The sequence below is a fragment of the Aegilops tauschii genome, chromosome 7 (genome assembly GCF_002575655.3).
Source record: "Aegilops tauschii subsp. strangulata cultivar AL8/78 chromosome 7, Aet v6.0, whole genome shotgun sequence".
Classification (NCBI taxonomy): domain Eukaryota; kingdom Viridiplantae; phylum Streptophyta; class Magnoliopsida; order Poales; family Poaceae; genus Aegilops; species Aegilops tauschii.
Genome location: NC_053041.3, coordinates 259,977,966 through 260,048,528, shown reverse-complemented (window position 1 = coordinate 260,048,528; position 70,563 = coordinate 259,977,966). Strand labels below are relative to the sequence as shown.

The 70,563-nt window shown below is 46.2% G+C and overlaps 5 protein-coding genes and 1 non-coding gene across 7 annotated transcripts; 2 read left to right on the top strand and 4 right to left on the bottom strand.

The window, feature by feature from the left end:
- The first annotated feature begins 22,576 nt into the window (after positions 1-22,576).
- Positions 22,577-22,715, top strand: LOC120970130 (small nucleolar RNA Z247). The gene has a single exon (XR_005764876.1). It is a non-coding gene; the product is annotated as a small nucleolar RNA Z247 (small nucleolar RNA).
- Positions 22,716-27,237: 4,522 nt separating this feature from the next.
- On the bottom strand, positions 27,238-30,882 carry LOC109743461 (uncharacterized). The gene is made up of 4 exons (XM_020302554.4): positions 30,593-30,882; positions 29,785-30,428; positions 28,695-29,104; positions 27,238-28,262 (listed from the first exon to the last, which is right to left on the bottom strand). The coding sequence occupies exons 2-4, from the start codon at positions 30,149-30,151 to the stop codon at positions 27,387-27,389; spliced, it is 1,653 nt and encodes a 550-aa protein (XP_020158143.1). The 5' UTR covers positions 30,152-30,428; positions 30,593-30,882; the 3' UTR covers positions 27,238-27,386.
- Positions 30,883-31,300: 418 nt separating this feature from the next.
- Positions 31,301-32,029, bottom strand: LOC109743460 (uncharacterized). The gene has a single exon (XM_020302553.1). It carries the CDS (start codon positions 32,027-32,029, stop codon positions 31,301-31,303), a length of 729 nt encoding a protein of 242 aa, XP_020158142.1.
- Positions 32,030-38,778: 6,749 nt separating this feature from the next.
- On the bottom strand, positions 38,779-41,392 carry LOC109743464 (uncharacterized). The gene is made up of 7 exons (XM_020302557.4): positions 41,031-41,392; positions 40,685-40,754; positions 40,428-40,587; positions 40,251-40,332; positions 39,811-40,027; positions 39,506-39,570; positions 38,779-39,203 (listed from the first exon to the last, which is right to left on the bottom strand). Exons 1-7 carry the CDS (start codon positions 41,319-41,321, stop codon positions 38,949-38,951), a joined length of 1,140 nt encoding a protein of 379 aa, XP_020158146.1. The 5' UTR covers positions 41,322-41,392; the 3' UTR covers positions 38,779-38,948.
- A 146-nt stretch (positions 41,393-41,538) lies between these two features.
- LOC109743465 (large ribosomal subunit protein uL30y) lies at positions 41,539-43,151 on the bottom strand. Its single transcript, XM_020302558.4, has 4 exons — positions 42,713-43,151; positions 42,478-42,615; positions 42,275-42,377; positions 41,539-41,897 (listed from the first exon to the last, which is right to left on the bottom strand). The coding sequence occupies exons 1-4, from the start codon at positions 43,000-43,002 to the stop codon at positions 41,682-41,684; spliced, it is 747 nt and encodes a 248-aa protein (XP_020158147.1). The 5' UTR covers positions 43,003-43,151; the 3' UTR covers positions 41,539-41,681.
- A 56-nt stretch (positions 43,152-43,207) lies between these two features.
- Positions 43,208-47,273, top strand: LOC109743462 (methionine aminopeptidase 2B). 2 transcript variants are annotated; one of them, XM_020302555.4, is made up of 13 exons: positions 43,208-43,510; positions 43,710-43,814; positions 44,298-44,415; positions 44,557-44,599; positions 44,682-44,789; positions 44,983-45,082; positions 45,185-45,330; positions 45,404-45,495; positions 45,634-45,728; positions 46,098-46,194; positions 46,284-46,427; positions 46,630-46,847; positions 46,929-47,273. In XM_020302555.4, exons 2-13 carry the CDS (start codon positions 43,740-43,742, stop codon positions 47,037-47,039), a joined length of 1,347 nt encoding a protein of 448 aa, XP_020158144.1. In that variant the 5' UTR covers positions 43,208-43,510; positions 43,710-43,739; the 3' UTR covers positions 47,040-47,273. The 2 variants fall into 2 exon arrangements, with proteins under 2 accessions (XP_020158144.1, XP_073358960.1); XM_073502859.1 differs by having other exon boundaries at positions 43,244-43,510; positions 46,630-47,273.
- Positions 47,274-70,563: the final 23,290 nt, after the last annotated feature.

Genomic DNA, 70,563 nt, shown 5'->3' with positions numbered 1-70,563 from the left:
ATTTCTTGATCTAGTAATATTGCCATTTGTCAACCTTGTAACACTGCGATTTGTCAAAATATGAAGCTAAAAATCACTAGCAGTATCTAATTTTTGCAACTAAAATTCAGTAATTAAGCATAGATTTCATTCATAGATTAAGCAGTCGTTCTTAATTTATACAAATAGTTCAACTCGATAGCTGAACCGACCAAACTTTTCCCCAATTGTTGCCAATCACGTACTGAAATAGCTAGTTCAACTATTTATACTAGCTAATTTTAAGTACGTTGTACAGTTCCACCACATCTATAGTCAGATGAACTGAGAAAAATAGCCCCTAAATACTACTACTAATGCGGAGGGGCTTACTTCCAGCTGCCTCTCCTCTGCCGAGCACGCTCAGTAAGAGGCAGAGGAGAAGGAGCCTACTGACGAGCTGGGCAACCGCAATACAGTGCCTGCTGCTGTTGCAGCTTCAGCGACGCTCACCTCGAACGCCCTCTGCTGCTCCAGACGACCCCTCTTGAACTGGTGGTTCTCCTCGTAGATCTCCTGATTCCTCGTCTCTGAGGCGGCGTGTGCCGCGGCCACGGCGGCGGTAAGGCTCTTTGCGTGCTCGACGAGGCACTCCTCCTCCTCCCACGGGAACTCGGTGTAGCGTGCAAGGTCGTTGATGCACGTGCGGGCATCCACCTCTGCCTCCCGCCTTCGGGCGGCGGTGGCGGAGTGGGTGATGACCCCGGCGGTCGACGGTGGGCTGGCGGCCATGGCAGCCGACGATGGGGTGGCGGCCACGACCACCACCTCCCGCCTTTGGGCCGTGGTGGCGGAGCGGGTGATGGCCACGGTGGCCGGCAGTAGGGTGGCGGCCACGATGGCCACCTCCCGCCTTTGGGCCGCGGTGGCGGAGTGGGTGATGACCCTGGCTTTCGACGGTGGTGTGGCAGCAACGGTGGTCGGCAACAGCTGCCGACGGGCACCGGCGGCGGAGCGTGTGGTGGGTGTTCCGCGCACACCCAACAGCGACGCCACGCGCACTACACTACACCAGAGACTGCGCCGCCGCCGCGATGTAGCCTCCGAGCTGGAGCTGTCCTCTGATGATGGCGGAGTGGCTGAGCGACGACGATGGACCGGTGCCATTGGCTATTGTGGGAGAAGCAGACGAGATAAGCTACAGGGAGGGAGTGGAAAGTGCGACGCAGGACTCGTCGGCCGTGAGGGTTTTTATAGCAGGCCGGTAAGCATTGGGATTTTGGGGGATTTCACCGAGTCGGGCGGGAAGCTCGCGCGGGAACCTGCGAGGTTGCACGGGAACGGGCTCACCGACGATTCATTGGTGCCACCGTTTGGCCAAAAGAACGCCCCCGCGCGCTGCGCAAGCTTGCGCTGTAAGCCGTCTGCAGCAACGGGGTGACAAGACGTGCGAGAGGAGGACGAAAGGCCACGTACACATACGGTTAATAAAAAACGTTTGCGACTTAATTACCTACTATACCCCCGTCCTGGTTTATAAGTATGATTTAACTAATAAAATACGAATGCATGTCGCCAAAGATTATATAGTTGGATTCTTATTTGAACATAGTTTCCAATTATATAATTTTTATTACATGCATTAACATTTTGTTGGTTAAATTTGAGGGCAAAGTATAGCACAGAATATAAAGGGGACTGATACGTTGGATAATTTTTGATTGCTCCATGCTATATTATCTTCCGTTTTGGACATTATTGGGCTTTATTATTCACTTTTATATTATTTTTGGGACTAACCTATTAACCGGAGGCCCAGCCCAGAATTGCTGTTTTTTTGCCTATTTCAGAGTTTCGCAGAAAAAGAATATCAAACGGAGTCCAAACGGAATGAAACCTTCGGGAACGTGATTTTTGGAACGAACATGATCCAGGAGACTTGGACCCTACGTCAAGCAACCAACAGGGAAGCCACGAGGTAGGGGGGCGCGCCCTCCACCCTCGTGGGCCCCCTGTTGCTCCACCGACGTACTTCTTCCTCCTATATATACCTACGTACCCCCAAACGACCAGATACGGAGCCAAAAACCTAATTCCACCGCCGCAACTTTCTGTACCTACGAGATCCCATCTTGGGGCCTGTTTCGGAGCTCCGCCGGAGGGGGCATCGATCACGGAGGGCTTCTACAGCAACACCATAGCCCCTCCGATGAAGTGTGAGTAGTTTACCTCAGACCTTCGGGTCCATAGTTAGTAGCTAGATGGATTCTTCTCTCTTTTTGGATCTCAATACAATGTTCTCCCCCTCTCTCGTGGAGATCTATTCGATGTAATCTTCTTTTGCGGTGTGTTTGTTGACACCGATGAATTCTGGGTTTATGATCAAGTTTATCTATAAACAATATTTGAATCTTCTGAATTCTTTTATGTATGATTGGTTATCTTTGCAAGTCTCTTTGAATTATCAGTTTGGTTTGGCCTATTAGATTGATCTTTCTTGCAATGGGAGAAGTGCTTAGCTTTGGGTTCAATCTTGCGGTGTCCTTTCCCAGTGACAGTAGGGGCAGCAAGGCACGTATTGTATTGTTGCCATCGAGGATAACAAGATGGGGTTTTTATCATATTGCATGAATTTATTCCTCTACATCATGTCATCTTGCTTAAGGCGTTACTCTGTTCTTATGAACTTAATACTCTAGATGCATGTTGGATAGCGGTCGATGTGTGGAGTAATAGTAGTAGATGCAGGCAGGAGTCGGTCTACTTGTCTCGAACGTGATGCCTATATACATGATCATACCTAGATATTCTCATAACTATGCTCAATTCTGTCAATTGCTCAACAGTAATTTGTTGACCCACCGTAAAATACTTATGCTCTTGAGAGAAGCCACTAGTGAAACCTATGGCCCCGGGGTCTATCTTCATCATATTAATATTTCAACACTTAGTTATTTCCGTTGCTTTTTACTTTGCTTTTATTTTACTTTGCATCTTTATCATAAAAATACCAAAAATATTATCCTATCATATCTATCAGATCTCACTCTCGTAAGTGACCGTGTAGGGATTGACAACCCCTTATCGTGTTGGTTGCGAGGATTTATTTGTTTGTGTAGGTGCGAGGGACTCGCGCGTAGCGTCCTACTGGATTGATACCTTGGTTCTCAAAAACTGAGGGAAATACTTACGCTACTTTGCTGCATCACCCTTTCCTCTTCAAGGGAAAACCAACGCAGTGCTCAAGAGGTAGCAAGAAGGATTTCTGGCGCCGTTGCCGGGGAGGTCTATGCAAAAGTCAACATACCAAGTACCCATCACAAACCCTTATCTCCCGCATTACATTATTTGCCATTTGCCTCTCGTTTTCCTCTCCCCCACTTCACCCTTGCCATTTTATTCGCCCTTTTTCCGTTCGTCTTTTCGTTTGCCTTGATGTCTTACTTGGCTCGTTTGCTCGTTTGGTTGAAATAGTTGAGTATTTATTCCTAAACAGAGAAGCTAATATCTATGGATCCTCATCCGCTTGCCAATCTTTTTAAGAGATCCAATTATGATGAACCAATTCCTAGTGATTTGGATGCACTAGATTATCTTTATAAGGTCTTGCTTGAAATCCGTGAACCTAAAAATTGTGATGAAGTGCTTTATGAAGTGATTCACGATAGATCTTTGAATAAAAAGCACGATTGCAATGATGTTACTATAAATTCTCTTGATGTCACTTGTGCTAATAATATGCAAAACCCTAAGCTTGGGGATGCTAGTTTTGCTATGTCTACTATTTGTTGCAATGATCATGATTAGGGTGATTCTTCTTATGATCTTGAAAATTTATTTAAGCCCCATGATGAACATGAGATTGATAATAATGTTCGCAATAATATTGAAAGTGGGTTTGGAAGAGTGTCAACTTTAGATCCCACATATTTGGATAATGTTCAATCTTATGAAGTTTTTGATAAAAGTGGGTTTGGAGAGGTCTTGACTTCAGTTAATGTTAATCCCACTATTTCGGAAGAATGTCAACTTTGCATGCATATGGATCATGTAGAGAAAATTTTATGTGATAGCTATATTGTTGAATTTGATTTTGATCCTACATGTAATTATTATGAGAGAGGAAAATATGGTTGTAGGAATTTTCATGTTACTAAATTACCTCTCGTCATGTTGAGATTGCTACATCTCTTTCTTCTTCCTTGCATATGCCAATTTTTGCTTGCTATGATAATTTGTTTGCTTATAAAATGCCTATGCATAGGAAGTATGTTTGACTTAGATGTGTTTGTCATGTGTTTTATGATGCTCTTTTTGCGCTTCAATTCTTGTCTTTCATGTGAGCATCATTAAAATTATCAATGCCTAGCTAAAAGGCTTTAAAGAAAAACGCTTGTTGGGAGACAACCCAATATTTTTACTTGATGTTATCCAATAAATATTTGATCTAGCCTCTGTTTGGATGTGTTTTTATGTTTTAATTAGTGTTTGTGCCAAGTTAAACCTATAGGATCTTCTTGGATGATAGTTATTTGATCTTGCAGAAATTTCCAGAAACTTTCTGTACACGAAAATAATTGTTAAAAATCACCAGAACGTGATAAAATATTTATTCCAGTTGCTGATGATCAATAAACAAATTGTCTAGGTCGTCCTATTTTGGCTGATTTTTTAGAGTTTCAGAAGTTTGCGTTAGTTACAGATTACTACAGACTGTTCTGTTTTTGACAGATTCTGTTTTTCGTGTGTTGTTTTCTTATTTTGATGAATCTATGGCTAGTAAAATAGTTTATAAACCATAGAGAATTTGGAATACAGTAGATTTAACACCAATATAAATAAATAATGAGTTCATTACAGTACCTTGAAGTGGTCTTTTGTTTTCGTTCGCTAACGGAGCTCACAAGATTTTCTGCTGAGTTTTGTGTTGTGAAGTTTTCAAGTTTTGGGTGAAAGATTTGATGGATTATGGAACAAGGAGTGGCAAGAGCCTAAGCTTGGGGATGCCCATGGCACCCCCAAGATAATCTAAGGACACCAAAAATCCAAAGCTTGGGGATGCCCCGGAAGGCATCCCCTCTTTCGTCTACTTCCATCGGTAACTTTACTTGGAGCTATATTTTTATTCACCACATGATATGTGTTTTGCTTGGAGCGTCTTGTATGATTTGAGTCTTTATTTGTTAGTTTACCACAATCATCTTTGCTGTACACACTTTTTGAGAGAGACACACATGATTCGGAAATTATTAGAATACTCTATGTGCTTCACTTATATCTTTTGAGTTATATAGTTTTGCTCTAGTACTTCACTTATATCTTTTAGAGCACGGTGGTGGATTTGTTTTATAGAAACTATTGCTCTCTCATGATTCACTTAGATTATTTTGAGAGTCTTAAATAGCATGGTAATTTGCTTAAATAATCCTAATATGCTAGGTATTCAAGATTAGTGAAACCTTTCTTATGAGTGTGTTGAATACTATGAGAAGTTTGATGCTTGATAATTGTTTTGAGATATAAAGATTGTAATATTAGAGTCATGCTAGTTGAGTAGTTGTGAATTTGAGAAATACTTGTGTTAAAGTTTGTGATTCCCGTAGCATGCACGTATGGTGAACCGTTATGTCATGAAGTCGGAGCATAATTTATTTATTGATTGTCTTCCTTATGAGTGGCGGTCGGGGACGAGCGATGGTCTTTTCCTACCAATCTATCCCCCTAGGAGCATGCGCGTAATACTTTGCTTTGATAACTTGTAGATTTTTGCAATAAGTATATGAGTTCTTTATGACTAATGTTGAGTCCATGGATTATACGCGCTTTTCTCCCTTCCACCATTGCTAGCCTCTCTAATACCGCGCACTTTTTCACCGGTATTATACACCCACCATAAACCTTCCTCAAAACAGCCACCATACCTACCTATCATGGCATTTCCATAGCCATTCCGAGATATATTGCCATGCAACTTACCACCGTTCCGATTATTATGACACACTCCATCATTGTCATATTGCTTCGTGATACGTCTCCAACGTATCTATAATTTTTTATTGCTCCATGCTATATTATCTACTGTTTTGGACAATATTGGGCTTTATTATCCACTTTTATATTATTTTGGGGACTAACCTATTAACCGGAGGCCCAGCCCAGAATTGCTGTTTTTTGCCTATTTTAGAGTTTCGCAGAAAAAGAATATCAAACGAAGTCCAAACGGAATGAAACCTTCGGGAGCGTGATTTTTGGAACGAACATGATCCAGGAGACTTGGACCCTACGTAAGAGAAGCTTCCAGGAGGCCACGAGGTAGGGGGCGCACCCTCCACCCTCGTGGGCCCCATGTTGCTCCACCGACGTACTTCTTCCTCCTATATATACCTACGTACCCCCAAACGATCAAATACGGAGCCAAAAACCTAATTCCACCGCCGCAACCTTCTGTACCCATGAGATTCCATCTTAGGGCCTGTTCCGGAGCTCCGCCGGAGGGGGCATCCATCACGGAGGGCTTCTCCGATGATGTGTGAGTAGTTTACCTCAGACCTTTGGGTCCATAGTTAGTAGCTAGATGGATTCTTCTCTCTTTTTGGATCACAATACAATGTTCTCCCCCTCTCTCGTGGAGATCTATTCGATGTAATCTTCTTTTTCTGGTGTGTTTGTTGAGACCGATGAATTGTGGATTTATGATCAAGTTTATCTATGAACAATATTTGAATCTTCTCTGAATTCTTTTATGTATGATTGGTTATCTTTGCAAGTCTCTTCGAATTATCAGTTTGATTTGGCCTACTAGATTGATCTTTCTTGCAATGGGAGAAGTGCTTGGCTTTGGGTTCAATCTTGCGGTGTCCTTTCCCAGTGACAGTAGGGGCAGCAAGGCACGTATTGTATTGTTGCCATCGAGGATAACAAGATGGGTTTTTTATCATATTGCATGAATTTATCCCTCTACGTCATGTCATCTTGCTTAAGGCGTTACTCTATTTTCATAAACTTAATACTCTAGATGCATGCTGGATAGCGGTCGATGAGTGGAGTAATAGTAGTAGATGCAGGCAGGAGTCGGTCTACTTGTCTCGGACGTGATGCCTATATACATGATCATACCTAGATATTCTCATAACTATGCTCAATTATGTCAATTGCTCAACAGTAATTCGTTCACCCACCGTAAAATACTTATGCTCTTGAGAGAAGCCACTAGTGAAACCTATGGCCCCCGGGTCTATCTTCATCATATTAATCTTCCAACACTTTGTTATTACCTTTTTTTATTTTGCTTTTATTTTACTTTGCATCTTTATCACAAAAATACCAAAAATATTATCCTATCATATCTATCAGATCTCACTCTCGTAAGTGACCGTGAAGGGATTGACAACCCCTTATCGCGTTGGTTGCGAGGATTTATTTGTATTGTGCAGGTGCGAGGGACTCACGCGTAGCCTCCTACTGGATTGATACCTTGGTTCTCAAAAACTGAGGGAAATACTTACGCTACTTTGCTGCATCACCCTTTCCTCTTCAAAGGAAAACCAACGCAGTGCTCAAGAGGTAGCACTTCGCATGATCATGTAGTTGACATTGTATTGGCAAAGCCACCGTTCATAATTCTTTCATACATGTCACTCTTGATTCATTGCATATCCCGGTACACCGCCGGAGGCATTCATATAGAGTCATATTTTGTTCTAAGTATTGAGTTGTAATTTTTGAGTTGTAAGTAAATAAAAGTGTGATGATCATCATTTTTTAGAGCATTGTCCCAAGTGAGGAAAGGATGGTGGAGACTATGATTCCCCCACAAGTCGGGATGAGACTCCGGACGATATAAAAAAGGCCATAAAAAAAGAAAAAAAAGGCCCAAATAAAAAATGAGAGAAAAAAGAGAGAAGGGACAATGTTACTATCCTTTTACCACACTTGTGCTTCAAAGTAGCACCATGATCTTCATGATAGAAAGTCTCTCATTTTATCACTTTCATATACTAGTGGAAATTTTTCATTATAGAACTTGGCTTGTATATTCCAATGATGGGCTTCCTCAAAATGCCCTAGGTCTTCGTGAGCAAGCGAGTTGGATGCACACCCACTTAGTTTCTTTTGTTGAGCTTTCATATACTTATAGCTCTAGTGCATTCGTTGCATGGCAATCCCTACTCACTCACATTGATATCTATTGATGGGCATCTCCATAGCCCGTTGATACGCCTAGTTGATGTGAGACTATCTTCTCCTTTTTTTTGTCTTCTCCACAACCACCATTCTATTCCACATATAGTGCTATGTCCATGGCTCACGCTCATGTATTGCGTGAAGATTGAAAAATTTTGAGAACGTCAAAAGTATGAAACAATTGCTTGGCTTGTCGTCGGGGTTGTGCATGATTTAAATACTTTGTGTGGTGAAGATAGGGCATAGCCAGACTATATGATTTTGTAGGGATAACTTTCTTTGGCCATGTTATTTTGAGAAGACATAATTGCTTAGTTAGTATGCTTGAAGTATTATTATTTTTATGTCAATATTGAACTTTTGTCTTGAATCTTTCGGATCTAAATATTCATACCACAATTAAGAAGAATTACATTGAAATTATGCCAAGTAGCACTCCGCATCAAAAATTCTGTTTTTATCATTTACCTACTCTAGGACGAGCAGGAATTAAGCTTGGGGATGCTTGATACGTCTCCAACATATCTATAATTTTTGATTGCTCCATGCTATATTATCTTCCGTTTTGGACATTATTGGACTTTATTATTCACTTTTATATTATTTTTGGGACTAACCTATTAACCGGAGGCCCAGCCCAGAATTGTTGTTTTTTGCCTATTTCAGAGTTTCGCAGAAAAAGAATATCAAACGGAGTCCAAACGGAATAAAACCTTCGGGAACGTGAATTTTGGGACGAACATGATCCAGGAGACTTGGACCCTACGTCAAGCAACCAACAGGGAAGCCACGAGGTAGGGGGCGCGCCCTCCACCCTCGTGGGCCCCCTGTTGCTCCACCGACGTACTTCTTCCTCCTATATATACCTACGTACCCCCAAACGACTAGATACGGAGCCAAAAACCTAATTCCACCACCGCAACTTTCTGTACCTACGAGATCCCATCTTGGGGCCTGTTCCGGAGCTCCGCCGGAGGGGGCATCGATCACGGAGGGCTTCTACATCAACACCATAGCCCCTCCGATGAAGTGTGAGTAGTTTACCTCAGACCTTCGGGTCCATAGTTAGTAGCTAGATGGCTTCTTCTCTCTTTTTGGATCTCAATACAATGTTCTCCCCCTCTCTCGTGGAGATCTATTCGATGTAATCTTCTTTTGCGGTGTGTTTGTTGAGACCGATGAATTGTGGGTTTATGATCAAGTTTATCTATGAACAATATTTGAATCTTCTGAATTCTTTTATGTATGATTGGTTATCTTTGCAAGCCTCTTCGAATTATCAGTTTGGTTTGGCCTACTAGATTGATCTTTCTTGCAATGGGAGAAGTGCTTAGCTTTGGGTTCAATCTTGCGGTGTCCTTTCCCAGTGACTGTAGGGGCAGCAAGGCACGTATTGTATTGTTGCCATCTGTTGGTAATCGTAGCATAATTTAAAATTTTCCTACGATCACCAAGATGCATCTATGGAGTCTACTAGCAACGAGGGGAAAGGAGTGCATCTACATACCCTTGTAGATCGCGAGCGGAAGCGTTCCAATGAACGTGGATGACGGAGTCGTACTCGCCGTGATCCAAATCACCGATGACCGAGTGCCGAACGGACGGCACCTCCGCGTTCAACACACGTACGGTGCAGCGACGTTTCCTCCTTCTTGATCCAGCAAGGGGAAGGAGAGGTTGATGGAGATCCAACAGCACGACGGCGTGGTGGTGGATGTAGCGGGTCTCCGGCAGGGCTTTGCCGAGCTTCTGCGAGAGAGAGAGAGAGAGAGAGAGAGAGAGAGAGAGGTGTTGCAGGGGAGGAGGGAGGCGCCCAAGGCTGTGTCTTGCTGCCCTCCCTCCCCCCCTTTATATAGGCCCCCTTGGGAGGGGGGCCGGCCAAAAACCCATCTAGGGTTGGGGGGGCGGCGGCCAAGGGGTGGAAAGGGGTGCCTTGCCCCCCAAGGCAAGGGGGAAGCTCCCCCCCTTAGGGTTCCCAACCCTAGGCGCATGGGGGGAGGCCGAAGGGGGGCACCCCAGCCCACTAAGGGCTAGTTCCCTTCCACTTTCAGCCCACGGGGCCCTCCGGGATAGGTGGCCCCACCCGGTGGACCCCCGGGACCCTTCCGGTGGTCCCGGTACAATACCGGTAACCCCCGAAACTTTCCCGGTGGCCGAAACTTGACTTCCTATATATAATTCTTCACCTCCGGACCATTCCGGAACCTCTCGTGATGTCCGGGATCTCATCCGGGACTCTGAACAACTTTCGGGTTTCCGCATACATATATCTCTACAACCCTAGCGTCACCGAACCTTAAGTGTGTAGACCCTACGGGTTCGGGAGACATGCAGACATGACCGAGACGCCTCTCCGGTCAATAACCAACAGCGGGATCTGGATACCCATGTTGGCTCCCACATGTTCCACGATGATCTCATCGGATGAACCACGGTGTCGAGGATTCAATCAATCCGTATGCAATTCCCTTGTCAATCGGTATGTTACTTGCCCGAGATTCGATCGTCGGTATCCCAATACCTTGTTCAATCTCGTTACCGGCAAGTCTCTTTACTCTTACCGCAATGCATGATCCCGTGACTAACGCCTTAGTCACATTGAGCTCATTATGATGATGCATTACCGAGTGGGCCCAGAGATACCTCTCCGTCACACGGAGTGACAAATCCCAGTCTCGATCCGTGCCAACCCAACAGACACTTTCGGAGATACCCGTAGTGCACCTTTATAGTCACCCAGTTACGTTGTGACGTTTGGCACACCCAAAGCACTCCTACGGTATCCGGGAGTTGCACGATCTCATGGTCTAAGGAAAAGATACTTGACATTGGAAAAGCTCTAGCAAACGAAACTACACGATCTTTTATGCTATGCTTAGGATTGGGTCTTGTCCATCACATCATTCTCCTAATGATGTGATCCCGTTATCAATGACATCCAATGTCCATAGTCAGGAAACCATGACTATCTGTTGATCAACGAGCTAGTCAACTAGAGGCTTACTAGGGACACGTTGTGGTCTATGTATTCACACATGTATTACGATTTCCGGACAATACAATTATAGCATGAACAATAGACAATTATCATGAACAAAGAAATATAATAATAACCATTTATTATTGCCTCTAGGGCATATTTCCAACAGTCTCCCACTTGCACTAGAGTCAATAATCTAGTTACATTGTGATGAATCGAACACCCATTGCGTCCTGGTGTTGATCATGTTTTGCCCTAGGGAGAGGTTTAGTCAACGGATCTGCTACATTCAGGTCCGTATGTACTTTACAAATATCTATGTCTCCATTTTGAACACTTTCACGAATGGAGTTGAAGCGACGCTTGATATGCCTGGTCTTCCTGTGAAACCTGGGCTCCTTCGCAAGGGCAATGGCTCCAGTGTTGTCACAGAAGAGAGTCATCGGGCCCGACGCATTGGGAATCACCCCTAGGTCGGTAATGAACTCCTTCATCCAGACTGCTTCCTGTGCTGCCTCCGAGGCTGCCATGTACTCCGCTTCACATGTAGATCCCGCCACGACGCTTTTCTTGCAACTGCACCAGCTTACTGCTCCTCCATTCAAAATATACACGTATCCGGTCTATGACTTCGAGTCATCCAGATCTGTGTCGAAGCTAGCGTCGACGTAACCCTTTACGACGAGCTCTTCGTCACCTCCATAAACGAGAAACATATCCTTAGTCCTCTTCAGGTACTTCAGGATATTCTTGACCGCTGTCCAGTGTTCCATGCCGGGATTACTTTGGTACCTTCCTACCAAACTTACGGCAAGGTTTACATCAGGTCTGGTACATAGCATGGCATACATAATAGACCCTATGGCCGAGGCATAGGTGATGACACTCATCTTTTCTCTATCTTCTGCCGTGGTCGGGCATTGAGCCGTGCTCAATTGCACACCTTGCAATACAGGCAAGAACCCCTTCTTGGACTGATCCATATTGAACTTCTTCAATATCTTGTCAAGGTATGTACTTTGTGAAAGACCAATGAGGCGTCTTGATCTATCTCTATAGATCTTGATGCCTAATATATAAGCAGCTTCTCCAAGGTCCTTCATTGAAAAACACTTATTCAAATAGGCCTTTATACTTTCCAAGAATTCTATATCATTTCCCATCAATAATATGTCATCCACATATAATATGAGAAATGCTACAGAGCTCCCACTCACTTTCTTGTAAACACAGGCTTCTCCATAAGTCTGTGTAAACCCAAACGCTTTGATCATCTCATCAAAGCGAATGTTCCAACTCCGAGATGCTTGCACCAGCCCATAGATTGAGCGTTGGAGCTTGCATACTTTGTTAGCATTCTTAGGATCGACAAAACCTTCCGGCTGCATCATATACAACTCTTCCTTAAGGAAGCCATTAAGGAATGCCGTTTTGACGTCCATCTGCCATATCTCATAATCATAGTATGCGGCAATTGCTAACATGATTCGGACGGACTTCAGCTTCGCTACGGGTGAGAAAATCTCATCGTAGTCAACCCCTTGAACTTGTCGATAACCCTTAGCGACAAGTCGAGCTTTGTAGATGGTCACATTACCATCTGCGTCCGTCTTCTTCTTAAAGATCCATTTGTTTTCTATGGCTCGCCGCTCATCGGGCAAGTCTGTCAAAGTCCATACTCTGTTTTCATACATGGATTCTATCTCGGATTTCATGGCTTCTAGCCATTTGTCAGAATCCGGGCCCACCATCGCTTCTTCATAGTTCGAAGGTTCACCGTTGTCTAACAACATGATTTCCAGGACAGGGTTGCCGTACCACTCTGGTGCGGAACGTGTCCTTGTGGACCTACGAAGTTCAGTGACTTGATCTGAAGCTTCATGATCATCATCATTAACTTCCTCCCCAGTCGGTGTAGGCACCACAGGAACATTTTCCCGCGCTGCGCTACTTTCCGGTTCGGAAGGGGTGACTATCACCTCATCAAGTTCCACTTTCCTCCCACTCAATTCTTTCGAGAGAAACTCCTTCTCCAGAAAGGACCCGTTCTTGGCAACGAAGATCTTGCCTTCGGATCTGAGGTAGAAGGTATACCCAATAGTTTCCTTAGGGTATCCTATGAAGACGCATTTTTCCGATTTGGGTTCGAGCTTTTCAGGTTGAAGTTTCTTGACATAAGCATCGCATCCCCAAACTTTTAGAAACGACAGCTTAGGTTTCTTCCCAAACCATAATTCATACGGTGTCGTCTCAACTGATTTCGACGGAGCCCTATTTAAAGTGAATGCGGCAGTCTATAAAGCATAACCCCAAAATGAGAGCGGTAAATCGGTAAGAGACATCATAGATCGCACCATATCCAATAGAGTGCGATTATGATGTTCGGACACACCGTTTCTCTGAGGTGTTCCAGGCGGCGTGAGTTGTGAAACAATTCCACATTTCCTTAAGTGTGTACCAAATTCGTGACTTCAATATTCTCCACCACGATCTGATCGTAAGAATTTTATTTTTCTGTCAGATCGTAAGAATTTTATTTTTCTGTCACGCTGATTCTCAACTTCACTCTGAAATTCCTTGAACTTTTCAAAGGTTTCAGACTTGTGTTTCATTAGGTAGACATACCCATATCTACTTAAATCATCAGTGAGAGTGAGAACATAACGATATCCTCCACGAGCCTCAACACTCATTGGACCACACACATCGGTATGTATGATTTCCAATAAGTTGGTTGCTCGCTCCATTGTTCCGGAGAACGGAGTCTTGGTCATCTTACCCATGAGGCATGGTTCGCACGTGTCAAATGATTCGTAATCAAGAGACTCCAAAAGTCCATCTGCATGGAGCTTCTTCATGCGCTTGACACCAATGTGACCAAGGCGGCAGTGCCACAAGTATGTGGGACTATCGTTATCAACTTTATATCTTTTGGTATTCACACTATGAACATGTGTAACATCACGTTCGAGATTCATCAAAAATAAACCATTGACCAGCGGGGCATGACCATAAAACATATTTCTCAAATAAACAGAACAACCATTATTCTCGGATTTAAATGAGTAGCCATCTCGAATTAAACGAGATCCAGATACAATGTTCATGCTCAAAGCTGGCACTAAATAACAATTATTGAGGTTTAAAACTAATCCCGTAGGTAGATGCAGAGGTAGCGTGCCGACGGCGATCACATCGACCTTGGAACCATTCCCGACGCGCATCGTCACCTCATCCTTTGCCAGTCTCCGTTTATTCCGTAGTTCCTGTTTTGAGTTACAAATATGAGCAACCGCACCGGTATCAAATACCCAGGAGCTACTATGAGTACTGGTAAGGTACACATCAATTACATGTATATCACATATACCTTTGGCGTTGCCGGCCTTCTTGTCCGCTAAGTATTTGGGGCAGTTCCGCTTCCAGTGACCACTTCCCTTGCAATAAAAGCACTCAGTCTCGGGCTTGGGTCCATGCTTTGACTTCTTCCCAGTAACTGGTTTACCGGGCGCGGCAACTCCCTTGCCGTCCTTCTTGAAGTTCTTCTTACCCTTGCCCTTCTTGAACTTAGTGGTTTTATTCACCATCAACACTTGATGTTCTTTTCTGATCTCTACCTCAGCTGATTTCAGCATTGAATATACCTCAGGAATGGTCTTTTCCATCCCCTGCATATTGTAGTTCATCACAAAGCTCTTGTAGCTTGGTGGAAGCGACTGGAGGATTCTGTCAATGACCGCGTCATCCGGGAGATTAACTCCCAGCTGAGACAAGCGGTTGTGCAACCCAGACATTCTGAGTATGTGCTCACTAACAGAACTGTTCTCCTCCATTTTATAGCTGAAGAACTTGTCGGAGACATCATATCTCTCGACCCGGGCATGAGCTTGAAAAACTAATTTCAGCTCCTCGAACATCTCATATGCTCCATGTTTCTCAAAACGCTTTTGGAGACCCGGTTCTAGGCTGTAAAGCATGCCGCACTGAACGAGGGAGTAATCATCAGCACGTGATTGCCAAGCGTTCATAACATCTTGGTTCTCTGGGATTGGTGCTTCACCTAGCGGTGCTTCTAAGACATAATCTTTCTTGGCTACTATGAGGATGAGCCTCAGGTTCCGGACCCAGTCCGTATAGTTGCTGCCATCATCTTTCAGCTTGGTTTTCTCTAGGAACGCGTTGAAATTGAGGACAACGTTGGCCATTTGATCTACAATACATAGTGTAAAGATTTTAGACTAAGTTCATGATAATTAAGTTCATCTAATCAAATTATATAATGAACTCCCACTCAGATAGACATCCCTCTAGTCATCTAAGTGAAACATGATCCGAGTTTAACTAGGCCGTGTCCGATCATCACGTGAGACGGACTAGTCAAGATCGGTGAACATCTCCATGTTGATCGTATCTTTTATACGACTCATGCTCGACCTTTCGGTCCTCCGTGTTCCGAGGCCATGTCTGTACATGCTAGGCTCGTCAAGTCAACCTAAGTGTATTGCGTGTGTTCCGAGGCCATGTCTGTACATGCTAGGCTCGTCAACACCCGTTGTATTCGAACGTTAGAATCTATCACACCCGATCATCACGTGGTGCTTCGAAACAACGAACCTTCGCAACGGTGCACAGTTAGGGTGAACACTTTCTTGAAATTAATATAAGGTATCATCTTACTTACTACCGTCGTTCTAAGCAAATAAGATGCAAAAACATGATAAACATCACATGTAATCAAATAGTGACATGATATGGCCAATATCATCATGCTCCTTTGATCTCCATCTTCGGGGCACCATGATCATCTTCGTCACCGGCATGACACCATGATCTCCATCATCATGATCTCCATCATTGTGTCTTCATGAAGTCGTCACGCCAACGATTACTTCTACTTCTATGGCTAACGCGTTTAGCAACAAAGTAAAGTAAATTACATGGCGTTATTCAATGACACGCAGGTCATGCAAAATAATAAAGACAACTCCTATGGCTCCTGCCGGTTGTCATACTCATCGACATGCAAGTCGTGATTCCTATTACAAGAATATGATCAATCTCATACATCACATATATCATTCATCACATCTTCTGGCCATATCACATCACATAGCACTTGCTGCAAAAACAAGTTAAACGTCCTCTAATTGTTGTTGCAAGTTTTTACGTGGTTTGTAGGTTTCTAGCAAGAACGTTTTCTTACCTACGTATGACCACAATGTGATTTGCCAATTTCTATTTACCCTTCATAAGGACCCTTTTCATCGAATCCGTTCCGACTAAAGTAGGAGAGACAGACACCCGCTAGCCACCTTATGCAACTAGTGCATGTCAGTCGGTGGAACCTGTCTCACGTAAGCGTACGTGTAAGGTCGGTCCGGGCCGCTTCATCCTACAATGCCGCCGAAACAAGAAATGACTAGTAGCGGCAAGAAGAATTGGCAAACTCAACGCCCACAACTGCTTTGTGTTCTACTCGTGCATAGTAACTACGCATAAACCTGGCTCTGATACCACTGTTGGTAATCGTAGCATAATTTAAAATTTTCCTACGCTCACCAAGATACATCTATGGAGTCTACTAGCAACGAGGGGAAAGGAGTGCATCTACATACCCTTGTAGATCGCGAGCGGAAGCGTTCCAATGAATGTGGATGACGGAGTCGTACTCGCCGTGATCCAAATCACCGATGACCGAGTGCCGAACGGACGGCACCTCCGCGTTCAACACACGTACGGTGCAGCGACGTCTCCTCCTTCTTGATCCAGCAAGGGGGGAGGAGAGGTTGATGGAGATCCAACAGCACGACGGCGTGGTGGTGGATGTAGCGGGTCTCCGGCAGGGCTTTGCCGAGCTTCTGCGAGAGAGAGAGAGGTGTTGCAGGGGAGGAGGGAGGCGCCCAAGGCTGTGTGTTGCTGCCCTCCCTCCCCCCCCTTTATATAGGCCCCCTTGGGAAGGGGGCCGGCCAAAAACCCATCTAGGGTTGGGGGGCGGCGGCCAAGGGGTGGAAAGGGGTGCCTTGCCCCCCAAGGCAAGGGGGAAGCTCCCCCCTTAGGGTTCCCAACCCTAGGCGCATGGGGGGAGGCCGAAGGGGGGCGCCCCAACCCACTAAGGGCTGGTTCCCTTCCACTTTCAGCCCACGGGGCCCTCCGGGATAGGTGGCCCCACCCGGTGGACCCCCGGGACCCTTCCGGTGGTCCCGGTACAATACCGGTAACCCCCGAAACTTTCCCGGTGGCCGAAACTTGACTTCCTATATATAATTCTTCACCTCCGGACCATTCCGGAACCTCTCGTGATGTCCGGGATCTCATCCGGGACTCTGAACAACTTTCGGGTTTCCGCATACATATATCTCTACAACCCTAGCGTCACCGAACCTTAAGTGTGTAGACCCTACGGGTTCGGGAGACATGCAGACATGACCGAGACGCCTCTCCGGTCAATAACCAACAGCGGGATCTGGATACCCATGTTGGCTCCCACATGTTCCACGATGATCTCATCGGATGAACCACGGTGTCGAGGATTCAATCAATCCGTATGCAATTCCCTTGTCAATCGGTATGTTACTTGCCCGAGATTCGATCGTCGGTATCCCAATACCTTGTTCAATCTCGTTACCGGCAAGTCTCTTTACTCTTACCGCAATGCATGATCCCGTGACTAACGCCTTAGTCACATTGAGCTCATTATGATTATGCATTACCGAGTGGGCCCAGAGATACCTCTCCGTCACACGGAGTGACAAATCCCAGTCTCGATCCGTGCCAACCCAACAGACACTTTCGGAGATACCCGTAGTGCACCTTTATAGTCACCCAGTTACGTTGTGACGTTTGGCACACCCAAAGCACTCCTACGGTATCCGGGAGTTGCACGATCTCATGGTCTAAGGAAAAGATACTTGACATTGGAAAAGCTCTAGCAAACGAAACTACACGATCTTTTATGCTATGCTTAGGATTGGGTCTTGTCCATCACATCATTCTCCTAATGATGTGATCCCGTTATCAATGACATCCAATGTCCATAGTCAGGAAACCATGACTATCTGTTGATCAACGAGCTAGTCAACTAGAGGCTTACTAGGGACACGTTGTGGTCTATGTATTCACACATGTATTACGATTTCCGGACAATACAATTATAGCATGAACAATAGACAATTATCATGAACAAAGAAATATAATAATAACCATTTATTATTGCCTCTAGGGCATATTTCCAACACCATCGAGGATAACAAGATGGGTTTTTTTTATCATATTGCATGAATTTATTCCTCTACATCATGTCATCTTGCTTAAGGCGTTACTCTGTTCTTATGAACTTAATACTCTAGATGCATGCTGGATAGCGGTCGATGTGTGGAGTAATAGTAGTAGATGCAGGCAGGAGTCGGTCTACTTGTCTCGGACGTGATGCCTATATACATGATCATACCTAGATATTCTCATAACTATGCTCAATTCTGTCAATTGCTCAACAGTAATTTGTTCACCCACCGTAAAATACTTATGCTCTTGAGAGAAGCCACTAGTGAAACCTATGGCCCCCGGGTCTATCTTCATCATATTAATCTTTCAACACTTAGTTATTTCCGTTGCTTTTTACTTTGCTTTTATTTTACTTTGCATCTTTATCATAAAAATACCAAAAATATTATCCTATCATATCTATCAGATCTCACTCTCGTAAGTGACCGTGTAGGGATTGACAACCCCTTATCGCGTTGGTTGCGAGGATTTATTTGTTTGTGTAGGTGCAAGGGACTCGCGCGTAGCCTCCTACTGGATTGATACCTTGGTTCTCAAAAACTGAGGGAAATACTTCGCTACTTTGCTTCATCACCCTTTCCTCTTCAAGGGAAAACCAACGCAGTGCTCAAAAGGTAGCAGGGACTATAGACTAGATGGAGGTGGTAGCACACGGCCGCTCTCTACGCAGCGACGCAACTGTCGGCCGGCTTGTAGGCGACCATTTCCTACGTGTTCAACTGCTCTATGCGTGTGGTTGCTTGCGGTTTAGGCGGCCGTGGCGCACTCTGCTCGTGTTCCGCCGCGCGCGCTCTACTCTCGCGTCCCTCCGGGTGCTCTGCCCTCGTCCCTCCACGCGCGCTGCCAGTGTTTGGGGCCGGCGCACGATCACACACGTTCGTGTGCATGCGGTTGCGCCGGGCGCGGCGCGACGAAGCAGTTACCCGCTGCAAAAACTGCCATGGGGACGCGCAGAGAATCCAGGCCGCCCGGCGCCCATTTATTCCTGCGGCCATTTACCTTATATCTCTCATGTCACACGACACAATAAGCACACCCACGACGACACATACAGAGAGGACATCCAACGGTTCCAATGGCGCTCCCCGTGGCTCCAATGACGCTCCCAGCGGCCGACGACGACAACGGCGGGCAGTTCACCACGCATCACATAGTGGAAACCCACATGAGGGGGAAGGCCCTCTCGGTGGTGTACACGAGCGATCCGGTCTCGATGGAAAGCTCCATCCAAACTATGGAGCAGTTCCTTGCCGAGGACAAGTACCGAGTGGTCGGCTTCGACCTTGAGTACACCATCGGTCGTGCCGGGCACGATCAGAAGGTTGCCGTCGCCCAGTTGTGCATGCGACATGACGTCCTCGTCTACCACTACCACCTTGCCACAAGGCCTTGCGAGTGTTTCTCCAGGTTTATCAACAGCTTCGACTACAGTTTCGCTACGGTGGACACCACCAACGATCTAAAAGCGCTCAAGGTTTCGGACTTGAAATGCCCGAATCTTGTCAACATCCACCACCACTACAAGGTCTGGGGCAGTGACAAAAACAAACTGAACTCTCTGGTTGACCTCGCCTCGGCCATCATCGACCCCTACTACATGAAGATGAAGAATGAGAGCAATAAGGACAAGAACGCCTGGCACAGTGTGTGGCATGAGAGACTGGATGAACAACATGTCAAGTACGCGTCCATGGACGCGTACACAAGCTATGAGATGTACAGGCAGATCGTTGACATGAGGAAGTGTCTTCTTCTTGCCCCAGACGAGGGAGCGTCACAAGAAGTAGATGACTAGACAATCATTTCTCCTACTTTAGAATGCATGCAATTGTTTATTGAGGTGCGTGCGAATGGTCTGTATAGTCACATATGTAATTGGATGTTTATTCCAGTTATATATATACATGTTATTCTACTGTAGACAGAGAAAATCACATGGCTTATTAGCAGCAATCGTCTCTGTTATTATTGGTCTTCGCACACATTTCTGATTACGGACCTATTTGCCGCGTATCACCCATATCTTGTTCAGTTGAACCGTTTTCATTGTGTTGCCTAATCACACACAGTTCATCCTGGTGAACCGTATGCTGTATATCACACACGCCTTCATCTGGCTGCCCGTTTCTTTTGTTCCTCCTTATCCCAAACAGTTAATTGAACTGAACCGTATGCCCTGCATCGCACACGCAACTAAAATCTGAATCGTGTTTGATGCATCAGTCATCGCAAACGTTTTGCACCTTTTTGACTTTTTTTTACACCACCATTTGTGATTATGGCATCGCACACAGTTTCGTCGAAGGGTCTCTGGTCGTAGTGTCGCGTTTGGACCATCCTGCAGTAGTGATAGTCACTTATGTAATTGGATGTTTATTTCATTTATATATACATGTTATTCTTCTGTAGACAGAGAAAATCACATGGTTTATTAGCAGCAATCGTCTGTGTTATTATTGGTCTTCGCACACATTTCTGATTACGGACATGTTTGCCGCATATCACACACATCTTGTTCAGTTGAGCCATTTCCATTGTGTTGCCTAATCACACATAGTTCATCCTAGTGAATTGTATGCCATATATCGCAGACACCCTCATCTGGCTGCCCGTTTCTGTTGTTCTGCATCATCGCAAACAGTTCTTCTGGATTAACCGTTTGCCACAAATCGCACACGCAAATCTAATATGAACCGTGTTTGATGTTGCCGCCATCGCAAACATTTTGCATTTTTTTGATGGTTTTATTACATCACCGTTTGTGATTGATGCATCGCACACAGTTTCGTCGAAGGGTCTCTGATTCGACTGTCGCGTTTGGACCATCCTGCAGTAGTGCAAGCATCATGTGGTGAGGAAAGACCTAGGCACATATGGCCATTCAAATATATTTGATCGTGATTTATTATTGTTGACAATTATCTCTATGATAAATGAGTTGGGAGGCGAAACATTAAGCCCCTATCTTTCCCTGTGTTCGATGAATACCATTTGTTCTAAAAATATGCTTTGAGTACTAGCAATCATAGAAGACTATATAATGATTGAGTATGTTGAGCTCTTACTTAGACTCTGTTGAATAAGTTGAATTGATAATTGTTTGGTGACTAAGAATATAAGTTGTTGAGTTGCAAGAGAATTCATTGTTTGGACCTTAACATGTGAATTGGTTGCTATGATGCTAGGAAAAGTGATTGAAATTATCATTGACCAAACTTATGCACTTTGCTAGCATTCACACTTTATAAATTATTTATTTTATCATTTACTTACTCGAGGACGAGTAGGAATTAAGCTTGGGGATGCTGATACATCTCCAACATATCTATAATTTATGAAGTATTCATGCCATGTTTACAACAATTTTATATGGTTTTGATATGATTTGCATGGAACTAACCCGGACTGACGCTGTTTTCAGCAGAACTACCGTGGTGTTTTTTTGTGCAGAAATAAAAGTTATCTGAATGCAACGAAATTTTTTGATGATTTTTTTTGGAATAAAAGAGGCAGTAGAAGCTTCGTGGGTGGACCAGAAGGTGAAGGAGGTGAGCACAAGACACCTGGGCGCGCCAGGAGGCCCAGGCGCGCCCAGGTGGGTTGTGCTCACCTCGAGGCCCTTCTTCACGTGATTCCAATGCTGAAAAATCCTATAAATAGACAAACCATCAGAAATAACCCTAGATCAAAAGTTTCGCTGCCGCAAGCCTCTGTAGCCACGAAAAACCAATCTAGACCCTGTACTCTCGACCATACGAGGGAACGAAGCACTATGCGCGCCACTGCACTCTCGGCCATCAGGGGGCGCAGATGGCGGCCTTCCTCGACGTCAAGCAAGTGGTGCCACCCATGACCATTGAGGTCGGCACCGACGACGGCAAAACCAAGTCCAAGGCTCCGAACTCGGAGCTCGGTGTGTGGTATGCGCGAGATCAGCAGGTTTTCTCTTACCTGCTGACCATGCTATCGTGCGAGATGGACATCCAAGTTGCAACATGCCACATCGCAGCTGAGCTGCGGAACACCGTGCAAGGGACGCTGGCGTCGCATACCCGCGCCCGGACCGTTAACGTCAGGATTGCGCTGGCGAACCTCCAGAAGGGCAACTCCACCGTCGTTGAGTACGTCGGTAAGGTCAGAACACTTTGTGATGAATTAGCTGCTTCAGGAAAGAAGGTGGACGAGGAAGATGTTGTCTCTCAGAGCCTCGCTGGACTCGATGAGGAGTTCTATCCTGTGGTATTTGCCATGTGTTCCCGGGTTGAGCCCGTTGGGGTCCCGGAGTTGTACTCGCAGCTCCTGAGCTTCGAGACTCGCATGAATCTTCCTGGCGGGTCCTCCTAGTCGTCTGCAAGTGCGGCAGCACGTGGGCGCTTCAACAAGCCGAACAGCGGCGGCGATCGCGGTCGTAGCTTCCCCAACAAACAAGGCGGCGGTGGCGGCAGTGACCGCAACCGCAACTTCTCCAAGCCGCCAAACCGTGGAAACGGGGGAGGCGGTGGCAACGGTGGCGGTATCGGTGGGAACTACAACAACAATCCCTCTACTAAGCCAACGTGCCAAATCTTTGGCAAGCTTGGACATCCAGCATGGAAGTGCTGGAAGAGATAGGACTCCTCCTATCAGGGAGGGGAAGAACAGCAACAACGCTCGGCGAACATGGTGGCCCCCCAGTATGGAGTTGATACCAACTGGTATCTTGACAGCGGCGCGACAGATCACATTACAGGAGATCTAGAGAAGCTGACAGTTCGAGATTGCTACACCGAAAACGAGCAAATCCACACAGCTAGTGGATTAGTTATGACTATTACTCACATTGGTCAATCACATATATATATACCCCTGAACGTGATCTTGTTCTTAGAAACATCCTTCATGTTCTCGAAGCTGATAAAAGTCTAATCTCTGCTAGTCGCCTTTCTGTTGACAATAACTCTTTCATTGAAATTCATCCCTATTCTTTTATTGTTAAGGATCGGGCACCGAAGAGAATCCTTCTTCGCGGCAAGGGTAGGCGAGTCCTATACCCTGTGAAACACATGGAACAAGACGCCAAGAAGCATGTGCTCAGTGTCATTACTCCATCCTCGGATAGATGGCACCGACGTCTAGGGCATCCTTCATCTATTAGTCCAGCTATTGAATCAATAGGTAGAAAGAAGTACTATGTAAGCTTCATAGATTTCAGTAAGTATACATGGATCTACCTAATCAAACATAAGTCGGAAGTTTTTCAAAGATTTCATGACTTTCAAAATCTTGTTGAACGACAATTCAATCGAAAAATTCTTGCTCTCCAGACAGATTGGGGAGGAGAATATGAGAAGCTAAATTCCTTTTTTACTAAAATAGGAATATCCCATCATGTCTCGTGCCCCCATGCACATCAACAGAATGGGTCAGCTGAACGCCAGCATCGCCATATAGTTGAAGTAGGTTCATTTCTTGCTCAAGCTTGTATGCCCCTCAAATTTTGGGATGAGGCCTTTATTGTAGCAACTATCTTATAAATAGATTGCCTAGCAAAGTTATCAAGTTTGAAACTACTCTTGAAAAATTGTTCAATGACAAACCCAATTATTCGTCTCTTAGAATTTTTGGGTGTGCTTGCTGGCCCAACTTACACCCATAAAATGCACACAAACTTCAGTTTCGTTCTAAGCGTTGTGCATTTATTGGTTATAGTAACTTACATAAAGGCTTCAAGTGCCTAGATATTTCCACCGGGTGTGTTTACATCTCAAGAGATGTTGTCTTGATGAAACGATTTTTCCTTTCTCTTAATTACACCCAAACGCCTGTGCTCGCCTCGGGCTGAAATTCTTTTTTTTGTCTCTGGAGCTCTTAAATCCAATAGATCACGGGGGCAATACATGTGTTGATCAATTGGCAACTAGTCATAACACTGATTCTAGTGAAAAATTGATGTTTTTGGTCATGATTTTATGCAGAAACAACACTTGTTACCTGGCTGTACAGGCACAGGACACGAGGCAGCGACAGGTGCCGATCCCGAGAGATTTGGTGCAGATGCGTCGACTTCAACGGACGCAAATCCCAGGGAGGATTCACCTGGCCCGGGCACTGCAGGCAGCCCCTCCGCGCACAACACGCGGACGGAAACACGCGCACGAGCGGGTGGGTCCGGCTCGCCCTTGTCCTCATGCGACGACAACCGGCCCGAGTCGGCTGGGTGCGGGACATCTCTTGCGCGTCATAATGAGGCCGGCAGCCCGTCTCGTCATGGGCTGTCATCGCCTGACTCCCAGGTGCCTGATCCGAGCGGATCGACCGCACTGACACTGAAGGAGATTCTCCTAGCCGGTCGGTACGAGGAGGCGGATCCTCTGTGGCCCCTACTAGATCTGATGTGGTCACAGGAGGTGGATCTTCTGCGGCTGGTTCTTCAGGCGCTACTGTTTCTACACGGGTAACTCGATCACAACAAGGTATCTTCAAACCAACAGTTCCCAAGGATGGAACCGTCAGGTATAAGAAAAAAATTAAATTTGCAAATTTTTGATGCTACTGGTGAGCCACGGAATTTGATAGAAGCCTTGCATGATAAGAATTGGAAAAATGCCATGAATATTGAGTATGATGCTCTAATGAGAAATCAAAACATGGCATCTACTGTCACCTAAGCAAGCGAGGAACATTATAGATTGTAAGTGGGTATATAAAATTAAAAAGAAAGCTGATGGCATAATAGACAGATACAAGGCTAGGTTAGTAGCTAAAGGATTCAAACAACGGTATGGTATCGATTATGAGGACACTTTCAGTCCAGTAGTAAAAGCTGCTACTATTAGACTTGTTCTGTCTGTTGATGTCTTCAGGGGATGGAGTCTTCGCCAACTGGATGTACAGAATACGTTTTTGATGGTGTTCTCGAGGAGGAGGTCTATATGCGACAGCCACCTGGATTTGAGGATGGGTCAAGGCCACATCATGTGTGCAGATTGGACAAAGCTCTGTATGGCCTAAAACAGGCACCCAGGGCTTGGTATTCAAGGTTGAGTTCAAAGCTACAACAACTTGGTTTTCGACCCTCAAGGGGAGACACCTCTCTGTTCTTCTTCAAGAAAGGGAAGGTGATCATATTTGTGTTAATTTATGTTGATGATATAATTGTTGCTAGTTCTTCATCAGAAGCCACCTCAACATTGTTAACAAATTTGAAAATTGAGTTTGCAAGCAAAGATCTAGGAGAGTTGCATTACTTCCTAGGCATTGAAGTTAAAAGATTACATGAGGGTATTTTGTTAACTCAAGAGAAATATGCCAAAGACATATTGAGGCGTGTGGGAATGACGGATAATAAACCTTCCAGCACACCTATGCCAACCACTGAAAAACTATCATTGCATGAAGGAGAATTACTAAGTCCAGAAGAAGGAACTAAATACAGAAGCACAGTTGGTGCACTTCAGTATTTAACATTGACAAGACCAGATATATCTTTTTCTGTTAATAAGGCCTGTCAGTTTCTGCATGCTCCTACTTCTGTTCACTGGACTGTTGTAAAGCGAATACTGAGGTATATTCAAGGAAGTGTTGGAACTGGTTTGACAATATGTAAGTCTCCTTCAACAACAGTTAGTGCCTTCTCTGATGCAGATTGAGCAGGATGTCTTGATGATAGGAAATCTACTGGAGGTTTTGCTATGTTCTTTGGTTCAAATATTATATCATGGAATGCAAAGAAGCAAGCAACAGTCTCACGCTCTAGCACTGAAGTTGAATACAAGTCTTTGGCAAATGCTACTGCTGAGATAATGTGGGTAGAGAAACTTCTTGATGAATTGGATATTGAAAGACCACATGTGTCATATTTGTGGTGTGACAATCTTGGAGCAACATATCTATCTGCAAATCATGTGTTTCATGCTAGGACAAAGCACATAGAAATTGACTTTCATTTTTGTTCGTGAAAGAGTTGCACAAAAACTTCTGGAGATAAAGTTTATTCCAACTGGAGATCAAGTTGCAGATGGGTTCACTAAACCACTACAAGTTCGACAGCTTCAAGCCTTCAAGAACAATCTGAACCTTGACATGTTAAGATTGAGGAAGGATGTTAAATGATATGTTGTAGTGTGTCAACTGGTACAGAATATGTGTATGCGTGAGTTGTATGAGGAGGTTGTTAGCAAGTCTATCCTTACCTTGTATAGCTTGGACTAGGGGTCAAGACTTCAACAACCTCCTCAACTGCATGTATCTCTTGTCATATACTCCCTCCGTCCCACAATATAAGAGCGTTTTTTACACTACACTAGTGTAAAAAAGGCTCTTATATTATGGGACGGAGGGAGTATATTAACACGAATGCGTCCCTGATGAAGATCATCAAACCCTTAACGCCCTTTCTTTCACAGAGCACACGTGCCGGCGCTGAGGAGTCCGGGGGCGGGGGGAGAGCGTGGGGGGAGGAGGCGGAGGCGCGTCCGCGGCTGCAGGCGAGGGGAGGAACGATAGCGAGGGGCCCAGGCCGGGGCCGGCGGGGTCGCCCGCGCGGTCGCCAGACGGCGAGAGCCTCATTTCAAATTCTCCCTTGGACTAATTACCAATTTCTGTTTACAAGACAATATTCGAGTGCACAAGCTACACAGGGTTTTGCTGTATGCACAGGAATGACCTGGAGTCTGGACACACACCACACCTATTGCTTGTCTTGTCCAGGTATTGATCCGGTGAGAATTGGGTTTGGTTCATCCACAAGAAGCCACTTACAAGGACTACCACGAGTCCATACAGCATGCAACAGACAGATCCAGGTGCCTTATCTCCATCCAGGCTGCAATACAAGCACAGCTGAGGTGATATTGTTTCAGCAGCAAAAGTACCTTCGGTTCATGTCAAAATGTCAAAACCCCACTGAACGTTATTCATCATTCGATCGAAGAGACTCGAGCGAAACAGCGCCTTGATGATAATAACTATGTACAGATCCCCGCGACGCGATCGTCACCCTGACCTACAACGCGTACATCTTCTTGTACTCGGTGTTGATCAGCTCCGGGTCCGAGTCGACCGGCATGGACCATGACCGGGACTGGCTCGCGGAGGCCTTCCTGATCTTCCTCATGCTCTTCTCCTCCATCCTGTGCGCCACGATGCAGTAGCACATGGAGCCGAGGGTGGTGAGCATGATCACCGCGCCGATGGCCATGGTGCACCAGGCCAGCCACCAGTCGCCGCGGCCGACCACGACGTAGGTCAGCGCTATGAACGCCGCGGAGATGAAGAGGCACGCCAGCCACATGAGCTTGTTCATCACGAAGACCATCCTCCGCTTGGCCTTCTGCTCCACCACGATCAGCGACGTCTGGACGACCACGACGGCGAGCGAGATGAAGAGCGCCAGCGAGTCGAACACCAGGAACATTATGAAGGCCGGTTCGCTGGCCACGTACGCCTGCCCCAGCGACATGCCGGGGGGCGCCTGGCTCATGTCCTCCACGAAGTTGCCGGGCACGGTGAATATGGCAGCGAAGGCGACGGTGGCGATGAGCACCGCCACCACGGTGTTGGAGTTGATGGCGTTGTTCAGGCCGCCGATGTGGAGCTTCTCCAGCCTGCTCTTGATCTTCTGGACCTGCATCTTGGTCTGCCGTGTCTGCTTGATCTGGGACTGGACGTCGTGCCTGATATCACTCACGGTTTGCTTCAGCTGCTTTGCCGGGTTTGCAGGATGCACTGGCTCTTTTGCAGTTACGACGCCGCCGGCGTCTCTCAGAATGTTGACGAGTTCTTGGTTGTTCATCTTCTCAGCAATGGCAAGAGCAGTCTCTCCAGACCTGTTAACTGCATTGACATCAATCCCCTCAACTGACAGTAGAGTCTGCACTATCTGCAAGGAATTAAAAAATGTATCAGTCAAGATATAAAAAAACACTGAAAATAGGAACTGGAAAGTTCTCAATAAAACAAAAATTCCTAAGAGACATCAATCCTTTTTCCCAAGAACCTAAGCTACTTCATGTTTATGTTGAGCTTCAGTGAAATATTATGCCTCTAACAAGTTCAAATAATCTTGTTCTTAATTTTATTTATTTGTTTACTGAAAGAAAAAAACATTATTGCAATCCTAAGCAGAGAAGATGTTTACAGCAAAAAAAAGCTGCTGAACTTTATGCTCCAATTAGCCTTAGCAAAACTAAGTTCAGTAAGTAACGCTGTAACAGGACAGGATCACAGGATAGCAAATGATTGATAACAGAAAAACAGAAAATGGTAAATATATGTAACTGTAGAAAATGATTCACAATATCTGTTCACTTACAACGATATTGCCCTTCCGAGTCGCAACATGCAGTGGCCTGTTCCCCTTGTTATCTTCTAGATGGCTAACTGAGAAATCAGGCTTCAACAACTCAACCACAATTTCAGCATTCGTTCCTTTGGACGCCATATGCAGCGCCGTCTGCCCCTTCTTGTCTGTTCTTAAACCAATCCCTGGATCCTTATTTAACAAGGATCTTACAACTTCCACATGGCCCATCCTCGCCGCGGAATGCAAAACTGTTTTCCCATTATTTCTCGCAATTTTGGCAAGGCTAGCATCAGTTTCCAGTAGGAGGTTGACAATATCAATGTGACCCTGAATGGCAGCAGTTTCCAAAGCTGTGGCGTTTACAGAGTTTGTAGTCATAGCAAGAGCAGGAAAGGCCTGCAGCAGCTCCTTCAGAACATCTGCAAAATCAAGAAATGGAAGAAGAGAATAAACCACTGATATTTTGGAAATTTACCTTGAACCATATTATCAAGCAAGTAATTACAGCTATGGCTTATGACTGTAATTCGATCTCCACTATCAGAAAGTCAACATATCAGAATGATATAAACTCCAATAGAGAATAAAGCAGAGTGAGATAAGATCTAACTAGTGGTTGCATTATATCCAACGTGCGCAACACAACTATGACTATATCTTATACTACATCACACCATAACTTCTTTGAGAATAACCCAGAATTTCCCTACCCCTCATAAATTAGGACTGCTAGTGCTACAGAGAAACTCAACTTGTCAGTTGCCACCTACATAAAATAGTCAAGACTAGAGTCCAACTCAAATCAGGTATGCATTATTTTCAGACATTAATGAGAAAAAGATGGCCAGATGTTAGCACTTGTTCTTGGGTGAAAAGATCATGAACAAAATCACTGTTCTTGATGTGAGCACCAGTATGTCACCAACTCAATCAGATAAGAATAGACTCTTTTTTTCCGACCCGGAGCAATCTACTCACTGCACCAAAATCTATGGCCAAATCCTGATTACAAAGACTTCTAAGGAATCATTTCACAAGCTTGGATTGAAAAGAATTATCAGAACAATAGGCTGAACTGGTGACAAGGAAAACAGCTTACCCAGATGGCCCTGCTTCGCCGCGATGTGGAAGGCGTCGAAGCTGTTGCTGGCCTTGATCCCCGCCGTCTGCATATCAGACACCTTCAAGATCTCGCGCACCACCTCCGTGTGCCCCTTGTCGGCGGCCACGTACAGCGCCGTCTCCCCGTCCTGGTTCGGCCGGGCGGCCAGCTCGCCGGCCATCTCCTGGCCGGATTCGGCAAGGATCCTCTGGACGTTGGAGACGTTGCCGGCCCTCGCCGCGAGGTGGAGCGGCGTGTCACCGCGCTTGCCGGGGCTGTCCTTGCTCCGCCGGAAGTTGTCCATCCCCCGGAAGCTCTTGAGCTTCTCCAGCGCGCCCAGGCGGAAGCTGGTCTGCCTCTCCATGTCCAAGCCCAATAATCAACTGGAAGTGACCGGAGGGATTCCTCAATCTGTAACGCCCCTGTTCTTGCGAAAATCCAGGCAACCCCTTGCCTCACCAACTCCGGCGATTACGGTTGCTTCTCTTGATTTCTAGGGACCTGAGATTGTGATCGCAAAAAATCCAAGACTTGCCTTTTTCTGATTTACAGGAAGCAACAGGCTGCCTTGCACAAAACCGTCGCAAGCGCCGGGATCCCCACCAATCAATACCCTTGGGCCATGAACACGGCACCTGAAACTGCAAATGGGAGAAGGCAAATCTCAGTATTCGTACCAGCTTTTGGCATGGCGGCCAATCCTGACAAAGAACATCTCCAAGAACCGAAGATGAAAAAGAAAAGCTATGGAATTCAAACCAACAAAGTGATATACAGGAGAAAAAGGAAACAAGATGAACCTTACCAATTTCGCCCCAGCGCACCAAGGAAATAAAACCAGATGATTGATTCTAATGCTCCCAAAACCCCACGCTCTCTTGCGCCGGTCGCCACGAACGCAGATGGCTGGCAGGACCTTACAATGAGCCAAGAAAAAAAAGAAGGGAACCAAGGTCCAGCTGGTATCTTGGACCTCTCCTAGCTTTTATTCTTGTTGTTTGTTGGCTCCCCTCCTATCTAGAGCTCACTTTCAGGGTTCACCACCTCTGCTTGGCCTCTTTCCACCAAGTGAAGACAGCACGGTTTGTTTCTTGCATTTCATTAACTGCGCAAGTTGGCGGTCTTTATTGGTTCCTTCCCAATTTTCTTTTCATGTTTATTTTTCATTTTCATGCTGGAGCTCCCACTAGATCAATAATAATATTAAAAAAGGTTTTCGTCCCGCTTTACATATAAAACAAACCACCGGAGCCACAGAGTATATAAAAGTTCACAACGCACACACCCACAAAAGTAGCACGAAAGACAGTACGAAGGTTCTGTTAAGGGCACAGCTCAACAAACCCCCAAAAAAAAAGAAAACAACAATGCGGCAAAAGCACGAAGGAGTCTAATCCGGCTCGGATGGAGGAGGGGGAAGCGGCGGCGACAAGCGGAAGGCCATCGAGCGAAGGTTGGCGATGAAGGAGTTGATGGCATCTCGATCCTGGGGGCGGCTAAGCGGCCACCAAAGCTATAGGTAACCACACAGTTTGAAGATAGCGTCAGTAGCTCGTCGGAGCGGAACGCGCTGGATCACAAGTTTATTGCTGATCGTCCACAGGGTCCAGGCGAGGATCCCAATCTCCAACCACCTAATGTGGCGAGCGCTCTGGGGGGAGGCTTGCAGTTCGGCGAATAGGTCGGGAAAGTTGGTGTTACACCAACGACCGCCAACCGCCTCCCGAAAGCAGCTCCAGAGGAATTGGGCGTACACGCAGGAGAAGAAGATGTGATTTGAGTCCTCGTCCGTCCCGCAAAGGGGGCACAGCCTACCCGGGCCATTCCGCTTGCGGACCTCCACGCCGGAAGGGGTCCGGCCACGGATCCATTGCCACATGAAGATCCTAATCTTCAGAGGTAGCCTAATGGACCACACCGCAGTGAGGGGAAGAGGGGCGGTGGAGGGCGCAATGGCCTGGTAAAGGGACTTGGTGGAGAAGACACCTGAGGGCTCCAGACGCCAGGAGATGCAGTCGGTCGCAAGATCCACATCCGGCTCATGGAGAGCAATGCAATCAGTTGCAAGATCCAGAGGCCCAAATGCCCTCCGGAAAACGAGGCACCCTAAGTCAATAAGAGTGACCTCGACGGAGATCCTAAGTTCAACCGCGATGGAGAACAAGTCGGGGAAGCGGGCGGCGAAAGGGCAGTTCCCAGCCAACCGGTCAAACCAAAACAGAGTGGCGGCACCGGAGCCCATCGAGATGGAGGTCCCGATGTAGAGAGGGAGCAACTGATGACAGACTGTCAAAATTGGGATCCGCCAGACCGCTGACAAAGGCTAGCGGTTGTCCCCGCAAGTATTTGTCCCGGATGATATCCAGCCAGAGACCACCCTGCCCTTGCGCAATGCGCCAGAGCCAGCAGGACAACAGTGCGATGTTCATGCATTTGGAGCACATGATCCCGAGCCCGCCTTGGTCGCATGGCTTGTAGATGTCGGGCCAGGTGACCATGTGGTACTTGTGCTTATTATTCGCCTGCCCAGAAGAACCTAGCCTCTATCTCTGTCTCATGATGATAACGGTAAGGTATTGTGTAATTCTGCCTCTGTCTCATATTAATTGTTGTTCAAATTGATTTATCTGGATGAGAGTATGTTAGAAAATAAAAGGCTCAAAACAGTTTTCTGGTCATAAGCATTTGCAATTAGCATGGTGCCATAGCCAAGTTGGTCATTTTCGTATATGTGATCAATCCTCCTTCACTCTCCCTATCTGAAGAATCCAGTGCAGGAGACTGTGAACATAAAAAAGCACTTGCTATCAGAGTGTAAAAACGAAAAAGGAAAACGGTTCTTCTTCTGGTTTATACTAGTAAGGTACATGTGTATTGCATGCATAAGATTAGGTAACTAAATTATGAATAAATATCACACTATAGTATGTAAATTTTGAGTCATATATGCATGATGTAGATGTTCGTTTAATTTTTATAGTTTATCTCATTCAAAATCAATTCGTTTTGTAAAAAAAAATATTTTAAGATTCATGGAATTGTGCATTGTAAAGCATAAAGTAAAAACGAATAGTGACAATTCATTTAAAGAAAAGTTTGGACAATTAAGATATGGAAGATTCTAGAATAAAGGAGAAGTGCTTTTGTTTTAAGGTTTGTGCATTATGCTTAATTTCAACCATGAAGTCTTCTAGATTGTACGTGTGACAGAATCTGATGGAATGTACTCCCTCCGTCTCATAATGTAAGACATTTTAGTGTAGTGTCAAAAAATGTCTTACATTATGGGACAGGGAGTAAATGATATCCAACGGCCAGTAGTGTTCGGATTTGTCATCTCTATACCGTCGGATTAGATTCATCCAACGACCAACTTTCAAAATTAGGCATAGGAGCATAGAAAAGATCGAAATGGCCATACCTTACACGTGATGCCGACAGGATTCTTTTTGGGCCCACGTGTCAACGTAACACTATACGTTGCTCTTCTTTGAATGCATACACGTATGTGTAGGTGAAGGTGCACATGCTGCCTTGTGTGGTGTGGGCTCCGGCCGGCAGCCGAAAGCCGCCAAAAGCACAATCACTTGAGAGCACAAGAATACAACACATGCATGTGGGCGGCCTGCCTCCCCCGGCAAGATTTGCATAATACTGGTAGATGGATTTCCTAGTATAATGGTTTGTGATGAATACCATCTTAATACAATTATGTGGAGTGGGAAACAATACACAAGTTGAGGCCAAGCGGTGGATACCTTGAAAGTGTGTCCTGTGGCCTCACTTCACTTTCAAGTTCAGGGTTACTGCCACACGCAAAATAATAATAATAATGATAACAAGGTTCAGAGTAGCTGAAGGTGTGAGTACAAAATGAGCAGTAATGACTAGAAAGTGTATTGGGACGGTGCTTTATTGACAAATTTTAAACAAAAGGAGTATCTGTATTTTAACAAAAAAACCTCTTATATTATGAGACGGAGGAAGTACTCCATCCGTTCCTAAATATAAGTCTTTTTAGACATTTTAAATGGACTACAATATACGGATGTATATAGACATATTTTAGAGTGTAGATTCATTCATTTTGCTCCGTATGTAGTCACTTGTTATAATCTCTAAAAAGACTTATATTTTGGACTACAACATACGGATGCATGGATGCATGCTGGCCACCTTAATGCATGCATGCATGTAGAGATTTTTCTTGTTTGAGTGGATCGTGCATGGAGAGATTGGAATGTAGACACAGAAGAACATGCAATACAAAGTTACAGATAAAGTTTGAATTGAATAAAGAGCATGTATGTCGCTGGTGCGCTCAAAAGGAATGATACTTATATGCAATCATGGCTGGATATATAAAATAAACATCTCTGAATCATGCCTGGCCCTGGCCGCATCATGTGCTCGTGTCTCCTGCTCCGCTGACTGTTGTGCACCGGCCAGCAGGCGATGCATGGTGCGTCAGATTAGCACCCACCGGCAATATATTAAGTGCTGCACGGCCGCACTAAGCCAGCCAAGATTCCCACCAAAACCAGCGTATTATACATACAAATACAATGAAGTAACGATGCCAGTTAATCGATTGCTCGCATATGTGGCGCCGATGACTCTCAAGTCCTCGGCGTTGAGGGTTGTGCGTCGATCGAGTGGTGATGCTCAGCGGTGTTGGGCATGTTGCATGCACGCAAAGGTCCTGATGTGTGGCGTCAGTGTCCATTATTATAACTTGGGCGGCAGCAGACATGTGGCAGTACCTAAGGTTAACTATGATGATGCTATATCGTGCACATCACTCGGATAACTGCTTTCCTGAAAGTGTTCTGATTAACAAGTATAAGTGCTAGTAGTAGCAGAAGATGGATCCGGAAAGAATACAAGATTGACGTACTGACTTGACTGCATGAGCACGAGCCATCTATAACGACACGTACAAATGCTGGAGCAGATGGGGCTAGCAGGATGATTATATGGGTTCCCTACTCTCTCTCTCTCTCTCTCCAAAGAAATATCGTGGTATAGAACGGAGGAGAAAACCTGCAGCATCACCACCCAGCACTGCAGGCTTGACTGACTTCCATGGGTTGTCAATGCAGCAGCACCACCCTCTCGCGTCCACCGACAGTCCCAAATGCTGTTGCCAATCAAGCAGCTAGCCTAGCCTAGCCTAGCAGGTCAATGGAGTCAGTCAACACACATATAATTGTGGGCAAACCAAACGGCTAAAAGAAGCCTGCCTGCTTCTGCTTGATTGTTGCCTACTATAACACCTGACCTGACCTCACTCTACTGAAACCCTTTCGTTTACTCTTGACCGCTTTTATAAACCGTGTACCAGAAAGGTGATAAGGGCAGTTTGTCCATTAGTCTTTGTTGACGGCCACATCACTCTTTCTTTCTTGCAGCATTTTCTTTTCATTTTGAGACGTGAACTAGATATATATAGTTCAGTTATTGACAAGGATGGGAAAAGAGTTTTATATGGAATTTGCTTTCTCCACGGGGGAGGTGAGGTTGCATCATGGCGCCATGCATACGCTGCCAACCGCTACTCCCTGGAATTCCATCGTTGCTTACACCTTGTCTTGGAAGCGTTGACGACGACAAGCACACCAGTGCCAGATCCGCACACGCACATCATATGGAAAATATGGAGAGGCCGGGTCACGGGGCCAGCCTTTACAAGTCAACAGACGTTATTTCAGACTAGATATTTTTCCCCCGCAAAAAAAAAGGACTAGATTTTTTTTCTTTCTAAAAGAGGGAATATCTATTTCAAAGTAGATAGGTAGGCATGGATGGGGACTTGCCCAGTGGCGTGTTTGGCGCATAGTCTTTGATCTTGTGTCGGTTGATGTTGGTGACAGCTTTATTCATGTGAATGTTTTATACATAAGAAAATGAATTGTGCTCTTTCCCTTGTGGTGGTTTATGATCCTGCTCATGAGGAATCAAGATGGATTTTCTTACTGAATTGGCTTCCTTGTGTAGTAAGATGGTGAATCCTTGTCTTATAGGGGTGACTTTTTTTTAAACAGAAGCGAAAGCTTTGCCTCGTGTATTAAGTAAGGAGAGAATAGAGTTTTTTACATCATGCCCCCTTAACGCGACATGGTAATTACTCTCGCAAAATAAAAGACCCTAACTTTTTTGTCCCACAGTGACCCAAAGACTTGCCTCGGTCACTATGGTGTTGAGCAGAATCGGCGGAGGAGCTCTCTTGTGTCGGAATACTCTTGTGTTTCTCTCGTTCCAGATTACCCATGACACGAGCATGGCAATCGACGCCTTGGCCTTCCTGTCGATGGTGCCGACGTCGCATGTACTCACCCACCAGGCCTCAACTAAGTCCATCAAATGCTATAAGGCCGTGTCCATGTCGTCAATGTTGAATCTCTGAATGACTAATCTCCAAAGCCTCGTGGAATAGCAGCATTTGAAGAGAAGATGCGGCCCACATTCCTGCACTCCCTTGCACAAGGGACAAGGACCACAGTTTGGCCACCCTCGCTTGGCCAACCGGCCGGCGGTCCAAATTTTGTCCTGAAGCGCAAACCAAGCAAAAAAATCACTTTCGGTGGTGCCCAAGCCTTCCAAATCATTTGATCCATGGGGAGAGAACCAAGCCTAGAAATTGTGCCTTGTAAGTAGAGGTCATCGTGTGCTTGTTCATCGTGGGGGAGAGAACATGGCCAGAGGTTGTGCGCTTCCATAGGATGTCATCATCGACGAGCTCATCAAGATGGACCTCGTCCAGGAGCATCCAAAGGGAGAAGAACTGTCTAACATGCTCGATGGAAGCAGTTGTGGGTGGAGGCTTGATCTTGAGGATCCAAGCGTTATTCTTGAGGGCCTCCCGCACCTTTCAATTCTTTCGTGAGGAGGCCTCGAAGATGAGCGGAGCAATGTCCTTGGGCTTGCGGCCAAGGAGCCAAGGGGAATCCCGGAACGACGTTCGCGCGCCATTACCCACGATGATGGTGGTAGAGGCATAGAAGAAATTGAGGTCTTCATCGTCACATGGGTTCCCGCGCCCAACCACAGCTTAGCGGACTCCTTCCATTTAAACCATGGCCAACGCAAACGCAAGCACACACGAACTTGTCCGTGTTGATTACCCCAAGCCCATCGTAGGCATGTGGTCGAGTCACAGTTTCTGATTCACCTTGCACTTGACCTCAGTTGTCATGTCCGATCCGGCCCAAAGGAACGCCCTCTCAAGCTTGTCGATGGTGCGTAGGATGCTTGGCGGTATGACAAGAGGCGTAACGAAGTAGACCACTTGGGACGCAAGAATCGACTTGACAAGAGCCGCGCGCCCAATGGTGGTGATGTTTTGGCCCTCGTATGTTATCAACTTGTTTGCCACTTTATCCACCAGGAATTGTCGGTCAACCAACTTCAGCTGCCAGACAGAGAGAGGGAGTCCCAAGTATCACAATGGGAAAGAAGCCCTCACAGTCGGCAAACCTTGGCTGATGCGCCCCAGGTCAAGGTGATTGCACCGAATGGGAACCACCAAACTCTCAGGATAGCTGCGAGGTTGTCAATATCCCGTTTGACCGGGGCCATGAACACTGCTGCGTCGTCCGCATAGAGAGATATCCGCACCATGACACTCCTTCCTCTAATCTTATGGAGCAGCCCTTTCCTCGTGGCCACATCGAGGATTTGTTGTATTGGGTCAATAGCGATGACGAAAAAAAGAGGGGGAGGGGGTCCCCTTGTCGTAACCCACGACCGTGCTTGATGGGGGTGCCAACCATCCCATTCAACATGATTCTCGAAGAAGAGGAACACAATAGATCCGCAATCCAATCTCTAAATTTACTTGGGAACCCTCTCCTCTCAAGGAGATCAAGCAAGTACCCCCATCTGACCGAGTCGAAAGCCTTGCGGATATCAAGCTTGAACAAAAGGGAGGAAGTCTTGCTCTTATGGAGGCAACGTGCAAAGTTACGGACATGCATGAAGTTATCATGGATACTCCACATTTTGCACTCTGAGCGTTGGAGATGAGAGTGGACATGTGGGGGCCAAGCCTAATGGAGAGCACTTCCGCAATTATCTGGGTCTATAGTCGGCGACCCTCTCTGCCCCTTCCTTCTTCGGCAGAAGCATGATATTTGCCGAGTTGAGCCAATGCAGATTTGTTGAGTAGAGGGAGTCGAAACGGTCGAACACCCTCATGAGATCATGCCTGAACTCAAAGAAGGAAAGAGCTTGAGGAGGAGTTGCTGGTCCTAGAAAGTTTAGAGGAGCTTTCTCCTTTAGATGTGGATGCTTATAATTGTAAAGTGGAAATTCTAGTTGAACTCCATGAGCTATATGTTGAGGAGGAGCTACATTGGATTCAGAGTACTAATGAGAGATGGTTATTACAAGGGGATAATAATACTGACTATTTTCATCGAGTTGCTAATGGTAAAAAAACAAAAAAAAAATATTATTTGTAGGTCGTCATGTTTGGCTTGACATTCCTCATGATCTTGTAATGGTTCCTTTGAACATGGTTGTTGAATAAAATTGAGCGAGGTTCCCTAAAAAACAATCCATTACTCCATAATTTGAAGATTCATTCTCTTGAAGAGCAGTTACTCAACTGTTTACCTGCAAAACATGTGAATGATGCCATCGCCGTTTTCCTTTGTCACGCTTCAGTGCAAAAGAATGCCATCTCCACTGTCTCCAGTGATATGCTCCTCAAGACTATGGTTTCTGCAAGGATGCCCACGATCCTAGCGCCTACCTGAAGACCACCGCGGTGCTTCCTCTTAAACGTAGCATCATTACAATGTAGCCAACCAATAAGTGGCATTGCCTCTGCCAGAATCAGAAGACTTTAACCTCCAGATCAAACCATCAAGCCAGCTTCCCAGCATAGTATGTTGTACACCGCCTGGGTTCTGGAGCATATAATTTAACAATGCATATAAATATTTCACAAAGGATGTTTCCTCCACAAATGATTGCATGCAGTTCCTATCAATCAAATCAACAGATATTTTATTGCCGGAAAATGCATAATGCTAATAATTTAGCGCGGCACTGAAACACCTCCACGGCCTTGATGCTCACTTGACAATTGAAAAACGCATCATCATCCTAGACCGCAATCCTGTTTAAACGGTGTGCCCGAATCTAAACCGTGTTTTCTACCATGCAAATGAAGGCAAAACGTAAGATGGGTATGAGCTATGCTTGCAACACAACGCACTGACGGCATCATCTCCAGCAGTTTCTCCAAATTCACCGAGTCCCAGTTCAGCCGCATGGATCCCTCCAGTGATGAATGCAGATGTCATTCCGGCTCCACTTGCGCCTTTGATGTCGTGGTGCAGCGAATCACCTACGGTGATACATTCGTGTGCTTCAACACCTGCTAGGGACATTGCTGATGTATATATAACCTGAGAAAGCAGCAGCAAGTCAGTACCTGGCGAGAGCCGAGGGACAGTTTCCCACACAAAAACTTAAATACAGAAAGGATGATCCGAGAGAAGGCTGTTAAAGCAAGTAGTACTCCCTCTGTAAACTTTTATAAGACGTTTTGGATCACTAAAGTAGTGGTAAAGTACAGCTGCAATCACAAGTTCACAATGCAGTCGATCATCATAGCGTGAATGCCATTTCAGTTCTGTATTGTGTTTACGTTGTTGAATCAGTCGTTTAGTGACTTTAGTCTACAAAGAGTAGACATGCCATGCATTACCTTATCAGGTTTCCCCATCCATTTTACTTCACCACCAAGACACTCGTATTTTGCTGCCAGAGTGCCTAAAAGAGAAACATTATATTACCACCATCAGTTGGTACTGTAAAAGATGGCCATACTTCTAACATATCTCCTTTTTGAAGAAGAAAAGAAGAAACATATCACAGGAATCAGAAATAAAGAATGTCCAAATTTATAGTGTAGGATAGGCAAGCAGATACATTCATGAGTTAAAACAACTCTGCTACCTGGTAATGGTTAAACAATCAGCATGGCATCAGATATGAAAATCATTAACCCACCAGGCATGACACGCAGGTTTCGAGCTTCAACAGTGACATAATCTGGATTAGCTACCACCATTGGAAGTCGCTTTTGTATACCAAGCACTAGAATCTGCTCAAGCTCCTCAAGACTTTTCGAAAGTGGATCACCAGAAGGTAAACCCAGGGCTTCAGTACCATGGGCTAGTATAAACTCTGCATCGTCAACATTGTTCACAACTTGCAAACCAAGTCCCTAATAGGAGAAAACAAGAAAACATTTGACATGGAATCTTGTAAAAGTGCCTCATAAGTAACAATGCTTTTTGATATCACATTTTTGTCATCATTAATACTTCTTCATATATGTTAGATGACCTCAGCCATTTGGCAGGAATACATGAGTATGCCACACCAAATTCGATGCTAATATTCCTTAGAAGAAACAACTGCCAAAGAAAAACAACAGAAGAACAAACCTCCAGAGAAATTGCACCTCGATTGCCCCATGTCAGATGGATACACTTCCTTCCCAGAGATGCAAACCATGGGTCATCCCTCCTACGTTTACGAAACCAAATCAGAAGTTTTAACTTAAGTTTCTGAGTAAGCTATACCAAATAACCACAGAAGAAATATCAGCATAAAAGGCTTACTTGTGAAGGTACTGCTGGGTGAGTTCCCCGCTGGTGATCGCCCCGAGGAAACAAGACGTGTCAAACCCAAGGCTCTGCAGCTTCTCCATGGTTACAGACGACCGCCTCGAGGAATTGCTGATTATCACCATCTTGGCGCCATTCCCAGCGAGCTTCTCCACTGAAACATGCATGCCTCACTTGACTATCATATCACATTGCAGCACAAAGATGCAGCAGTAAACTGAAGATAAATTACGATGTGTGGACCAACATACATGCCAAAATGGCGCCGGGGTAGGGTTTCTTCCCGTCATGAAGAACGCCGAACTGGTCCAGGAACCATGCCTGCCAGACAAACTCGGCCGTGAACAAATCATAGCAACAGAAGCAAATGGTATGGGTACTCGTAGCGATAGAAACGACCAGATGCTATGGGCAGAGGAACCAACTTTTCCCCAATTTCTAGCTGAAATCCCGCAGACAACATGAACCCTATGCGTGATCTCGTTATCCGAATTAGCAACGCAAGACCAATTCATGGGGCGCCCCTAGTCCTAGCACTTCTGCTAGCAAAACGAGCGGCGATTCTGTGTGAGGAGGGTGGGGGCGCGGGGAGCTTGCCTTGAAACGGCCGGACTCGGCGAGGGGCCGGATCCCGGCCAGCCTCTCGAACACCGGCGCCGGCGCCGATGACATCCTCTCCGCCGCCGCGCGACGAGAGCACCTGGTGCTGCGGTAGGTGGAGGCTGGGCTGTGGAGAGTGGAGACGATGGAGCTCGTTTGGAAGGGTAAGGCAACGAGGACGCCAAGCAACCAGGTAGTGGCTGGGCCGAGTACCAGCAAACGAGCGGCATATACGCCGCGTGACTGCGGCGTCTCGCCGGCCACCACGGCCATCGTAACCGTGGACATGGATGCAGGTTCGCTGTTTGCAACATTCTTCTTCCTATGCAGTCAGTATGCAGCATGAAGAATTGCTGTCAAACAGAGAGTGTTCTCAAATCTGGCAAAATAGCTAAAGTACAGAGCGCCCAGAGAACCTGATGTTTTGTTGCAATATCATCCAACCTCACTAAGTCTGTCAGCGCAAGCAAAGCACGGCAGATCGATCATGAAGGACAGAGCGAGGGGTGAAGAACAGTATTTCGTGATTTGATCCCAAACACTCAGGCAGGGTTTCCAAAACAAAGGTACATTCAGCTATGCTATTACAAAACCGACAAGGTAATAACGGATCCATCGCTTGTTTGCGGACGCAGGTTGGAGACTGCCTCAGTTCAGCTTCTCGAGTAGCTCGTTGATCTTGTCCCCACGGTTGCCCGAGTCGCCACCATCCTTGAAGGGCTTCTTCTTCATCCGCAGCCTCCTCTCCGGACACTTGAGCTTGAAGGGCATGAGAAAGCTCGCCGTTTCTCTGAAGTGTGGCCCGACCGTGGAGATTTCGTGCACCACGTCTTCCAAGCATATGACACCGTGTTCTCCAAGTGCCTGTTTTTCACAAAGCACGTACGATGATTATCAAGTGTCCATTACGAAATCATCATGCGAGATAATTCAGAAAATAGTTCTGCTGCAGGAATGCACATGGTAATGAAGATAATTATCCCAACTGAAGTGTTTGTGTGTCATGTTTGGGGCATCTGAGTCTGAAACACATTATTATTGGTCCAGAATTTGAACTCTGAAGATATTCAAGTTTCTTAGCAATTATGGAACTGGCTAAATAAAGCTAACAGGCACAGATCACTGACATGGCTTCCTGATTATTTCCTATGCCTATTACTAGGTTGCCGTAGGCATGCCAAAGCTTTACTTGAATCGAAAGCCTGAACCTCAATCTCCAGAAGATGTCACAGAAATTATACCTTCTCGATTAGATCATTGCTGGTAAGGGGGAAAGGCTCCTTGTCGAAATAACCGCGACCCTTCTTGTAAATAAGCTCCTTCACATTCTTCAAATTGGGGAACCTACCGTGACACCAATTAACAACATTCAATCACTGTAAACTACTAGTACAAAACTGGCAAAACAAGCCACACAATGGAGAAGATATCTTCATTCAGTTACCCATAGGTGACGAACGGTCCGACAGCAGCAAGCCTCTTGAGGTTTGCCTCGGTGGCCTTGAGGAACACGCCGGTGAGGACCTGCGTGAGCCGCAGCCTGGCCAAGATCTTCCTGATTTGCGGGTGCAAGTCGGCGGTGCTGCAATCACACGCGAAAACTCGATGTTAATAACCGCGAGGTGCCATCAGCAAGTCAGACAAGTGCATGCTTTAGGTTTAGGTAGGCAGGCACGGACCCTGGGATGCGGACGGCGAAGAGCAGCTTGGCGTCGATGGCCTCGGCGGGGCGCAGGTTCCGGACCTTGAGGCGCGTGCGCATCCGCAGGAAGTCGAGCTCCTTGTTGCGGAACTCCTTGACGAAGTCCTCGGGGCGCTTGATGGCGCCCTTGGCGTCGTGGCAGCGGCGCTGCCTCTTGGCCGCCTTGCGCTCCCGGTTCTTGGTGGCCCACTCCTCGTTGTCCTTCCTCTTCTTGAGGACCGTCTCCCGCACGAACGGCAGCTGCTGCGTGCCCTCCTCCTCCGCCATGGCCGGCGGCGCGGGGTTCTCCTGGCGCGTGGTGGCTAGGCGGCGGCGGAGGCGAACGGGGGGCGGCGGTCGGGGAGGGTTTGGGAAGAGCCTTGACGATATTTCGCTGCTGGGGTCTTAAGGTCTTGCAGCGCTTAGTGGGCTGGGCCAAAGCCGAACCCACCAGTTAGTAAGTCTTATAAGGGCCGACCATTACAATACTTACTGGGCTTCAATTTGAGGAAGCCCAGTTGGGTGAGAACAGAAATATTTTCGGCAGGTGCTTGTCCGTCCTCCCCGTTCCGTTTGCGGTTGGGTCGCAGTCGTACAAAACCTTCTTGCTCTCGTTCGTGGTCCAAGTCTAACCCTAGCCGTCACCCCCTTCTTCCTCCCGGCAGATATCAGGCGGGCAGAGGGAGACGTCCTCGCCCGCGACACCTTCTTGCGCGCTCTCCTCTCCCCTGTGACCCCGCCGCCGACGGCCGCCGCGCGCGCGGAAGGTTCTCCTCCCCGCGGACCCCCATAAAAGGTACAGTACTGTAGTTTGTTTATGTTGGTGCTGCGGGTGATCTCGCAAAGGACTCAAATCGAATTGTACAATAGGACTTTCCCCCCTTCTATCTATCTAATAATCTAATAATAAAGGGTGATAAGTTTGCTCTCGTACGTAATTTATCCTCGGACGGATTGGTGCTTAACTGATTATGATGTTCGTTCTGCTCATTCAGGTTTCGAGATTTATTAGGAATATATACAATATGGCTGGGGGTAGCACGGATGCAGCAACCAAGGAGATGGAGGCATTGCATGTTGGGCAAACCAAGGAAACAGATGTAAGTGCTGTGCTGCACAAGTGTTCTTCCTCTCATTATCTTGCACGGTTGCTTAGGCATATTTTTCACTTATATTAATGGTGGTCATGGAAAAAAGGTTGGGGATGAACAATAACCAAACAAGCTATTGCCCGATATTATTCTGCCTTGCAGAATTGGTGTTCACCACAGTTGATAACTACCAGTTGTTTTTGCCATAATTGCTTTTTTATTGCCTTATTGGTAAACTTGGTCCCACCGTGTACTTTTAACTTATCTCCTGAATTCTCTTCATTGCTGTTATGGAGCCTCTGACCACATGCCATGACTAGCCTTAGCATGCCTCAGTTAGAAAGTGATATGTGATTACAACAGTCCTACAACTGATGCCAACTACTGTGGTTACATGGATTGCTGAACCTCACATGTCATCCTTCTCTTGGATGATCCTTGCAATGCTGTATATTATTTTGATGGTAAATAACCTTCCCATTTTTGCTGCAGGAAATTCTGAAAAAAGCGTCAGATAGCAATGGCGGGGCTCCTGGAGCTCAGTCCCCACCACCACCAGCAGATGATGATGAGGCACAAGTGGATGGTCCATCTGAAGATGGAGCAGGAGGTGATAACTCTAATTTGCAAGATCTCATTTCTGTGTTTCTCATAGAGCTGGACCAGTGGATCTATTGCTATTCTTGTTAGCATTTGGAAGCTGGGATATGAATCATGTGATTAATTTTATTGTTGTGTCTCAAATGTATAGCTTCAGCGGCTGCGAAGAAGAAAAAGAAGAAAAGCAAGGCCAAGTGAGTTCTGTTATTCAGTTGAACAATTAATGTTCTTGTGTGGTTGCTCTATTTTACGAGCATTTCATGTGTTCTCTTGTAGAAAGAAGAAGGACCCCCATCAGCAGACTGATCCTCCATCAATCCCTGTGGATGAGCTTTTCCCTTCAGGAGATTTTCCTGAGGGAGAAATCCAGGAATATAAGGATGAGTAAGTATTGAATTATAGGAATATGGTGTTTTTTACCTTCATAAAACAGGCAAAGGTTAAAATTGCATGGATAATCTTAACTTCTTAAGACGATACAGAAATAGTATTTTGTTTCCTTTGTCGCTAATGAAGGATTCTGCAAAATGATAATTATCTTTTGTTTTGTAAATTAATCATGTTATTTGCTCTTCAGTAATTTATGGAGAACAACTAGTGAAGAAAAGAGGGAACAGGAACGACTACAAAAACCAATGTACAATTCTGTTCGCCGAGCTGCAGAAGTCCATCGACAGGTTTAGAATATTCTAGCCTGCTAGCCTCTATTATTTTTTCCAGCTTCATTTTATCTGTATCTTTGGTTGGTACATCTCTACAATGTAAATATGTTTTGCTAGGTACGAAAGTACATGAGGAGCATTATAAAGCCTGGAATGCTAATGATGGAACTATGCGAGACTTTGGAAAACATGGTTCGGAAACTTATCAAGGAGAATGGACTGCAAGCTGGCATTGCCTTTCCAACAGGATGCTCGTTGAATTGGTACGGTATTGCTCTAGAGTGCTTCCTAGTACTGCGTCCCCTTCTCACATTGACGGAAGAATTTTTTGCTTAGGGTCGCAGCTCACTGGACTCCAAATTCTGGTGACAAAACTGTACTACAATATGATGATGTGATGAAGCTGGATTTTGGGACACATATCGATGGTATGTCTGTTTTATTACTTTGTTCGGTTCTTTCTTCAATGATCTTTGGTGTATACTTGTTAATGTTTTGTCCTTGCAAGTCCGAATTCATGATATTCATAATTTTGAAAACTAACATGATAATGTGATTATTCCCAGGGCACATAGTTGATTGTGCATTTACTGTCGCATTTAATCCCATGTTTGATCCGTTGCTGCAAGCAACGAGAGATGCCACAAATACTGGAATCAAGGTAATTCTACATACTTCGTTTACTCTTCCAAGGCTGTGGTACATTTTAACTAAAAATGGACTAATATACTACCAAATGAATGCTTCCCATAAGCAGCTTTGCTCATAGTATTTCTGATAGCAGCTCTACTCTTTGGAAGAACACAGTGATAGGTTTTCGTTAAAGTCTGTGCTTTTGATTACCCGTTATATAGTGTCTGTTTCAGCGCGCTGTCATTTCTCCAGCTTTTTATATAGTGATCTGTTTGGGTCTGATCTGAGTTTCGTTTTTCACCTGTCAATGATATGATGTGTGGATGTTTGAAATCATATCCCCTAAGTCATGTCTATTCTTTGCTACTTAATAATGCTTATTTATCCTTTATTTCAGGAAGCTGGAATAGATGCACGGCTTTGTGATGTCGGTGCTGCAATCCAAGAAGTCATGGAGTCATATGAGGTTGAAATTAATGGGAAAGTTTTCCAAGGTACGTGTATTTTTTTTCTTTCCCATTCTGCGCTAGTAGAATTGTAGTAACAGCATGATGATTTAAATGGCTTCTCTGTTTTGCGGCAGTAAAAAGTGTGCGAAACCTCAATGGACACAGCATTGGACCATACCAAATCCATGCTGGTAAATCAGTTCCAATTGTAAAAGGCGGAGAGCAAACAAAAATGGAGGAGGGTGAATTTTATGCCATTGAAACTTTTGGGTCTACAGGTACGTCACTCTATATAGCTTGAACTCGTAGGCCCAGATACACTTGGAAGCCATTTTCATCGCATTATTAATAGTTTTTGGATCACTTTCTATAGTATATGACTAGCATGGCCTTCTTGGCTTTACAACCGATGTCTGTTTTCCTTACTTTCTTTGAAATTTTGGCCAGTTTTACAGTTCATAAGCACCATTCTGTTTGCAGGAAAGGGATTTGTGAGGGAGGACTTGGAATGCAGTCATTACATGAAGAACTTTGATGTTGGGCATGTACCATTGAGGGTAGCAAAAGCCAAGCAGCTACTGGGGACAATCAACAACAACTTTGGAACACTTGCATTTTGCCGCCGGTACTTGGACCGCATCGGCGAGACCAAGTATCTCATGGCACTGAAAAATCTATGTGATGTTGGCATTGTTCAGGTATGTGAAATAGGATACCACCATTTCGACGCGAATGTCTATCAAGACATGGTTACTCACGGTTTCCTGACCTGTTTGCAGCCGTACCCGCCATTGTGCGATGTGAGGGGAAGCTATGTGTCCCAGTTTGAGCACACCATTTTGCTCCGGCCAACCTGTAAAGAAGTCATATCCAGAGGCGACGACTACTGATTGGCGCTGCGGCTCCTGTCTGTACCTGTCGCCTGCAGCGATTAGAGTTTTACCATCTTGGGTGACCTGTGTTCGTTATGGATCAAATGGCACATCGGAATCGGAAAAATAATGCGGTTACATTGCACCCTTTTGTTTTCTGAGTTTAAAATTTGTGGAAACTGGTTTGTAAGAATTGCTATCGTGTTGTATTACTTGATCCCTCTATAAAAAATACTTCCTGGAGATTTTTTATCATTAGCGTGGGACAGATGAAAATGACACATACATCCATATATACTTGCACTAATTGCGTCATGCTTATGCGTGGGGGATGAAAGTCATGTTCCAGCTGTAGAAATATGGAAATAGGAGAATCGTCCCATTGGTCGCCACCCACGAGTACTAGTAGTTTTCTTATATTGGAATCAGGAAAGTTAGTTTAGTATAATGTTTTCGTCCCTGACATGGATGCATCACCTAGACTAGATAGTACTATGTAAGCGCATCTACTATGTTAAAATATACTCCCGTGTAATGAAATATAAGAACTTTTTTTATGTGGTATAGTTGTCTAAAAAACGTCCTATATTTTGTTACATATAGGGAGTATGCTAAAGAAAACTCATTCAATAATTTCTAGTCCCCGCCGTCTAGTATGTGATAACGCATTGGTTACCTTTTTCGTTCTCGTCCGAGCAACGGCAACGTGCGTAAACGTGTTGTAATCTCCCGTCTGAATTAACCCGTGCTGTGATCGTCGATTTTTTTTAACGCGGTATAGATGCTAACGCTCATACATACACGTATACACTCGTCTATATGAACGCACACACGCACACCCATCTCGATTTGAATCCTGATGGGCTCAGATACCATTGTCCCTCTAACCATTTAAACCTAAATATAGGTTAGCTTGCGTGATCGTTGATTTGATCGGTGCACCATAATTTGAAATGTAAAGGTGTCCCGGTGTAAAAAAAAACGTGTTCGTTTACGATCGCGCGGACCCATCCCGCCACATGTATGACGGTGCCCGTCATTAACGGATAAGAACGCACGCAGAGTCGTGCCGCGGAAGAGATGGGATAGGATTAACGAAAGCCGCAACCGCCTCGTGCCCCCGTCATTCCCTTTCTCCCACGAAAACCGCGTGGCCCTCCGTCCGACGTCGGTTCGTCTCCGGCCACGACTGGAAAAAGTGGAACCGCGTCCACCCGCACCGACTCCTTCCTGGAAACCCATCGCCGCCACCGGCTCCACGGCCTCTATAAATACCACCCGAGCCTCCCATGGTTTCCTCGTATCGGAGGATTTGACTTCTCTTCTCTGCTCTCCCCCCTCTCGTCGGGTAAGTCGCAGGTATGGCCACCGGGTAATCGGTTCAGATCTCGCGCTCCTTGTTTCGCTGTTCTTCGTTTGGTTGTAATTCCAGGCGAGCGTTCTGTTTGGGTTGTGCTGCTCCTTATTACGTTGATGTCGATCGAGGCCTAGTTCCGGTGGTTTGTCCTCCTCTGTTCCGTTGATGTTGGTATCGTCTTCTGAACCTCGCTGCTTTGGTTTAGGTCGCGGCTAATCTATTTTGCTTTGACTTCTGATCTGATTGGGTCCTGGCTAATCCATCATGCTCTGATTGCGATATGTTTTAGGGTCGTGGCTTATCCATTTTTATCCTAATTGCTGATTTGATTCAAGGTTGTCAATTAATGGAGGTTATTTTTGGCGAGAGCAACTAGTTGTGTTCGTTTAATGGGGATTTTATTTAAACGTGGAGCAGTTTGTTTGCTTTCATCTCTGTTCGTTACGGTGGATCGGTGTGGTCAGCTTAGTTTTCTTTGGAGATGTTTGACATGATCTGAATGAGAGATTGAAGTTTGTGGTTTGGATTGGCCTGTTCCATTCAAGGTGATTCATTAATGTTCTGCGTACAAAGTGCTTTATCTTTTTGCGGTGAAAAACAGCGGTTTGGGGACAGTTGACAGGCAAAATTCTGCAGTTTTTTTTGCTTTTGATCCCGTTCCTGCATGACTTAGTCAGAGTCAATAAGAGATAGAGGAAGTTGGAAAAAGGTTTGCTAGGCCTATCTGGATATACATGTCAGACCATATGAAAAGTGATTTTGCTATGCTGTGTACCGTGTTATAAAGGTAGAGCTGGGATATGTGTTTCTTCAACTGTGTGGACATGCTCATGGTTGGTTTCATTTCAAGATTCCTAAGAAAATTGGAGGTGCTTGTTTTGTTTGCGTTGTAGATGTAACTTTCTTGGGAACTACCTTAGAAGAACATGGAAGTTTGCTTTTGAAGTAATCTGTTTGAGGTTCCAAGTACTGTGAAGAAAGCTGCTGACTAGTTTACTGCCTGCTGTGTTTTTCTCGGGTGGCACGTCAAGGTCTATCCAGATGCTGATTACTGTGTTGGAATCTACCAATCCCTCTGATATCTAGTTTGTGCCTTTGATTTTCTACATGGATATTCGGTTGGGTTTCTGCCAGTTTACATGCTCCGTCCGGTGTTGGATTAGTCTTAGCTTGGTAATTAGTATTCTAATTGTAATATGTAGTCATGTTCTGTTCATGCAAGTTATGTTTTATCTTGTACACAAGTCAATTATGCATCTTGTATGATGTTATTGGTGTAATTGTTGAATGATATATGGATGACTTACCCTTCGTTGTTTGGTTGGCTGCATAAAAGCTGCGACAAAATAGCAACTGAATTTCATAGCTTGATGTTTTTTTTGGCTTACGTTAAGTTAATATATTTGTGTTCATGTGTGCCAAGTTCATCGGAGATTGTTCAGAGCATCCCACTTCTGTAGTTCTCCTAATCTAAGATAATAATGATCACTTTTGACCTAACATTTTGAACTTGTTCACTGCTTGTATTCTTTTTGGGTGCTCTCTTCAATCATGCACAAGATTCCTTTTAATAATCACGTCAGTTGCTTGTATTTAATCTTGATTCCGCATCATTCACGAGTGGCACATTCTGTCGCTTTTTTTTGTAGTTCGGTGTTAAGCTTTAAGTATATTTGAAGGTGTTGGTCTTCTATGTTTGCATTATTTACAGTCTGCTTTTACTCGTGGATTTTTCCTACCTGGTTAGTTTGAATTATGATACATATTGTTCATGGGCATAGGCTATATATGTATTAACTTACTTGATTCGTAACGATTTTACATAGTATTCAGAGGCAAATATTGTGTGATAACTATCAACAGTTTTAAGTTACGATTTAGCTTAACTCCCCTCCCCCCCCCTACTTGATCGAGATTATAAGCATGATGGCACATACTGTTAACTTTTCCCCTTAATTGGTTGAGATTATAAGCATGACACATATTGCTTTTGCTTTGGTTCTACTTTCCCCACTTATTTGGTTGAGATGATAAACATGGCATGTACTATAATTTTTAGGTGCCTTGGTTTCAAAATTAGAACATTTTAATCTGTTTTGAGCTTACTTAAAAATTTATTCGTCCCTGATCCATTGTGCTGTCATTTTTCCCTCTTCGATAGAGAAGGTCACAATTAGAAAGGTGAAAAAGGCATGTAGTTTTTACATAAGTTTATGACCTGATGTTGTTTATGTGTGCTTGGATACGGGCTTCTGTTTGTCTACTATTTCTCATCAATTCATTTGTTAACTAATTGACTCATATCCTCTAACCACTCTTAAATTTCTGTTTGTGTGCCTGTCTAGTTTTGACCCATCTTCTCGAATAATGTCAATAATGTATGCACAGTGTTCCAATTCCTACAATAATTTCATTTTGCTTGGCATAGAACCATGATTCTATCTGATGAAATTATTTATGCAAGACTGCTGCTTCTGGCCACTGTTCACATGAATTTCTTTATGGTTTATGTCAAGGTTAAAGTGATGTCATGAGCCAAGTCGGTGTTAGTACAGGTCACCTTGAAATACATTGTAGGGGTGTGAACTTCTACATAAGCTTAGTTTTAATTCTCAACCTTGGTGGTCATTTATAAGTCGGTAGCTTCAGATGTGTTCTTTGTTTACTATAAGCTCGTTCTCCTATGTTCTCCTATTTGTAACTTCACGCCATCCTTGTGCTACATGTATGTCTAAAAATTTCCCTCTGAATTTTCTTGCCTTCCTTTTTCTGCTTGAAAATTTTATTACAAGCTTTGTTAACAATAAATGTTTGGTCAGTCTTGGTATGCCTCTACTTGTTGTTCTGTTTTGGCCTGAGTTTTAGCTTTGTTCCCAATCCATGTTGCACCACTTTAAGATATAGTAGTAGTCTCGATGTGATGTGTCTATGTCCTTAATGAACTCAAATACCTTATTCATTGCCCGCACGTTGAGAAAGCTAGTTTGTACTACTCTTTATCTTATGTTTGCACGCTTCATTGATGTAAAGTTCACATAGACATATTTACCTTGATGTGCGAGTTTGTTTAGTCTAGTTTGTTATGTTGTTCTGTGCTTTTTAGTGATCTTTTTCTAGTTCTACCTATCATCTGTATACTGAAAAGTGTGAATGCTGAAATTAATTCGTAACGAGGTTGTTTTCAGATAGTGTGTTCTCATTTCCGGCTGCATTTTGAATGATACTATAATATAGTTATGTTTGTATTGTTTCAATCTATACTATTATGTTCTTAAGCATGTAGTTTGCGTTCATTTAACTAAATTCAAGAGCAAGTTCTATAATTAATCCTTAGGATAGTTTGACTTCCATATAAATATATTTATATTGTGACTTAATATAGTATGTTTACCTCATTTTTTTAATTTTGCATGTTGTTTTTTCTTCCAACTGTTTCATTGTCTGTTTTGCTACTTCCGTTAGTTTTATCTTTGTGTGACTCTAGGTTAATATATAATGAATTTCTTCACCACCTTCCTTGAATTGTACTTTAATTAATAATAACTTGGCTCGGTAGCTTTTATTTGATTTTTTTCCAGCATATAATTGTGAGTATTTCTTGTAAAAATATACCAAAGCAATTTAACAGATAAATCTGAATAATCTCATATGGACTTCCTGTTTTCTAACCTTGGCTATGATTCAAAAGTGTATGTAGAGTCTAATTTTTTATCTCATCTGATTTGTTTTAGTTTTTGATTAAAAATTGGTAGCAGTAGGCATTTTGACCCTTTTGTCACTGTTATTTGTTACGCTACAGCGTTGGAGTTCCTTGTTCCATACTTGTTTGTTGTTAAACATCATAATGTATCTAGTTACATGTTTGTTGTGAATTCAAATAGCAGGTTTGCACAGAGTCTAATTTATTTCATGTCTACTTTGGTTTTTCTTTTTGGATAATAAATTGGTGGTAGAAAGCATTTTGACCTTTCTGGCACTGTTATGTCCTACTTTGCAGCTTTCAAATTTGTAACACCCTGAGAATCATGCTACAGTAACCCCCTGTGATTAAGCTAATCATGTTGCTAAACAGGGCTTGATCACATTTGAACCACACCCCTGTCAAACTCCTAGTTCAAACTTCAAATATAATTAAAGTGAAAAATAAAAGTTTTCAAAAACTCAAACAAAAATGTTCTGTGGGTGCTAAATAATACACTGGCAATTATGGTGGAGAAAACTCCTTTTTATAAAATGCCTAAATACTTTAAATGAAATAAAACAGAAAAGGAAATAAACAAATAAAAAGAAAACAGAAAACAGAAACAGTCAGAGAAAAAAAAAAGGGGAGCAGGCCTTCCCCCCCACTGGACCCGTGGCCCATCTGCACCGAACCCCCCCCCCCCCCCCCGGCCCAAACTGGGCCGCACCCCCGTGCCCCCGGCCCAGCCCACCTCCTCCCTCGCCCCTTCCCTGTTCCCCCGACCCGGTCGGAACAGGGGCGCGCTGCCGCCGCATCACCTCGCCGGCGGTGAACCCCGCGAGAGGATAAGGGCGCCAGCGGCCCTCGCTCCCTCGGGCCTCTCTCCCACTCACCCCGCTCACTCCCTCGGCCTCTGCGCCTCTCCCCCGGATCCGCGCCGCCCCCCCCCCCTCTTCCCCACGCCCGACGCGCTCGCCGCCGTTCCCGTCGTTCTCGCGGCCACCGTGCCCCACTCGCCACCCCGCCGTGTCGTACGACGTCGCCGCCCTCGACTACACCCCCTCCGCCTCTCCGTCGAAGCTCGGAGCCACCGCAACGGCCTCCTCGAGCTCGCACTCAACCTCGGACGCCGGCGACCCCCCTTCTTCCCCGGCGCCGACCTGCTGCTCCTAAGCACCCACGGGCCTTTCTTGCGCCACGCGGTGAGCTCCTCTACCTCCTCCCCCACTCCGCTAGCTCGCCCACGCTCCCTAGCTTTTCCCCCACGCGCGCCCGAACGCCGCGCCGCGGAGCTCGCCGCCGGCGGGTCTCCGGTGACCAAATGGTCACGGGCTCAAGCTCACAGCGCTCCCCACCGCACGTAGAAGCTCCCCAGCCCCTCCGCTTGCTCGACCGCCTGCCGTAGCCCTGTTTCCGTCGGGCACCCGTGCGCGCCGCCGCCTCCGCCGCTCGCCGGCGCCGATTCCGGCCGAGTCCGGCGAAGCCCCGGCCACCCCTGGATGCGGCGCTGCGAGTTCTTTCGAATGGGCCTAGCCCCGTTCCTCCCCGAGCCCCGTAGCGCAATTCCGGCCAACTCCGGCGAGGGACCGCCGCGGTTTTGGTCGCCGGAGTTGCGCCGGCGCCGGCCGCCGACGTGGCACACCTGGGGCCACCCCCTGGGTCACTGCCAGTGGCCCCCACGGGCCCCAGTTGACTGGGTTGACCCAGTCAACTGCTGACTGGGCAGGCCCAGTCACTGACATGCGGGTCCTGCCGCAAAAATTAAAAAAGAAAATGTTTTATAAATAAAAATAATTAGTTTAATTAATCTCTCATTGACAGGTGGGCCCAGTAGTTAATTAACTAAAAACTAATTAGTTTAATCCTCTGTTAACCCACTGTCTATGACAGGTGGGTCCCCCTTGTCAGTTTGACCAGTCAACCCGGACTGTTGACCGCTGACGTCACTCATACGTCATGCTGACGTCATATCCCTTTTTCTGTTAATTAAATATTTCCAGAAATTCAAATAAACTTTGAAAATTCATATCTTTTTAACCGTAACTCGGATGAAAATGTTTTCTATATGAAAGTTGCTCAGAACGACGAGACGAATCCGGATACGCAGTCCGTGCGTCCACCACACCTCCCTAACCTATCGAACTCGCAACTTTCCCCCTCCGGTCCTTCTGTCCGAAAACGCAAAACATCGGGAATACTTTCCCGGATGTTCCCCCCTTCACCGGTACCACCTACTGTCGCGTTAGGACACCCCTAGCACCGCTCACTGTCATGTCACGCATCGTCATGCTTGTGTTTGCATTGTATTTACTGTTTCTTCCCCCTCTTCTCTCCGGTAGACTACGAGACCGACACTGCTGCTGCCCAGTTCGACTACGGAGTCGACGACCCCTCCTACTTGCCAGAGCAACCAGGCAAGCCCCCCCCTTGATCACCAGATATCGCCTACTCTCCTCTATACTGCTTGCATTAGAGTAGTGTAGCATGTTACTGCTTTCGGTTAATCCTATTCTGTTGCATAGCCTGTCATTGTTGCTACAGTTGTTTCCCTTACCTGCTACCCTACTGCTTAGTATAGGATGCTAGTTTTCCATCAGTGGCCCTACATTCTTGTCCGTCTGCTGTGCTATACTATCGGGCCGTGATCACCTGGGCGGTGGACACGGGCATATACTTATATATTATATACATGACACCTGAGATGACTAAAGTCGGGTCGGCTCGTAGGAGTACCCGCAAGTGGATCTTTGTGGCGAAGCGACAGGGCAGGCTGAGACCGCCTAGGTGAGAGGTGGGCCTGGCCCTGGTCGGCGTTCGCGAATACTTAACACGCTTAACGAGATCTTGGTATTTGATCTGAGTCTGGCCATTTGGTCTATACGCACTAACCATCTACGTGGGAGTAGTTATGGGTATCCCGACGTCGTGGTATCAGCCGAAGCTCTTTTGACGTCAGCAACTGAGTGGCGCGCGCCGTGTTGGACCGCTTTGACGTAACCGCCGTGATCGTGTGGGTTGCTAGGTCTGCTCGTGGCCGCGTTCGCAACGTGCAGGTGTGCTTAGGGCGATGGGCCCAGACCCCTGCGCGCATAGGTTTAGACCGGCGTGCTGACCTCTCTGTTGAGCCTAGGTGGGGCTGCGACGTGTTGATCTTACGAGGCCGGGCATGACCCAGGAAAGTGTGTCCGGCCAATTGGGATCGAGCGTGTTGGGTTATGTGGTGCACCCCTGCAGGGAAGTTTATCTATTCGAATAGTCGTGTCCCTCGGTAAAAGGACGACCCGGAGTTGTACCTTGAGCTTATGACAACTAGAACCGGATACTGAATAAAATACACCCTTCCAAGTGCCAGATACAACCCGGTGATCGCTCTCTAACAGGGCGACGAGGAGGGGATTGCCGGGTAGGATTATGCTATGCGATGCTACTTGGAGGACTTCAATCTACTCTCTTCTACATGCTGCAAGATGGAGATGTCCAGAAGCGTAGTCTTCGACAGGACTAGCTATCCCCCTTTTATTCTGGCATTCTGCAGTTCAGACCACTGATATGCCCCCTTACACATATACCCATGCATATGTAGTGTAGCTCCTTGCTTGCGAGTACTTTGGATGAGTACTCACGGTTGCTTCTCTCCCTCTTTTCCCCCTTCCTATCTATCTGATTGTCGCAACCAGATATTGGAGTCCAGGAGCCAGACGCCACCGTCGACGACGACACCTACGACACTGGAGGTGCCTACTACTACGTGCAGGCCGCTGACGACGACCAGGAGTAGTTAGGAGGTCCCAGGCAGGAGGCCTTGCCTTTTCGATCGTTGCTACTATTGAGCTAGCCTTCTTAAGGCGAACTTGTTTAACTTATGTCTGTGCTCAAATATTGTTGCTTCCGCTGACTCGTCTATGATCGAGCACTTGTATTCGAGCCCTCGAGGCCCCTGGCTTGTATTATAATGCTTGTATGACTTATTTATGTTGTAGAGTTGTGTTGTGATATCTTCCCGTGAGTCCCTGATCGTGATCGTACACATTTGCGTGCATGATTAGTGTACGGTCAAATCGGGGGCGTCACAAGTTGGTATCAGAGCCGACTGCCTGTAGGAAACCCCCTTCCACACTCCTTGGCCGAAGTCGAGTCTAGACATTGCAAACTTTTACTAACATGGCTGTGCGGCTTACGGGCCCACGTCGCCATTGGGTGGTACTAGGATCTTTTACTCCTCGACCTGTACTCTGGGACTCTGAACTCTCTTCTACTCGGGTTAAACGAATTTACTAACTCTAACACTAGGATCCCGTGACCGCGTTCACCCCAAAGATGGATAAACCATAGATGTTTCTCAGAATAGTATTTTGATCAATTCACACACTGTCATTTGACTCCTTTGAAACGTCTTTGCTTTCAGATGGAACCCACGAGGCAGGTTGTTCGCCACACGATGGCCATTGGTGCCTCGGGATCACCTGCGGTGCTAGCTGAGATGATGACCTATCTGGGTTATCGCTGGCACCCTGAGTACACCGTCTACGAGGAGTACCAGGACTTTAACCAGGAGCAGTACCGTGCCATCGTCCACCTCTACTCTCGGGAGTACGACTCCACTACTGTGCTGCATACCGCACATGGTGTTGGTGTGACCATCGATATGGCTGTCCACGATGCAACCTATGCTGCTCTGACACGTCTTCGTGGAGAGTATCGGGAGTTGGACACCTCCCCTTTCAGGCACATTGCTATCGCCTCTGATGTTGGTGCAGAGGGATACTATACTGCTGCCTACTCCACTGTCACCCGAGAGCCCTTCTACCATCAGCACCTGGTTCTGCATGCTGATGGGCTGGATCGAGCTAACCGAGCTCTTCGCCACGAGATGTACACCACCCGTCAGCACCTTTACCGTGCTCTGACGCTGCTGCAACCCTTTGTCCGGTCTGGACAGGTACCGCGTTCTGCGATCTACCCAGCCAGGACCGTGATGCCCCACGGTGTTGGTTGGCCAGAGGTGGGAGGCTACTCTCCCGCACTTGGACCTTTTCTGCCACCTGAGCACCGGGCTCTACACCTGAGTATCCGCGGCCCCCAGTCTGCTGACGTGGAGGACTATCCGTTGCCTCACTACCAGCTGTCGGGCTACGATTACCTCCACAGTACCTCTTGGGACTGATGTAGGTTTGCTTGTAGTATTAGCTGCAGTCGCCGCGAGCCTATGTGCCGCCTATGATGTTTTAGTTTATGTACTGAACTCTATGTACTGAACTATATGCATGAACCCTTTTGTAAGTTATGCCGACTACTATGTAGTAGCTATCGTGCTCCTTCCAATTATGCATGTTTCATCATGAATGATTCTTGTCATTGCAAATTTTCTCAAATGCTGAACTACCCCTGTTATATATTAGCAGGATGGTTAGACCAGGTGGTCGTGGTCGTGGTGGCGATGCCCCACCACCACCTGAGTACATGGCTGGTATGATCCAACAGTTCGAACTGAACCGCCAATTCATGGAAAATATGATGGCTCAGTTCCCTCGCCCCAATATGAACCAGCAGCCAGCCCAAGTGACTCTTCAAGATTTCATACGCCTCAACCCAACCATCTACCGCAGCTCAACTCAGCCTCTGGATGCTGATGACTGGCTCCGTGACATCACCTATGAGATGGAGTCTGCTGATGTAGCCCCTGCCAGCTATGTCAATTTTGCTTCCTTCTTCTTGAAGGGACCCGCAGCTCAATGGTGGGACAGCCACAGGCGTACTCTGCCAGCTGGAACAATCATCACATGGCCAGACTTCCAAGCAGCTTTCCGTGCCCGCTTCATTCCTCAGGGAGTCATGGACCGGAAGAAGCGTGAGTTCCGCAACCTCACCCAAGGCAACAAAACTGTCGAAGCTTATCAGCGGGAGTTTCTGGACTTGTCCCGCTATGCTGAAGAAGACATTGCAACTGATGCACGCAGACAGGAGAAGTTCCGTGATGGCCTTCAAGCTGACATCAAGCTCGCACTTCTAGTGCATGACTTTGCTGATTTCGCCACCTTGGTGAATAAGGCCATCAATGTCGAGACTGGTCTGCAGGAATACCAGAGCTCTCAGAGGCGCAACCGTGACACGGGCTCATCTTCGGGCTCGCCCTCACAGAAGCGTAAGATATGGATCCCAAACAGCATGTATCGTCCAAATGCACCTGCTCCCAGGAAATCTTATGCTGCACCGCGTCTGCCTCCTCCACCATCTAAGCAGTCAAAGCTACCAGCTCCCCCACCTGGGGCTCCTGTTCCCACTCCCGATAATGGTCTGTGCTTCAAGTGTGGTCAACCGGGTCACTTTGCCAGGAACTGCTATCAGAACCAGAATCAACTGGCCCTTCCAGCAGCTGGCCGTGGTAACAACCAGCCCCGTAACAACAATGCTAAGTCTTATGGTCGTGCTCATGCCAACCACGTTGATCTCAGCGAAGCTCAAGACCAGCCTGCTACTGTGATGGGTACACTCCTCGTAAATTCAGTACCAGCATCCGTTTTATTTGATACAGGAGCATCCCATTCATTCATATCAGCAGAATTTGCATTCCTGCATGGCATTCATTACGAAGAGATAAACACTCCGCTAGTGGTACACACCCCTGCGGGCCAATGTCAAACCTCTATGGTTAGTCGCGATGTTACTGTTGAAATTGAAGGACTGGAATTTCTTGTCTCTCCCATCGTACTGAAGTCCTGTAGCATTGATCTCATTCTGGGAATGAATTGGTTAAAAGCGCATACTGCTTCAATCGTTTGCACCACTAAGACCGTCCATCTGCTACACCCTTCAGATGAGATAGTTACTTACCAAGCCCATCTGGTGCAAAATGCCGAGGCAAGGCTCTATGCATTGAATGCATTGAACGCTGCACCACTCGAGGGCATTGAAAACATTCCCGTCGTGCGTGAATTCCTCGACGTCTTCCCTGAAGAACTTCCAGGGATTCCCCCTGCTAGAGCTATCGAATTCATCATCGACTTGAAACCAGGCACCACTCCTATAGCCAAGCGACCCTACAAGATGCCGCCGCATGAACTCCTTGAGCTTAAGGAGGAAATCGACAAGTCTCTTCGCAAAGGATTCATTCGTCCAAGTTGCTCTCCTTGGGGAGCACCTTCTCTCTTTGTCAAGAAGAAGGACGGGACAAACCGGTTAGTTCAAGACTACCGTCCTATAAACCAAGCTACCATTCAGAATAAATACCCTCTTCCTCGGATCAATGATCTGTATGATCAACTGGCGGGTTCGTCAGTGTTCTCTAAGCTCGACTTGAGGTTGGGCTACCACCAGATCCGTGTTCGCGAAGAGGATATCCCAAAGACCGCCTTCGTGACTCGCTATGGTTCATACGAGTACACCGTCATGTCTTTCGGTTTAACCAATGCTCCAGCCACCTTCTCTCGTCTGATGAACTACATATTCATGGATTACCTCGACAAGTTCGTCGTGGTTTATCTGGATGATATCCTGATATTTTCCAAGAACCAAGAAGAACATGCTGAACATCTTCGACTTGTGCTGGAAAAACTACGAGAACATCAACTATATGCCAAGTTCTCTAAATGTGAATTCTGGCTACCGGAAGTAACCTATCTGGGGCATGTCATCTCTAAGGATGGTATTGCCGTCAACCCCGAGCGAGTTCAGGCTATTCTTGATTGGACTCCTCCCAAGAACGTTAAGCAAGTCAGAAGTTTTCTCGGTCTCGCCAGCTATTGCCGTCGATTTGTCGAGAACTTCTCCAAGATCGCCAGGCCTCTGACTAACCTGTTACATAAGGGCGTCAAGTTCCAATGGACAGACAAATGTCAGGAAAGTTTCCAGGCACTCAAAGACAAGTTGACTTCTGCCCCAGTTCTAGCTCCACCTGATACTAAGAAGGACTTCGTCATCTACTGCGACGCTTCCCGTCAAGGATTAGGCTGTGTCCTAATGCAAGACCGCAGAGTGATTGCTTATGCCTCTCGACAATTGCGCCCTCACGAAGAGAACTACCCAGTTCACGACCTCGAACTTGCTGCCGTCATTCATGCGCTGAAGCAGTGGCGACATTACCTTCTCGGTAATCGTTGCGAGATCTTCACCGACCACCAAAGTCTGAAGTATCTGTTTACTCAGCCAGACTTGAACCTCCGTCAGCAGAGATGGATGGAGCTTGTCGCAGACTTTGATTTGGGTATTTCCTATACGCCAGGCAAGGCTAATGTAATGGCTGATGCCTTGAGCCGCAAGTCTTACTGCAACCACCTCCAGGTTCATAAAGTTCAGCCCTCACTTGTTGAAGAATTCAGGAAGCTGAACCTCCATATTGTTCCTCCGGGTGCACTCGCTCCCCCTCCTAAGGAATTTGGCAAGGTGAACCTCCACGTTGTTACCCAGGGTTCCCTCAATACCCTAGTTGCTAAACCAGATCTCGAGGACAGCATCAAAAGGCTACAGAAGTATGACTCTGAAGCCTACAAGATTAAGCGCTACCTCGCAGAAGGAAAGCCCTCATTCTTCACCATTTCTGAAGATGGCACCCTATACTTCAAGGGCCGCCTAGTGGTGCCATGTGCAGAGAAAAACCTGGATATGACACAGGAAGTTATGAAAGAAGCTCATGATACGCCTCTAAGTATCCATCCGGGTAGTACAAAGATGTACCAAGATATCCGTCAGAGATTCTGGTGGTCTAATATGAAGCAAGACATTGCTCGTTATGTTGCTGAGTGTGACGTTTGCCGTCGTATCAAAGCAGAACATCAAAGGCCTGCTGGAACTCTGCAACCTATCTCTATTCCTGAATGGAAATGGGACCATGTTGAGATGGACTTCGTCACTGGATTTCCCAAATCGCAGAAAGGTAATGATGCTATTCTTGTCGTCATTGACCGGCTTTCCAAAGTTGCACATTTTCTGGCGGTCAAAGAAACGATCACTGCTAGCCAGTTGGCAACGCTCTATATGTCCAGGATTGTTTCACTCCACGGTATTCCATTGGTTATCAGTTCAGACCGTGGTAGCTTATTCACTTCAAGATTCTGGGCAAGTTTCCAAGAAGCTATGGGAACTCATCTGTCATTCAGTACTGCGTTTCATCCTCAATCGCAAGGACAAGTTGAACGCGTCAACCAAGTTCTCGAAGACATGCTTCGAGCTTGCGTTATTTCCTTCGGCAAGAAATGGGAGGAATCTCTCCCGTATGCTGAGTTCTCTTATAATAATAGCTATCAAGCTAGTCTGAAGATGGCCCCCTTCGAAGTGTTATATGGACGAAAGTGCCGAACCCCTCTGAACTGGTCAGAAACTGGGGAACGTCCACTCTTCGGTCCGGATATTATCCAAGATGCCGAAGAACAAGTCCGCATTATTCGCGAGAATCTCAAGACTGCTCAGTCACGTCAGAAGAGTCAGTATGACCGTCATCATAAAGACATGGTCTATCAACCTGGCGAAAAGGCTTATCTTCGAGTCACACCTATGAAGGGTGCTTACCGCTTCGGGATCAAGGGCAAACTAGCTCCTCGCTATATTGGCCCATTCACTATTCTCGAAAGGCGTGGAAAAGTGGCATACCAACTGGAACTACCGCCGAACCTTTCTCAGGTTCACGATGTGTTCCATGTGTCACAGCTCCGCCGATGCTTCAAGGATCCAATCCGAGCTGTGGATCATGAAGTGCTCGAATTGCAGCAAGACCTCTCCTATAAGGAGCATCCGGTCCGCATTCTCGACCAAGCTGAACGCCGCACACGTCAGAAGGCGATCAAGTTTCTCAAAGTCCAGTGGTCGCACCATTCTGAAGATGAGGCCACTTGGGAACGAGAGGATCGTCTGCGCGAAGAATACCCCGCACTGTTTCCTTCTACCTCCTAAATCTCGGGACGAGATTTCTTGTAGTGGAGGAGATTTGTAACACCCTGAGAATCATGCTACAGTAACCCCCTGTGATTAAGCTAATCATGTTGCTAAACAGGGCTTGATCACATTTGAACCACACCCCTGTCAAACTCCTAGTTCAAACTTCAAATATAATTAAAGTGAAAAATAAAAGTTTTCAAAAACTCAAACAAAAATGTTCTGTGGGTGCTAAATAATACACTGGCAATTATGGTGGAGAAAACTCCTTTTTATAAAATGCCTAAATACTTTAAATGAAATAAAACAGAAAAGGAAATAAACAAATAAAAAGAAAACAGAAAACAGAAACAGTCAGAAAAAAAAGGGGAGCAGGCCTTCCCCCCCCACTGGACCCGTGGCCCATCTGCACCGAACCCCCCCGGCCCAAACTGGGCCGCACCCCCGCGCCCCCGGCCCAGCCCACCTCCTCCCTCGCCCCTTCCCTGTTCCCCCGACCCGGTCGGAACAGGGGCGCGCTGCCGCCGCACCACCTCGCCGGCGGTGAACCCCGCGAGAGGATAAGGGCGCCAGCGGCCCTCGCTCCCTCGGGCCTCTCTCCCACTCACCCCGCTCACTCCCTCGGCCTCTGCGCCTCTCCCCCGGATCCGCGCCGCCCCCCCTCTTCCCCACGCCCGACGCGCTCGCCGCCGTTCCCGTCGTTCTCGCGGCCACCGTGCCCCACTCGCCACCCCGCCGTGTCGTACGACGTCGCCGCCCTCGACTACACCCCCTCCGCCTCTCCGTCGAAGCTCGGAGCCACCGCAACGGCCTCCCCGAGCTCGCCTTCAACCTCGGACGCCGGCGACCCCCCTTCTTCCCCGGCGCCGACCTGCTGCTCCTAAGCACCCACGGGCCTTTCTTGCGCCACGCGGTGAGCTCCTCTACCTCCTCCCCCACTCCGCTAGCTCGCCCACGCTCCCTAGCTTTTCCCCCACGCGCGCCCGAACGCCGCGCCGCGGAGCTCGCCGCCGGCGGGTCTCCGGTGACCAAATGGTCACGGGCTCAAGCTCACAGCGCTCCCCACCGCACGTAGAAGCTCCCCAGCCCCTCCGCTTGCTCGACCGCCTGCCGTAGCCCTGTTTCCGTCGGGCACCCGTGCGCGCCGCCGCCTCCGCCGCTCGCCGGCGCCGATTCCGGCCGAGTCCGGCGAAGCCCCGGCCACCCCTGGATGCGGCGCTGCGAGTTCTTTCGAATGGGCCTAGCCCCGTTCCTCCCCGAGCCCCGTAGCGCAATTCCGGCCAACTCCGGCGAGGGACCGCCGCGGTTTTGGTCGCCGGAGTTGCGCCGGCGCCGGCCGCCGACGTGGCACACCTGGGGCCACCCCCTGGGTCACTGCCAGTGGCCCCCACGGGCCCCAGTTGACTGGGTTGACCCAGTCAACTGCTGACTGGGCAGGCCCAGTCACTGACATGCGGGCCCTACCGCAAAAATTAAAAAAGAAAATGTTTTATAAATAAAAATAATTAGTTTAATTAATCTCTCACTGACAGGTGGGCCCAGTAGTTAATTAACTAAAAACTAATTAGTTTAATCCTCTGTTAACCCACTGTCTATGACAGGTGGGTCCCCCTTGTCAGTTTGACCAGTCAACCCGGACTGTTGACCGCTGACGTCACTCATACGTCATGCTGACGTCATATCCCTTTTTTCTGTTAATTAAATAATTCCAGAAATTCAAATAAACTTTGAAAATTCATATCTTTTTAACCGTAACTCGGATGAAAATGTTTTCTATATGAAAGTTGCTCAGAACGACGAGACGAATCCGGATACGCAGTCCGTGCGTCCACCACACCTCCCTAACCTATCGAACTCGCAACTTTCCCCCTCCGGTCCTTCTGTCCGAAAACGCAAAACATCGGGAATACTTTCCCGGATGTTCCCCCCTTCACCGGTACCACCTACTGTCGCGTTAGGACACCCCTAGCACCGCTCACTGTCATGTCACGCATCGTCATGCTTGTGTTTGCATTGTATTTACTGTTTCTTCCCCCTCTTCTCTCCGGTAGACTACGAGACCGACACTGCTGCTGCCCAGTTCGACTACGGAGTCGATGACCCCTCCTACTTGCCAGAGCAACCAGGCAAGCCCCCCCCTTGATCACCAGATATCGCCTACTCTCCTCTATACTGCTTGCATTAGAGTAGTGTAGCATGTTACTGCTTTCGGTTAATCCTATTCTGTTGCATAGCCTGTCATTGTTGCTACAGTTGTTTCCCTTACCTGCTACCCTACTGCTTAGTATAGGATGCTAGTTTTCCATCAGTGGCCCTACATTCTTGTCCGTCTGCTGTGCTATACTATCGGGCCGTGATCACCTGGGCGGTGGACACGGGGATATACTTATATATTATATACATGACACCTGAGATGACTAAAGTCGGGTCGGCTCGTAGGAGTACCCGCAAGTGGATCTTTGTGGCGAAGCGACAGGGCAGGCTGAGACCGCCTAGGTGAGAGGTGGGCCTGGCCCTGGTCGGCGTTCGCGAATACTTAACACGCTTAACGAGATCTTGGTATTTGATCTGAGTCTGGCCATTTGGTCTATACGCACTAACCATCTACGTGGGAGTAGTTATGGGTATCCCGACGTCGTGGTATCAGCCGAAGCTCTTTTGACGTCAGCAACTGAGTGGCGCGCGCCGTGTTGGACCGCTTTGACGTAACCACCGTGATCGTGTGGGTTGCTAGGTCTGCTCGTGGCCGCGTTCGCAACGTGCAGGTGTGCTTAGGGCGATGGGCCCAGACCCCTGCGCGCATAGGTTTAGACCGGCGTGCTGACCTCTCTGTTGAGCCTAGGTGGGGCTGCGACGTGTTGATCTTACGAGGCCGGGCATGACCCAGGAAAGTGTGTCCGGCCAATTGGGATCGAGTGTGTTGGGTTATGTGGTGCACCCCTGCAGGGAAGTTTATCTATTCGAATAGCCGTGTCCCTCGGTAAAAGGACGACCCGGAGTTGTACCTTGAGCTTATGACAACTAGAACCGGATACTGAATAAAATACACCCTTCCAAGTGCCAGATACAACCCGGTGATCGCTCTCTAACAGGGCGACGAGGAGGGGATTGCCGGGTAGGATTATGCTATGCGATGCTACTTGGAGGACTTCAATCTACTCTCTTCTACATGCTGCAAGATGGAGATGTCCAGAAGCGTAGTCTTCGACAGGACTAGCTATCCCCCTTTTATTCTGGCATTCTGCAGTTCAGACCACTGATATGCCCCTTTACACATATACCCATGCATATGTAGTGTAGCTCCTTGCTTGCGAGTACTTTGGATGAGTACTCACGGTTGCTTCTCTCCCTCTTTTCCCCCTTCCTATCTATCTGATTGTCGCAACCAGATATTGGAGTCCAGGAGCCAGACGCCACCGTCGACGACGACACCTACGACACTGGAGGTGCCTACTACTACGTGCAGGCCGCTGACGACGACCAGGAGTAGTTAGGAGGTCCCAGGCAGGAGGCCTTGCCTTTTCGATCGTTGCTACTATTGAGCTAGCCTTCTTAAGGCGAACTTGTTTAACTTATGTCTGTGCTCAGATATTGTTGCTTCCGCTGACTCGTCTATGATCGAGCACTTGTATTCGAGCCCTCGAGGCCCCTGGCTTGTATTATAATGCTTGTATGACTTATTTATGTTGTAGAGTTGTGTTGTGATATCTTCCCGTGAGTCCCTGATCGTGATCGTACACATTTGCGTGCATGATTAGTGTACGGTCAAATCGGGGGCGTCACAAAATTCCTTGTTTAATACTTGTTTGCTTAAACTTCATGTATCTAGTTACACATTCGTCATGAATTCAGATAAAATCTGAATGTAAGTCATGCCATGAATTCAAGTTACAGTTTAGGGTTACTGACTTGAAGGGAGTTTAGGGTTATAAAGCCACTAGTTCTTTTATTGTTATTATATGCTGTTGAGCTGTACTTTGTGTTGCTCATCGGAGTCATCTTATTCATTAGGTGTAATAAGTTTGAGATATCCTTTTACTTTTGTGAGGTCATTTTTAGTCCATATTGTAGTCAATTCGAGTTCACATTTCAGTTAGCATGTTCTTTCTTCAAAGCTTTAATGCCTATATTTTTGCAAATAAGTAAAAGTTGATTACCATCATTGTTTCTTTTTGTAGCTCTGGTAGGTCAATTAGTACCATGCTATATCTGAAATGCGATTTTCGTACATTTCGTTTTCTTCTATATACATCTTTCTACGTTGTACAAATAGGTTAAGCATTTTGACTCGTGCTTATTAATGTTACGTTGTTGTAGTGTTGTGTTCAATACGGCGTTTTTTTCTAAGATGGTGCACTGTGCATTAACTTTTCTTACTCTGTATTGTCCCAAAGTTTGTGTATGGCTGAATTTCTGGTGTGATTGTGTACGCTGTCATTCTGTGAGGTGTTATTTTTGCATGTTGACTTTGTGTCTGGCTTACTTGAGTCGGCCTCTTTCTAAAGCTTCAATGGCATTTTGATTTGTTGAAAATAACAACGAGTTGAAGAAAACATTCATGTTGGGTTTATTGGACAGTAATGTAACTGATAATGGTTCTGCCTTTTGATGTAACTGCAATGCTGTTTTGTCCATAATTTCAAGTTCAAAATGATGAATATGGCTGTGGTTTGGTACTTGGGTGTATTTGTTAGCTTTAGTGCACTTTGTTTATATCTCTAGCATCCACATTTGCTATTTATGGGCATAGGAAATTGTGCAGGACTATTGGATCTTGCCTCTTAAATGATGGTATAACTTCTATTTGTATGATTTTGTTTTAAAGAGAATCGTAGCGCTCTCTTTTTTTTAGGGTAAGCCTTCATGGCGCATATTTGTGTTTAGTGTGCATAATGACCTGTCAGAGTATTTCTCGTATGCCTGGTTGAATTTTTCCCTTACAATCATGTGAGTTTGTTTCTGTATAGTCGAGGATTTTTTGAATAAGAATAATTGATTGATCAATTAGTGGGATAAGTTTGGGAGTTCTTACGCCCAGGGGCGGAGCTTAGTTGGGGCACAACAGGGCCATGGCCCGCCCATGATTTCCATGACTTTTTTATTACTGTGTATGCTTGGCTCAGCCCAGTCCACCATCGAGTACACCAGGAGACCAAAAAGATTTCTAGCACGAAGCGCACACAGCAGGAGCAGGCGCCGCTGCCCGTGTCTCGCACAGGCGCAAATCTTGCATGGCACAACCAACCCCCACCACCGCGCGGATAGCACAGCCTCATCGCTGCTAAACATACACACAAGAATGCTAACACGCGGCACCTCAGCTGTCGTCCGACAGCACGACGCCGGCCTCCCCGACATTCTTCCTGCTCCACGGCTCCCCTCGCCTCACCTCGCCACGGCCCCATCCTCCCCTCCGGGCTTGGGCCTCCGCTGACAACTATCGAGTAGAGCCTATGTTCACCTCCTACATCGATGCTGCTAGGTAATTTCCAATTATCTCTGGAGCATGTGTTTCTGTTATCCATTGGTTGAACTGAGCATAACTAATGCATTTTTCTTTGGTGAATCAGCTGGTGTTCGTACCTAATGCTAAATAATTTTTTTCTTAAGTGCATTTGAGTGTATGAAAGATAACTGAAACAAGCTTGCATAACAAGGTAGAAGATGAGTCTCTTGCTGCTAACTTGTTTATCAACATATGGTGAAAATTTAATGACAACAGAAGGGGCTGAGTAGTGACTAATGCCTCAAAATTGTGTGCTCTTTTTCAGTATGGCCCGCCCAACTTCGGGGCGATTCTCATTTTTGTAGTTAAGCCAACTATTTCCGAGAAATAGTGATTTTCCTCCTTTTTCCAAAATAGTCATACCCATATATTGCTCATGAGCTATTACTTTTACTAGTTCTACTTGGTGCTGCTCATGAGAATCTCTCATCTTGCGCTGCAAATGAGCACGAGTATATTTAACTTAAGACATCTTGAATTCTGGTTGTTTGTATCCCATATATATTCAGGTCTGCCCATATTTCTGTCTTTGATTTTGACTATTTTAGTGCCTATATTGTTGGTTCATTAGCACCATCGTACATCGTTATTGCATCTAAAGTTTCTTTTTGCTGCGTCTGTTGTACAACCTGGCAAAACATATTAATTCTATGTTCATAGCAACTTCTTATCCATTGTTGATGTGAGTATGTCTGTCTTCTTTTATGTTAGATAGTGTACTGTGAATTAGCATTGTCTCATATTTGGTACATAACTGAATTTCTAGTCTGATCGTGTACAGTCATGATGCAAGGTGTTAATTTGTGTACGCTGACCTATGTTGGCTTTAGTGAAATAGTTGTGCTAATTAATATAACCGCAACTTTCTTATACATGATAATTGCTATATTTGACAAGTTCAAAATGATGATTCTGGGGTGTAGTTATTAGCTGAAGTGCATGAGAATTTGCTATTTATGTGCTATGCTTCTCTTGACATGTAATACAGTCCTTTCTATTTGATTAGTCGAGTTTTGCTTCACGGTAGCTTCTATTTTTCATGATTTGTTTTGACAAGGAACAGCTAATTGTTTTGTCAACGGATGTGATGTGTATTCATAGCGTTATATTCTTCTTATGTGTTATGGTGTGTAAAATGACCTATCTTGGTAGGTCCTTAATAAGTTGTTGCATCTCCATCTACAGTTTGTAGTGTTTGCCCTGTTGACATGTTTCGTCATCGTCTCTTAAGATTTGTTGCCTATTTATGTGTGAAGCGATTGTATGGGGTGGGGTGAGGGTGCGTAACACTGCCAATGCCGGTCCCAAGCCCGGATAAAAGTGGAGGGAGCACGTATACTATCTATTGCATGTCATCCTGTTATACTCTACCCCCTCCGTCCTGAAATGTAGGACGTTTTCTGATACTATGATAGTATCAAAAAAGGTCTTATGTTTTGGGATGGAGGGTGTTTTATTATTGTATATTTGTGGAAGTTGTTTCAGTGTTGTGTGCTAGAGCGTGAGTGGATTTAGTTTCAGTGTTCTGCCCTAGAACCGGAGTGGATGGTCCTAGCTGAAGATGTGGGGAGCACATTCAGCCTGAGCGTGCGCACAGAAAATGAAAATATCCGGTCGCAACTGACCGGTGCCTGTTTAGAAGTTTTATTTGAACTTGCCTGTTTAGAACTTGAGAGGGGCGTTTCTATTCCAAACCCCATGGAAGTATGCCAAACTCCTCCCGAGCAGAGCACCGGGATGTTGGTGGAAGTCGTTTATCTTAGCCTCACAGTTATTTAATTTTTGTAACTGTGAGTAGCACGGGCAACATGTATTTATATATATCAGTTGGTGGTACCAAGCCGAGGCTACCTGGAGCTAAATTTTGCAGGTGCGGTAACAAGTTGCTAATTCATTTCTGGTGTATAACTCCACTCGTCGATGCCCAGTCCGCCAACGAGACGAAGATTACTTCATTTGGTAATTTCTCAGCCCTTGTTTACTCCGCTAAATCTGCTTATGAAGACGCTGTTTGAAGGAATAGTCCAATCTTGGAAGGCTGGGCGCCTGGGCATCGGCTAAGTGCAAGATCTTCGCCAACAGCTGCCGGACAGCGGATATGCTGGAGCGACACAGGCTTCAAAATCAGCATCTTTGCCCTCTCTGCAGCCGGGAGGCCTAGGCCATATTCCATCTCCTCACGTGGTGCGTGTCTTCTCCCGTCCAGTTTGTTCCAGGTCTGAGTTCTCTGCAATCCATAACACCGCTACCTGACGACTTCACTGGCATGTTTGAGGATGCAGCTACTTGGGATGGACCGAACATGATCAAAAGCCACAATTGGAAACAACCACACAATGATTGCGTGTTTGATCGATGCGGCACCAGATGGACCGCTGAGTCGAAGCGTAGAGCTGCATCAGAAACAGTTGTGATTGTATCCCTTGATTCTTTTGGTCTGCCAGCTCTTGATTTGGTCATGGTTGTTATCAACATAGTGGTTTCCAGCTGCAACTGACCTTGTCAATGAGCTCCTGGGTCTAGCACAGAACATAGGCGAAATCTCGAGACGGTCACTGGAGATGCAGCCAGAAACACCGCCTTCCTCAGGGATTGTCAGGCGAATATGTAAAACCAACATAGCAGCTTTGGTTCAGCTCAACACAACGGCAAGAAACCATCCACTTGCGATTGAAACGACGCTCCAGCCTCAGAGAACTAGTCAAATTTCTGTCTCTCTGTTTGCTTTGTGCAAGAGCGTATCGTGTCCACACCTCTATATAGACCTCTCCCTAGGCACGACCGAGCAGGCTTCAGAAGCAAAGCGAGATCATCAAGATGGACCACCGCTCTCTCCTCCTGCCGTCGTCTGCCTGGTCATCCATCTCGAGAGCGCCAATGCCCAGTACGGCAGCTCCTCCGGCAATGGCGCGGCAGGGGGCGCCGGCGCAGGGTACTCCTTGCTGGGTGTTGCCGCCGCTCTGCTCGCCGTAACCCCACTCTGCTGGGAGTTGGCTGTTTTGTACCATTAATTAGTGATGTTCTTGAACAAATATACAATGGGGATTGGATACCTGCTTGTGTTTTGCATGCCCGGGGTGAAAGTTTTTTTTTTGCGGGTGGGGTGAAAGTTTGTTGCCAATGGGAAAGGCGT

Excerpts from the sequence above, each read along its gene's own strand:
- LOC109743461 (XM_020302554.4), bottom strand. The coding sequence starts at position 30,151 with ATGGAGAGGCAGACCAGCTTCCGCCTGGGCGCGCTGGAGAAGCTCAAG. Across the intron at positions 29,105-29,784 it reads GGCGAAGCAGGGCCATCTGG|ATGTTCTGAAGGAGCTGCTG; the intron begins GTAAGCTGTTTT and ends TTGATTTTGCAG. Across the intron at positions 28,263-28,694 it reads CTCGGAAGGGCAATATCGTT|ATAGTGCAGACTCTACTGTC; the intron begins GTAAGTGAACAG and ends AATTCCTTGCAG.
- LOC109743460 (XM_020302553.1), bottom strand. The coding sequence starts at position 32,029 with ATGGGCTCCGGTGCCGCCACTCTGTTTTGGTTTGACCGGTTGGCTGGG.
- LOC109743464 (XM_020302557.4), bottom strand. The coding sequence starts at position 41,321 with ATGTCCACGGTTACGATGGCCGTGGTGGCCGGCGAGACGCCGCAGTCA. Across the intron at positions 40,755-41,030 it reads CCGAGTCCGGCCGTTTCAAG|GCATGGTTCCTGGACCAGTT; the intron begins GCAAGCTCCCCG and ends TTTGTCTGGCAG. Across the intron at positions 40,588-40,684 it reads CCCCGGCGCCATTTTGGCAT|TGGAGAAGCTCGCTGGGAAT; the intron begins GTATGTTGGTCC and ends TGCATGTTTCAG.
- LOC109743465 (XM_020302558.4), bottom strand. The coding sequence starts at position 43,002 with ATGGCGGAGGAGGAGGGCACGCAGCAGCTGCCGTTCGTGCGGGAGACG. Across the intron at positions 42,616-42,712 it reads TTCGCCGTCCGCATCCCAGG|CACCGCCGACTTGCACCCGC; the intron begins GTCCGTGCCTGC and ends GTGTGATTGCAG. Across the intron at positions 42,378-42,477 it reads GGACCGTTCGTCACCTATGG|GTTCCCCAATTTGAAGAATG; the intron begins GTAACTGAATGA and ends GTGTCACGGTAG.
- LOC109743462 (XM_073502859.1), top strand. The coding sequence starts at position 43,740 with ATGGCTGGGGGTAGCACGGATGCAGCAACCAAGGAGATGGAGGCATTG. Across the intron at positions 43,815-44,297 it reads GGCAAACCAAGGAAACAGAT|GAAATTCTGAAAAAAGCGTC; the intron begins GTAAGTGCTGTG and ends TTTTTGCTGCAG. Across the intron at positions 46,195-46,283 it reads TAATGGGAAAGTTTTCCAAG|TAAAAAGTGTGCGAAACCTC; the intron begins GTACGTGTATTT and ends GTTTTGCGGCAG.